At 45.9% G+C, this 71439-nt stretch overlaps 3 protein-coding genes across 5 annotated transcripts in view; all 3 read right to left on the reverse strand.

Annotated features, from left to right (window-relative positions):
* Positions 1-11881: 11881 nt before the first annotated feature.
* On the reverse strand, positions 11882-28401 carry LOC146353443 (hepatic lectin-like). The gene is made up of 6 exons (XM_084832258.1): positions 28211-28401; positions 23399-23506; positions 21636-21695; positions 19278-19429; positions 16282-16394; positions 11882-12166 (listed from the first exon to the last, which is right to left on the reverse strand). The coding sequence occupies exons 1-6, from the start codon at positions 28257-28259 to the stop codon at positions 12031-12033; spliced, it is 618 nt and encodes a 205-aa protein (XP_084688384.1). The 5' UTR covers positions 28260-28401; the 3' UTR covers positions 11882-12030.
* A 4207-nt stretch (positions 28402-32608) lies between these two features.
* On the reverse strand, positions 32609-47664 carry LOC146353444 (hepatic lectin-like). The gene is made up of 6 exons (XM_084832259.1): positions 47566-47664; positions 44945-45052; positions 40864-40923; positions 35862-36013; positions 33830-33942; positions 32609-32922 (listed from the first exon to the last, which is right to left on the reverse strand). Exons 1-6 carry the CDS (start codon positions 47657-47659, stop codon positions 32790-32792), a joined length of 660 nt encoding a protein of 219 aa, XP_084688385.1. The 5' UTR covers positions 47660-47664; the 3' UTR covers positions 32609-32789.
* A 13837-nt stretch (positions 47665-61501) lies between these two features.
* The window catches only part of LOC146353445 (hepatic lectin-like), a 22000-nt gene continuing 12062 nt past the window's right edge, over positions 61502-71439 (reverse strand). For 2 of the 3 annotated variants that reach the window (XM_084836454.1, XM_084836451.1), the window contains exons 4-6: positions 68298-68449; positions 66328-66440; positions 64121-64952 (exon numbers count right to left, since the gene is read on the reverse strand). In XM_084836454.1, the coding sequence (XP_084692580.1) occupies positions 64790-64952; positions 66328-66440; positions 68298-68449 (428 nt within the window). In that variant the 3' untranslated portion in view covers positions 64121-64789. Of the gene's footprint in view, positions 62679-64120; positions 64953-66327; positions 66441-68297; positions 68450-71439 lie in introns of those variants that run through there. The other variant, XM_084836452.1, reaches the window with a different exon arrangement.

The following is a 71439-nucleotide window of genomic DNA, read 5'->3' on the forward strand; positions in this document are numbered from 1 at the left end:
CCCAACTCCCATTTGAAAGCAAGAATCTAATGCAAAAGTGGGGGGAGAGCAGACAACTCTTGAATCTCTATGGTACTCTGTCCTGTTTCTATGTATTGGTTGCCTCACATATTCAATTGGGAACTGGAAGTGTTGGCATGGTTTCATTGAGTCTGTGACCTCTCAGAGTCAGTAGGGGGTCAGCTAGCCTAGAGGAGCCTCATGTAGGGTGGCCACTTATGAATTGCCAAAAAAGAGGACGAAAGAGGGCAAACATTTGCATAAAATTTGCATATGAATGTTTATATGCATACATGCAAATTTACAAAATTATTATTATTATTATAATTTAAATGGCAGTACAGTACATCTCATCACAGCGTGGAAGAGTGTGACCAGGGCCAGATGGTCACCTTGTGTCATACCATTACAATCCCATCATGGTAATGCTATATCCCTCTTGTGCATTTATACCTCGTAGGACACACAGTGACATTTGTTGCGGTATATTGGATAATGTGGAATAAAAAGCAGGAATAAGCAAAAGTGGTATATCGAATGTGTGATGTGCCCCAACAGTTATCAGGGCATTTCAATACTGCTATAAAGCAGTAGTGTAGATCTAGCTCAGGTGATGTCTGCACCTGCCTTTTCAGTCTGCTGTCCAGGTGCTAAGTGGTTGGTGACAGGAACTTTAGCTTTAAATTGGAATTGGACAGGACAGTCTGTCAACTAGATGATGGTCCTCTGAAAAAGATGTCATATGGCCACCTCCATGACTCATCCAGCCATGTGCTATCATTTGGTTAGACTTTGGGTATGGGTGGGAGGCAAGGCTGGAAAAGTGTTATAAAAAAGGAGAAATTCTTGTGTGGGGACTGCCTTGGACCTGGGAGAAGCTCCAGTGCTCTCCATGGTCTCAAGCAGAGAACTTTCATATCATCTAAACCATTTAGCAGGGGAAGGCTTTGGGGGAGTGGAGTGGGAAAAACTGTGCATTCTTTTTCCCACCCATCTTCCTGAAATTCTCTCTCCCCCCACCCCCCGCCCCACCTTATGAAGCCTGAACAAGTTTGCAAGGTTGCTCCTGTTCCAGGTTGGTTGGAACTCTGGACAGGAACCCCTCTTAAGGCCTGGAGATACATTGCAACATTTTGTTGCAGGCCAACTTGTTTCCTATAATACCGAACTAGGGGTAATTATCATTTTGGAAGTGAAATCGGTTTACCCAAAAATATCATTGCAGTCTCTGCATACTTGGGAGGCTCTCCCAGTATGCAGGACTGTACCCATAAAAGAGACACTTAAAAAAATAAATAAATCAAAATGTGGCCTAAGAAGGACCTGTGAGCTTCCAGGACCTATGGAATGTTGAAGGCACTTGAGTCACCTAATGTTGAGGGTATCAGGTGGGGGGAATGGAAATGGGGGGGTGAAATTTGCTTCCTTGAAACACAAATAGCTTATGGTATCCCGGAGGTGAGAATTAATGGATGCATATTGAGAAAAAAACCCTTTCTGCATGGTGTGTGTATCTTATCTCTATCTCTGGAGATTTCGGGAGGGATGGAAGGGGGAAAGGACGGCTTTTCCCTTTCCTGCTCTCCAGAAATGTTCATCCTGTTGCTATATAGCAGGGGTGTACAGCCCACTGCCTAAGGGCTGAATGCAGCCCTTGATTGCTTCCAGTGTGGTCTGTGGCACTGTGGGGACCCCACCTAGAACTTCCCTTGTTAGTGCAAGCAAGGGAAAGCCTGAGCTTTATTCCCTTGTCAGTGCAAGCAATGAAAAACCTGTAATTTACCTTGCCAGAACTAGTGCTAGGAGTAGCAAGCAAAACCCTTTCCTTATCTCCTGAGAGATTGGAGACTGGAGATAAAGGAACAGTAGCCCTTGCTATATAGTATATATTAGCAATAAAGGCTCAGGTTCAGAGTTGGAAGCCAGCCCTGAAACCGAGCCCTTTAGTGCTTATATTATAGGGAGGGGACGGTTTCAAGAGGTGTCCTTTCCCCTCCCCTCTCCTGAAAGCTCTCCCCCATGAAAGCCTGAAATAACATTCTAAGGATGGCTGGAGCCCTGAACGGAAGTATTCCTATGATATGTACAACGTGTACCCCCGGCAAAACTGCTCTAGGAATTGAGGGAAAGGGAAGTTAGTACTCAACCCTGGAGAGAAAAAAATACCAGGGTGCTTCCAAAGCAGCCCCTCTGCACTCTAAGTGTTACATCCATCTTCCCCCCAGTTCTGCATGGAATCTGCAGCTATTTACCTGCTGTTCCTGTTGGCAACATGGCTGTTCCGGTCTCCATCAGCTCATGTGTGTCTGGAGGCTGCTCATGAGTGCGGAGTTCACCCATAATTCCCTGTGTTCAAGTTTCTCCTCTTGGTGGGGTTTATAATATGCCCAGAAAATTGAGGAACTTTATCAGGAAACAGAACACCTGAATCTGCATTCCTTTGCCACTTCTCAGAAATGCAGAGGCCAGGAACTGCAAATAAAGTGTCTGCCCATCCCAACTTAATTTTTTAAGTTCTAAGAAGGAATTTCTAAGAAGGAATTAATTCTTCTTAGAAAATTACAGCAGCTTGCTACTCCTGTAATTTCTAGAAAGGATGTCCAAACACTGGGTCCATGAGGGATGATGTGCTGCTTTTGGCAATATATTTTTTATTTGTTTTAGTCAGGAGATGCCAGGGATGGAACCTGGGACTTTGACATGTGCTCTGACATCAAGGAATGGGCTTTCTCCCCATGGTGCACTGATGGGAGCTCTTTAGGGATGCAGGGACCTGTCAGGGCATTGGAGAAGTAGAAGATGCAGCCTTCCTCCACATGTCTTGGTCTACAATTCCCATCAACCCCAGTCAGCATGGCCAATGGTCAGGGATAGTGGGAGTTGGAGGCTGAAACTTCTAGAGGGCACCAGGTTGTTGGAAGGCTGGGAACTTCCACCAGTTGAGCTTGAATGTCTACTTTTATCCTAGTTTCTCTCCCCTCTACCCTCCAGTTCCATTTCCGTTCACAGATTTTGATGCTTTTATTCAAACATTTATTTTATTTCTTTATTTGTTACATGTCTATCCCACCTTTCTTCCAGAGATCCTAAGGTGACATACACGATACTCATCCCCTCCATTTTATCATCACAAGAACCCTGTGAGGTAGGTTGGGCTGAGAGTGAATGACCCAAAGTTACCCAGAGAGCTTCATGGCAGAGTGGAGACTACAACACAGGTCTCCCCAGTACTGGCCTGACCCTCTGATCTAGGGGTGCTGAACCTCAGCTCCAGGGGCCAAAGCCAGCTCTCTGGAGGTCCAGATATAGCCCTTTGGGTTTCCCCAGAAGGTCCTGCCCCCTTCCCTTGCTCCCACCCTTCCCCTTGAACTACACGTTTTTTCGTGGTTTCTTGGCTTCTAGACAGTCCCCCCCAACGCCAATTCTCAAAGGCTGAAATGCCTCTCCTAAGGCCTAGTTACTGGCAGTACAAGCTTTAACCTACAATATGCTGGTATTTTTGTCCCTACCCCTTTTGTCTTTGGTTCCACCCCATTTTGCCTCTAGTCCAGCCCACTGCTGAAATGTGGGCCCTGAGAGCTTCTCTAAAATTGAATTAGGGCCTCCAGCTGAAAGATGTCCGGCACCCCTGGTCTACTGATACCTTCAAGCTGACTTTAAGGGTCTTCCAAAGTACAGTCCTTATTTCCAACCTTACATTAAAGGTGTTCCAGGTGGTGCGATATCTTCTTGTACCAGGTAATAGCCCATTTGGGGTAAGCAGTGCCTTGGTTGGTTAAATCATCCCTAGGGGATGAAAATGGAAATGTTTTTGACAGGGGTGTCATCATAGAGGTCCTGCCTGGGAATTGGCCACTGGATCTTTGAGCTGTGCTCTGGATCTTTTGAGCTGTCCAAATTGCCATTTGTTTACATTTTCTCATTGACATTCATTGGAAAACAAAAACAGCCATAACATTTTCAGTTTTCATGATAAATATATGAAACATGGGGAACTGGCAGAACCCATAAAGGTGATTTCACCTGCCAAATGTCAGACAGGTGCAGTGGTGTTTGTGCTAGCCACAGGTAAAATTTGCTTTTTTCAAGAAAATCTGTCAAAGTAAAGATTATATATATATATTTGTTTCCACATAAGTGCATGGAATTTGGGGACCTGGCAACCCTTATGGAGCTGACTGAGCCTGCCAAATTTCAGACAGTCAGGTCCAGTGGCTTTTGTCCTAGCTGTGCATAAAGTTTCCTTTTCTCAAAGAGTAAAACAAGAAGTAAAAACTGTCAAGCCTCACGGAGGATTAGGGTGCAATCCTACGCAAGTTTAGACAGAAAAAAGTCCTACAACTCCCAGAGTGCCCCAGCCAGTGGCTAGCTGGAGATAGGGATGGCGGGGAATTCCGCCACGCACTCCAGTGAGGCTGGATTCTAAAGAATCTGGCCACCTGGAGTCTGTGGCGGAACGGACCAACCCCCATCCGCCACCCCGCGAAGTTCACCTGGACAGACCCTACCTGCCACCGGCCATGTCCGTGTCCATCCACTGAGTCCACAGCCATCTGCTGCTGCTCTGTGGACGCAAATGGCATCCAGCGTAGCTCTTTTCATGATAGGCTACGTAAATCTTTACGTAGCCTATCTTTACGTAGCCTATCACAGCAAAGAGCAGGGATGCAAATAGTGTCTGCTACGCCATTTGCGTCCCTGCTCTTTTCAATTTACGTAGATTTACGTAGCCTATCACGATTCAAGATTTACGTAGCCTATCATGAAAAGAGCAGGGACGCAAATGGCTTCCACTACGCCGGATGCCATTTGCGTCTGCAGACCGGCAGTGGGCAGAAGTCTGGCTGCGGATGGACCCGGCCGGTGGCTCCTTGAACTTGCCGCAGAGCAGAGCTGGCTGGGGAGGATTCTGGGGGGAGGAATGGATCGCCTCACCACCCCTTGCAGACCCCCAGGCAGACTGGTGAGTGGAGTTCGTACACCCCTCGCTGCAGAGTTGCTTGGAGTTGTAGGACTTCTTTCTGTCTATACCTGGATAGGATTGCGCCCTTAGAGATCCTAGTAAGGAAGGTGTTAAAGGTGACCATTAGGTGGTCACTATCCCTAATCTCTGGTGTAGGTTTTTTTAAAAAATGCAAACAGTACTTTCCTTTGTCTGTCCTGAATCTGCCACTAGCTTCACTGGATGACTTGAGGCTCCTCATTAAGGGAAGAAAAAAGTTAAACATCTCTTTGGCTGCAATACACATTACCTGGGGAAAAAGTCACACTGAACTCAGTTTATTTATTGCACCGCTTCACTTTCACTATTCCATATAATCTTATAAATCTCTCCTCTTATTTGCTTTTCTTCTAAATTAAATAGCCCATACATTGAAGCCTTTTCTTATAGAGTAGTGATTGCACCCTACTCTCAATCACACCACTGTGATTGGAGACTGCTGGGTTAAAAGTTCAGCCCTATTGGCAGCTAGATGTCACTTGCCAAGGCTCAGTTCCCCCCTCCCAACTCCTTCTCTCTCCCTCCCTAATCTTAAGGAAATTGTTACATTTTCCAGAGTGGCTGTCTGGGCTTCAGAATTGTCTGAAGTGAACTGAATCAATTCAGACCGATCCAAACCACTTTGGACCAATCTGGACCTGCTTCAGAACTGGACCGGTTTGGTCTGAATCACCCTGCTTTGGTTTGGGATCCAGATTCAATGTGTGAAGCAGTGCACAGCCCTACTTAATACAAGGCTGCTTCTTCCCTCTGAGCTCAGTACCCTTGTTGTTACTAGGAGGTCTTCGGACTCGCTCCCTTGGCAGACCAATAGGGATTCTAGTGTGCATGTACCAGCCTTTTAAACTAGAGGGGAGACTGCCACCTTTCCTTCCACAGTCTGCTCATTGTTTTTTTCTCTCTCCCCCTACTTTTCTGCTCTGATATGCCTACTGTTGTGAGCTTGCTTGCAGTGAAATTTTGAAGAGGGAAAAGGAAAGGAAGAAAGAGTTGCTGAAGGGTGGTAGGATGAGGAGGGATGGTTGCATGGAGGGGAATAGAATTGATAGGGGGAGAATGTAAATGTTCAATGGTGAAAGAAAAGCATTCTGCATATGCTCAGAGGCACTCTATATTTAAGAACTTAAGAAGAGCCATGCTGCATCAGACCAAGGTCCATCTAGTCTAGCATTCTGTTCACACAGTGGCCAACCAGATGCCCACAGGAAACCCACACACACAACATGAGTGCAATAGCACCTTCCTGCCCATGTTCCCCTGCTGCTAACTTTGTGAAATGTAAATAAATTCTACTAATTCTAAATTTGCATGCATGTATATCCTTCAGAAACTTTACAGGTTTCTTGCCTGGGGGATGCCTCTAATGACTTGTGCATTTTCATACAAATTTACCCAAAAACTATTGGTTGTGTGTATGAAGGGAAAGCAAATCACTCCCTCCCCCAAATTGGAGAACTCCCCTTCCACATGAACTGCTGCACCTATCCTTCTGAAACTTTGCTGGTTTCTTATGTAGGGATACTTCTAGGCTGTCTGTAATTTTCATAACAATGGTCCACAAGGAACATAGGGAGATAAGTATGTCCTCTTTTGGAGACCTCAAAATGTCAAGGCCACCCTTGTACAAAACCCCTTGTGGCTATCATTCTGAAATTTGGAGACATGATCTCTGATTGGGCAACGAATCCTGAATTTTTTAATCCAATTCTTCCAAGGAATAAAAATGTTATTGGCAGTTCCCTTTAAAAGAAAATCAAAATAAAAACCTTGCACCTATTTTTCCAACATTGGGCAAGTGTAATCCCCTTCTAGGGGGCATGAAATTATCATCCAGTTCTGACCAAGAGAAAAAAGTTACAGTTTCCCCCCCTAATTTCTCATGGTAGTCAACAGGAAGCATAAAGACTCATTTTTCCAAACCTTGACTCAGGTTTGGTGCTGAGCTGAAGTGGTCCCACATTGGCCTGAGCAAGAAGCAGGATGTTTTCCAAAACACTAAATCGGGGTCTGAGTTGAAGTGGGTTGGGGGTCAGTGCACACTCCTTATGTATGTATGTAATCTATACACACACACACACACACACACATGCAAGCACACCACACACACACACACCACACACACGTGCGCGCGCACACACACACATATATATGAGGTGCACTTAGACTCGGATGCATGTGCAAATTGGTGTTACAGGCCTGTGCCCCAGATCTTTTAAGAAACTAGCAACGTCCCTGGTTTTTGATTGCTCAAATGTAGAAGGGGAGGAAATAGGCCATGAGTATATGGTGGAACATGATAGCCAATCAAAGAGGCTTAAGTGCCATAGCAAAAGATGCACATGACAGAGCCATCTGGGGAGGAACACCCTGTATAGATGTTTCTATGCCAATGCTAGAAGTCTCTGAGCCAAAATAGGAGAGTTGGAGTGCCTGGTTTTAAAGAGAACCCAAATATAGTGGGCATTACAGAAACCTGGTGGAATGGAGAGAACCAGTGGGATATGGTCATCTCTAGAACCCAGGTCATCCCATGAAGCTGATTGGTGGGAGATTTAGGAGTTTAACTATGGAATTTCCTAGCATAAAATGTAGTGAATTCCACCAGTCTGAATGGCTTTAAAAGGGGGTTGGGCAAATTCCTGGAGGAGAAGGCTATCAACAGCTACTAGTCCTGATAGCTCTGTGCTATCTCCAGTACCAGAGGCAGTGAGCCTATGTATACCAGCTGCTGGGGAACATGGGTGGGAGGGTGCTGTTGCACTCATGTCCTGCTTGTGGGTTTCCCATGGGCAGCTGGTTGGCCACTGTGTGAACAGAATGCTGGACTAGATGGATCCTGGATCTGATCCAGCATGGCTGTTTTTTTGTTCTTATGATGCTTGAGAGGCGTGAACTTAGTTATCTGACAAGGATGACTTCAAGATTTGGTGCAGAGATCAAGCAACCCTTCCATAACATGCTGCCTCTCTATCCATCCCATCACTCCAATTTGTCCAGAGCACTCCTAGAACCCAGTCTGTGTTCTGGTGGTCCTACCACATGACTCTTCAAGCCACCTAGAGCTTCTGAAATAGGACATAGTCTGTGTGGCTGCAAAAAAGTGATGTTGAGAATAGGCATCACTAATTTATTCTGTGTCCACAGAGTGTCAATTGTGGTTATTTGGGACTAAATCCAGTTAAAAGTCATTGACGGAACACGGTGAGAGATGCAGCAACCTTACAGTGGAGATTAGGAAGGAAATGGAAGCTACAGAATTAGGGTTGTGCTGCTGAATGTACTTTCCATATCAGTTTTGGGGCTGAAAATAGTGCTTTCAAGGGCACGGGTGTAGAAATAAAATGATTAGTTAGCTTTCCCCACTCATTGTCATTGTTTCCTCTATCTGCTGCTGCTACATCAGCATCATTTTTCTTCTATGAGTTACTGCTTCTTCCTTCTTTCTGGATTACTTACATGGGCAGTCCCAAACAATCAGGGACTAAGTTGTATATTATACTTTAATGTTTTAACTTCTATAAACTGCCCAGAGAGCTTCAGACAGGGAGTGATATAGAAATGTTAATAATGATAATGATAATGATAATAATAATTGGTGAACAGTAATGCTATGTAGCCAATCAAATTTGGTGATGTGATGATGTCACTGAGGGCAAACAAAGACATTTCATAGTGAGGGCAATGCTGCCTGTATGAGACACGTAAGTGATCCTGGCTCTCAGGAATTCTATTTTCTTTCTGTGTCTCAGTAGTCTGTGTGAGTTTCCATTTTACCATGCTAAAGTGGCACATAATGATGCACCATCTGTGTGTGAGTTATCTAGAAAGGCCTTAAGCCTCAAGGTCAGAGGAAGGCCCAGTTAATTGGACTGAGTGATCTCAGCTGTGTTTCTGTGGGAACACTCACAGAATGTACTTTCCCTTGGGTCCTAGGAAAACTGTCTTAGCCAGCCTGTGATTGGCTGACAGGGATCTCCTTGGAGTTGCCAGGGGTGTGAGCATAAAATCGGGAGGGGGGGAGGTTTGACAGTGGCCCTTTGTCTTCATTTCGCCTTCTTTCTTTGCTTTGGACTCCATGCCTGTCGGTTTGGTCATGATCTATAGGAAGACCTGTTTCTAGGTGCATATAGACAGGCTTAGGTGGCATTTGTTATTTTCTGTCTGCAGTATTATTTCCAAACATACTCTTGTTCTTGTATGACTTTTATTCCTCTTCCCATCCCCATTTTAAGTAAGCTTAACGCCTACTCCAAGTGCTGTGTGTGCTTCCTTCCAAGTAAGCCTTGGGACTAAATCCAGAGCCATCTGTTTGGTTATTGATACTGTTTAAAGTTTCAGGCCTAGGATTTCCAAATAGGGGGCGCCACCTTGGACCGTCATTTGTTAATCTCCAGGAGTGTCCCGTAAGGTTTGAGAGTCCTCTGGCTCAGGCTGAGGTAGACACAAGGGGTGGTGGCAGCCTACTTTGGTAATTGATTAAAGTTTGGTTGAATCATGTTTGCCCTCTGCCTTCCTTTACAAGAAGGGAAAGCGAAGATAAGTGATCATTTTTGCGAGCATTGCTGAACAGTCATCAAAAGAGGGGCATGGCTTTTTTTGACACTGCTGAAAATGTTTGCAAAATACAGCGAGTTTTTTGGCCTCAACTGAATACAGAATACATTGATGCTACTTTATTTTTATGTTCTGTGTAGTAGTCTCTAGTGCTTAATTCAGCTGAAATAAGCAAGCTTTCTGTCACATGATGCTTCAGGCAAAAGTATTTAGAGAAGAATGAAAAATAAATGAGTCACATGGGGTTACATATTCAGGTCTGTAATCTTGTCACAGTCTTGATACAAAGGTAGCTCTCAAAGCGGATAAAGACTACTGATGCCACAGGATTTCATAGATAGTTGGCTCATTGGTCAAAACTTGTCCATTCATAATGCTCAACTTTGTAGTGAGCTTATGTTGATGTATTATGGATTTGCTATTAAGTTTGGAACTGTTTGAGAGCTTTGAAGTATAAGCAGTAAAGTGGTACATTGCCCTCCCCTCTAAATTTTCAGTTATCCTAGTACCTAGACCCCACCCTCCAAACTTATTTGAAGCATCTCCTCAGCTAGTTCCCTCGGTGTCACTGTTCTGAGGACGATGACTCCTCTGTGGGTCCATCTTGATACTGCCAATCAGCAACAGCAAGTACACATCACATGACATCATCATGGAGGCTTGCCACAAGAAAACAGCCAATCAGAAAGGGGACACATAATGTGGTGATGCGTGATGTCATGCCGCACTATGCAATTCCAAACTACAACTCCCAAGATGCACTTTGAAACTGTGATTGTGCAAAAACTTATATACATGGAATGAGATTTCATATTAAAGAAGAACTCTCATCAGAACATGCATGGATGAATTTGTAACTTTCCAAGTAAATAATGAATTCATGGGGCAAGTCTGCCTATCACTAATAAAGACCAGATCATGGGAAAGGTTACATTGCATTTTTAACCATGCAGGAATCTTCAATTCATGTGAATAGCAAAATATGTGAGCTCCTGGAGTGTAGTAAAAGTGATGTTAAATGTGTGAATGCATTTTACATGACTAGTTTTTCTTCTAAAGAACAACTGCAGGCAAAAGGGGTGTCAGAATCAGAACCAAGGACACAATGTGGGAAGGGATTAAAACACACAATAAAATCACAGTGACATTGGTGTGCTGTGGCACTCTTGCCTATTCCCAGTGAGAATTCCCCTTCTCTAAGACCTTTCTCACCCCCAGCAGGAACCACCTTCTCTCACTCACATCGGGTTTCGCTGCCACCAGGACCTTTAAGGTTTAGGTCCAACCCTTTAATCAGTCCTCTATCTGCGAGGACACACAGACTGTATTTATAACCTTGTACTACAGCAAATAACTTGTTGATTAATAAGCAGGTAACTCTTAATGGCTTTATCAATATATGTTATCTCATAAACTGTTCTCTAAATCACACTCTCAAACAATCATTTCACAAATCCCCAGACTTTTGTCTCTCAGTTCTCAATCCTAAAATCCTAACCCAATCTCTATCTAATCATATCCCTATCTGACTCTCTCAAGCAAAGCACACAGTTTATATAACACACGTCACCACCCCTCACTCACTCAGCCAATCATCTCACACATGCAGATCCACCATTCTTCCTGTCACTCATCCCATTCTCACGAGACACTCAGCATAAACATAGACTTATAACAGGAATACATTATTATAACCATAGAGTTATTATATCAGACGTGTATATAATAAACACATTTAATATAATGTCACATTTGCTGTGAACTGATCTGGTCACTTCTTGGACACTTTAATTGAACCAGGTGAAGATGGATGGAAATTTGGATACTTCCTGAATGCTTTTACAATATTGGTTCACAGGGCTAGATTTGCACTAGGGCTTAGCCCTGCTGGCATCTGTTTTCCCAGCTCAATCTTGGCTGTGAAAATAGAGATAAAAATAGATATACTCTGAGCTGGTGCAGAGTATCTATTTAAATAGACATAGATTAAAAGGTCTCTGAGCTGGTGGAGAGTATATTTCCCACACCACTGAGTACTTACAGAGAGTTCCTCACATATCAGAGACTAGACAGAGAAAGAGCTTCTAGTTCAGTGGGAAATGTTTCTAAAAAGACTTGAGCATGTGTGTGTGTGTACGTGTGTATAGCACTGTCAGTTCACCCATAGAGAACCCCTAAAAAGTCAATATATGTTGATTTCACCAATGTAAAAAGGTGGCTCTCGGGCTGACCCAGCTCAGTGATGGTTTAGATTACATAAGTTTACCTAGGGACAGTATTCTATAACATTGCTTAGAAACAGAATCAAAGTTTGTTTTTTTGTTTGAACTTTATTCGTTGTTGTTTTACAACAGGTGGTCTGAAGCAGTACGTGGTCTCTAGAGAAAGGGTCTGTCCTTGCGATTCTGTTCTCACTCATTGGGAAAATGTACTGAGGTGGTTTCCTCTCCCTTCCTTTTATGTCTCTTCAGGGTTCAGGCAGGCAAAGGTTTCTCACACACATAGAAGGCTTGGGAGTTACAGGCCACATCATTCCACTTCCCAGCAACATGGAGCTGGGCACAGTCTTCTCCATTGCCAGAGTCGCTGGGTTCGCCACTGTTCCATTTCCTAAATGAGAAGGGAAAGTGGGATCATTCCTCTTCCACCATAGTGCCCTCTGTCCCCAAGCACAGCCATACAAGTCCCTCTAGATGCCTCTAGGTCTCCCATTGGTGGCTTTGGCGCACTCGCTCACTTATTTAGTACATTTAAATCCCACCTTCCTTCCATCATAGAAGCCAAGGTTGTATATAGCAGGGGTAGGCCTGCTATAGGAGTAGGCAATATGCTGCCCTTCAGATGCTTTGGACTACAACTCCCACCAGCCCCAGCCAGTATGGCCAATAGGCAGGGCTTATGAGAGTTATAGCCTGAAGCGTCTGGAGGGCCATGTTGCCTGCCCCTGGTTTAAAGAGCTCCTACGCAGTCTCCCATCCAGGTACTGACCAGACAGAGACCTGCTTAGCTCCAGCAAAGCTGCTGCTTCATGTGCCTTCAGACCATGCCCTGGCACCTCACCCCACTGCTGCCCCCTCTCTATACAGCCATGCTGTGACTCCATCCCACTCCTGGCAGCTGCTTCCATTTTCTGCATCTTCCCTTCCCTAGAACATCAGCACTGTCCTAAATCACTCTCTGGCTCCCCCCTCTTGCCCCCAACTCCATCTTGATAAACTGCTCCTTAGACTGAGTGCCAGCTAACCCTGGCATAACTCATCTTGAACGGTTGACACCTGCTCTGTCCTTCTCCCACTCCTGCCTCTTCATCCCCTTTGCCATGACGCTCCTTACAGATGAACAGGGCTGGCATCAGAGGTTGGCATTGTTGGGCACTTGCCAAGGCCCGATGCTTGGAAGAGGGTCCACTGGACCAGGGGATGCTGGAGGCTCCAATTTTGGTGGGGCTGTGAATCCATTCTGTTCTGTGAATCCATTCTGGGTTCCAGTCAGAACCAGCCAGAACTCTAAAGAAGCCATCCAAAATTCTGAACTCTAGCCCCAAAATGGGTTCAGCACCTCAGATAGCTCCTTTAGAGTTCTGGCTGGTTCTGACTGAAACCCAGAATGGATTCATTGAAATTGGAGCCTCCAGCCTCCACTGCCATGAACTAGAGATGCCTTTGGTTTGATTCAGCAGGGCTCTTCTTCTGTTCTTAGGCCTCTGGGGGTTGGCAGTGGGCACCTTGTCCAACAGTGTCTACTGCTGGCACTGGCCCTGAGCAGGCCCACTGAGGGAGGGGGCCCCATTGCTCCTTCCTTGAGCAAGGACCCTCTGAAACCTGGAGCTGGCCCTGCTGCCAATGAACAAATGTATGGAATTCAATAGATATGTTCTTTGATCTGAAGACCTCTGGGCAGGGACCATGCCAATTCTGATTTTAACAGCTGCTAGCGCAATATTGATTAAGTTGCACTCTGTGTTAAATGATCCTAGTCCTCATTGTCCCCTAATTCTTTCCAGCTATCTGTCAACATTAGCACAATGCAGTCATTGTCACCAGTAGTAGCTCCCCGGCCTGCCACACATGGCAATTCTTAGAACCCCCAGGCAATTAAATTTGCTTCCCGAGCAGGGTGGCTACTGATGCATTTCCAAAAAAGAGGAATTGTGTCACCAAAAAGAGGACACCAATTTGCATAAAGGTTGCACCTGTGAATATATAGGTATCGATGCACATTTAGAAAGGATTATTATAATTTGAATAGCATACCATTTATCTCACCATACTGTGCAAGGCTGTGACCAAGTGACCTGTCCAGAGTCTGCTGTCCAGAGGTTAACTGTGGATGGGCAACAGTGCTTATGGTTCTTTATCTTTATACTAGAATTGGACCAGACAGCCCTTTAAATAGAGGGCACCTTCAAATAGAGGGTGAGTCTCTGGCAGACCTTCATATAGAGGATTGCCTTCCATAAGTGAGGGCTCCTCCTGGCCACCTGACTATTGTGACAAATTACAGGTTGGTTGTCCATGATCGATCATTTGTATGCTTTGGTTCCTGTTGTGTTCAATAAAACCAATGTCCTTGTTTTGGAAGAGACCTGTGTGTGTGTGTGTGTGTGTGCGTGCGCGCGCACATGCGCTTCTTGGAACAAGTCTGCCTAGACGTGGTACAACCAGCATCAAAAGGTTCCTTAGATGCATGTTTCCCTGAATGTGTGTACCCTTGCTTATGTGTTCAGAGATGACACTTGTTAACACTGTCCAGAAGATAACCATCTGTGTGCAGATGTATCTCACTCCACTCACTTTTCAGACACTGCCCACCCTGAACGCTGCTGCGTGCCACAGAATTGCATGATGAATACAGGGTGGTACGGCATGATATGTATTCAATGCATTTCTTAGCCACCTTCCAAGTCTGCGGTCTTGATCGCCAGGCAGAACGAGAGTGGCAATTTTGCTGTCAGCAAAGAGCTGTGCAGCAATCCCTCAGAAGGGCACAGGATCCCATAGTGTGGGCTGCTCCACTGCTGTAGCACTGAGCACTCGACTTATCATGCCTCATTCTGCCTGCAGTTCCTTCCCTCCCTGCAATTGGCGTTTTCAAGAATACTCTCCTGGTGCCATTACAAAAGACATTGCATTAGAGACTGGATGCCTTGTATTTTGCTCTTGTATTTCTCTTGTCTGAAGGACTATGCAGCACACGTCCTGACTCTGCTGTCTACTGCAGGGGTGCAGAGCTTCAGGCCTGGGGGCCAAATCTAGCCCTCCAGTGTTCCCCGGGTGGGGAACCGGCCCCATCTCCTTTCCCCTGACTGCCAATCATTTGGTGGTTTCCTGGCTTTTCTGAGGGCCCCCCCCCCCATTCTGAAAGGTTGAAAGGCCCCTCCTAAAGCTTAGTTACTGGCAGTACAAGCTTTAACCTACAATATGCTGGTATTTTTGTCCCTACCCCTTTTGCCTTTGGTCCTGCCCCATTTTGCCTCCAGCCCAGCCCACCGCTGAAATGTGGGCCCTGAGAGCTTCTCCAAAATTAAATTGAATTTCAGGCTGAAAGATGTCCTGCACCCCTGGCCTACTGTTACCTTCAAGCCAACTTTAAAGGTCTTCCAAATTCCAGCCCTTATTTCCAACCTTACATTAAAGGTGCTTCAGGCTGTGTGATTGTCTTCCTGTACCATTCCAGGTAGTCAGTGCATTCCACTGCCTTCATGTCTGCTGTCACAGGGTCAAAACAGGCATTACTTTGCTAGGGTCCGAATCTGGGCTGGCTTCCTGCACCTACTCTAGAGTAAAAATTAAAAAAAAGAAAGACGTAGCTGCAAGATACAGATTAAAAGTAATGTCTGTTTTGGTCCATAATAATCTACCCGGGGAGAGTTTTATGACCCCAACCACGATTAAGTGGATGAAGTCAGCTGTTTTAAACTAGTGTGAAATATTTAACATCAAAAGGTGGATTTGACCCAGTTTGAATGGCTTTGGCTGGTGAAAGGCTCTAAACCTGGAAATACATGCCTTTGTGCCAAAGACACAAAGGCGCTTTGTGCTATTCATGTTTATGGCAGAAATAACCTAGTTGAACTGGGGGATGAATTTCTAAGTTTTTTCTTAATTTTCTCAAACTTTACAGTTTGGTTTGAATCATCTTGAATAAATATCTTGATTGATATAATTATAGTCTTCTGCCTTGGGTCATCCTAAACGGGTCTTTTCCAATCTGGTGCCTTGCAGGTGTGTTGGACTATAACACCCACGATCCCCAGCCGTAATGGGCATGCTAGTGATGAATGATGGTAGTTGCCATGCAGCACATCCGGAGGGGAGCCAGTTTGGGGGAGGTTGTTCTTGTGCACAACCCATGATGTTCTATCATTTGCTTTGAAGCAACGGAATGTTTCAAATGTTTTGAACGTGTCGAAGAGTGAGCATAGTGCAAATGGAAAGGCTCCACTATTAACAAAAAGAAGGAGAAAAATGCTTATGGCTTCACACCAGCCCTGAATAATTCCTGTTTGCGGTTCCCCAGCCCTCTTCACATAGGTAACAACATATGTTGCTGTGGTTGCATCTGGAAGAGATGGATTAAATTGGGATGCCTAATAGGCCCTTCAGGGAATTTCCCTTCACTTCCCTGAATGGCAAAACCAGGAGGTTTGTCGACCACCTGGCAGATAAACGGCAGATGTCCTGTGTTTGGCTTGACGGGTCATCACTTTCATAGGCCTCTCTTACTTGAAGCTGGTTCTGTAATCTGTGCCATCGACCCAACTCCACTCCCCTTCGACGTTCACATCACTGAGTCCAATCCAGTAGGACTGACCCCTGGTTTGAGACTGGATGAAGTTCTGCATGCCAAAAAAAGAGGAGTAAACAGTGCGGGGGCTGACTTTGAGTTTTAATGCTACACACACGCACACACACACACTCCAAAACCATATGCATGTTCTTGGCCTGAATTAATCTGGAAGAACTCCTCCTCCCTAGTGATGCCACCAAATTTCGTAATTAGTTGGCTCCTTGGTCAAAACTCCTGCATTCATAATGCTCACCTTTGTAGTGAGACTGAACTGCTTTCTTACCAATTTGTTATTAATTTTGGAATTGTGAGCTTCGGAGCATGTGCAGTCTGCATCTAAACAATGCCATTTCCACACATGCACCGAGTTGGTTGGTTTAACCCTTTTCTTTCTTAAGGAAGTGAGAATGTTACTTTAACCCTTTAGGGACAGGGCTTTTTTTTCCTCTATGGTAAGTAAAAGTGTACTTTAGTGGGTGCTGGTGAGTGGCGCAGGGGTCTGTCTGTGAAAGGAATACTGGGAAAGGAATCCCAGCACGGGGAGGTCTCTATAGCATGATGCAGGCTGGTGCATTTGGCTGGCATGGTGGAGTGCAGGGCTGTGATAGATGTAGCTTGTTGCTTACTTGGACATTGACTAAATTTTCCAGAATAAAATATGTTCTTGGGATGGTGGCAGTCAGTGGCAATGATAACAAACTCATATCGGATGCAGAAACAGTTAAGGTGAGCTGGCAACCCTCTTCCTGAACAATTCCTTTCCGATATGAAAGAGTTAGACTTGATTATCAGGTAGGCCACATGGAAACAACCACTCAGAAAGGGGTATATAATGTGGTGATGTCGTGACAAATTACATGATTCTAAACTACAGTTCCCAAGATGGAGTTCGATATTGTGCATGTGCAAAAGCTCGTATGTTCAGAACTAGATCTCAGATTAAAGCAGAATTCTCAGGATTCTAAACCCAGAGAGCTTTGAGTAATGGGCAACATAGAAATAAAATACATACATACATTCATACATGGATGAATTTGTTACTTTCCAAAGAAATAACGAATTCACCTGGGGTAAGTTTGCTGATTACTACTCCTTCTTCGTTTCATATTCAGAATAACCCACAGATATTAAAAGGGTAATTGACAGTGAAATCCTGTAATTTCTGGTCAGAGAAATAAGCCTAATTGAGTTCCATGAACCTTACTCCCAGATAAGCTCACATAGAATGTACAGACTGTGGGCCAGGATACATTAGTGTGCTGTGAGATATCAATCAACACATAAGGATGCCTGTGAGCCTAGTGCAGAATATGCATCTTCCTGTTTGGTGTAACTCTGCATGATGACTCACTACTCAGGTGGTCCTCCATCCATTCAGCTTCTGCTGTAGGCAGGTAATTCTGCAACAGCTATTCAATCACTCACAGTGTGTAGACACAGCAGAGTGACCTGCCTCCAACGAAGCTCCTCTTTGCATGAGTTGATGCCCTGGGCTTGCCTCCCTCTAATCAGGAGGCCCGTGGAAGAGCAAGTCTGAGTTGCCAGTGCCATCAGTACCACTAACTGACCAGTTGTGAGGCTGAAACATCATCTGCAGGATGTGCTGGGTGCTGTTCCTGGTGTTTCTTAAAAGAAAATCTGACGCATCGGCAGGAAAAACAGAGTCCTCTCTGTAGGGATAGGCGAACCCTCTGGGGTCCAGGGGGGTGTCCACCGTGGGGAAATCCAGGCTGCTTGGGGCCTTGCAGATTTCCCTGGAGTCCTGGTGCATCCACCGGAGTTTGTGGGGCAGCTCTCCATCTTTCCAAAAGGCACGATAGGCTAATGGTGGCTGCCATTAGCCTATCGTGGGGAAATTACGGACATAATTGGTGTATTTTATGCCATTTGCGGCCATGAAGCATTTACTTCTATCTAAATTGAGGCCATTTATGTTGCAATTTAGGTAGAAGTAAGTGCCTTATGGCCGCAAATGGCGTAAAATACACCAATTATGGCCATAATTTCCCCACGATAGGCTAATGGCAGCCACCATTAGCCTATCGCACCTTTTAGAAAGACGGAGAGCTGCCCCACAAACTCCGGTGGAGACGAAATCAGAGGATGCACAGGTAAGGGGTGGGTCGGGTCCGCTACAGATTCCAGAAGTCAGACTCTTGGGGATTCGGCCTCATTTGGGTCTGCAGCAGATTTCTCCTGGATCCGTACCTCCCTGCCATGCTGCTGCTGACAGCTTTGCTTTCTACTGTTACCTACAGCAGGCATGGGGAACCTCTGGCACATACAGCCCACAGAACTTCACTATCCAGTCAGTGGGTCTCTCCCCAGGCCCTATCCTCTCTCCCCCTTTTCCTCCTGCTTTTCCATGCTGCACAGTGAGAGAGGCTCTCCCCATTCTCACTGCTTAGCATGGAGAGTCAGCGAACTGCAGAGGCTGATCACTGCTTTCCAGGGTGGTGTGTGTGTAGGTGGGCATATGGGTTGCATCCAATGTTAGTCTAACTGAAGTCACACCCATTTTCATGGGTCTGCTCTGCGTATGATTCATATTGGACACAACTAGGGATCGCGTGGGTGCCCAGTTGGGTCTGGGAGTCCGATGAACTTCCCCCCACCTGTGCCGGTGAGGCGTGCTTGCCGAGCCTCTGTCCCTGCTCGCCCTCCCGTGCTCATCAAGCCACCCATGCTCATCCAGGGGCTGGAAGGGCCCCCAGCAAAACCAGGTTGGGGGGTGCCTGTACATCCCTAGACAAAATCCCTTGTGTGTGTATAAATAGGTTGATAGTATGCATGTCCTGCCAAAGATGCTTTTTTTGAGCGGGGAGGGACAGGCTGTTAGGGGGATATTACAACATTTCCATGTAATGTTTCATTTTGCTCTGGCATTACACACATGCACACACACATGCACACATCATTCCTGCCTCCTTACTTGTTTGGGCTCATCATGTATGACCACCAGTTGTGAATTCTGTTCCTCACAATGAGCCTTAGCCGTGTGCCAATTCACCATCTGGACACCGAAGTAGTAACATTTGCCGTCAAAGTATTCCCATTCCCTGCTTCTGGATCCACATGGGAACACTAGCAAAGAAGAAAAGGCTTGTTACAAATACTGGGAAGCTGTTTTGTACATTACAACAGAAGGACGTCCTTGAGGGTCTATTGTAGGTTGGTGGCATCTTTGATGTAAAATTCTCTTGAGAGCCCTAGTTGACTGAGGCTCCTGGTCATACGTTGACCACATTCTTATATCTGAAAAGCTGTGGTTGGCTTGCAGTAGAAAGGTAGAATGGCAATTTTGTTGTATTGCAGCCTTCCCCAACCCTTCAGAGGTATTGGACTTCAATTCCCATCAACCCCAGCTAGAGATGTTGGAGACATCTGCAATGGATTCAAATGAGTTTGGATTTCTATAAATCCAATTTGCAGCAGACTGACTTTCCACGAATTGCCTGGAATCGGCTGACTTGTGGACTGGTTTTTAACTTAGGGGGGGGGATTTTCACAAATATGCACTTGCGCCAAGGCACATTAGCACTAATGTGTACTTGTTCTAATGCACATTAATGCACATGGAACAAAATTCCTGTGCATCCCTAAAAAAACCCAGATGCCATCAATGAGGGGATGATGGAATGAAAGACACCTGACATTCTGCGAAACACAGGTGGAATAGATTTAACAAAATCCATACATCCCCAGCCTCAGGCAGCATGGCCAATGGTTAGGAATGCTGAGCTTTATACTCCAAAACATCTGGAGGGCACCAGGTTGGGGAAGGCTGATGTAATGTATGATGAAGGGGTCTCCAGTGAGGATATACCTGAATCTCATAAATGGTGTGGAGAGAATGAATAGGGGAAGAAAGAGTCACTGGATGAGAGAACGTTACACATACGGACATGAGGGAAGCCATACGGAGAGGAGAGGATGCAGCCTTCCTGAATAAGTGGATTTGTTGCTGGAATTTGATTCTCAAGATAGGGACTTGGATCATCTCTCTAGCGAGAGTCTCCCCTGCCCCTTCTTTGTCAGTCCATCAGCTGCTCAGAGCTTCTTGCTATGCTGTCATCCTATATCTGAGATGACAGGAGGCATAACCAGAAGACATGCGGTAATGTTATGGTGCAAGAACACTGCAGTGATGTAGACTCTGGTTTAGCTTGCATACATGGATCTCAAATAGGGATGCTTGAGGATTTTGTTTGGGCTGCATTATTGAATGATCCCAGTGCCGTTGTCCAGAATTAATAAGTGACCTGAGTGCCGTTATCCTTTGGAAGTTGCATTCCCTGAATTTTGTGATGCCATTCTTGGCTCAAAAAAAATGCACCAAAACAAGTATAAGAATGGGTGCTTTAGGATAAGATACATTTAGAAATGTGCGTTCTGTGAGGAAATCCGTTCAAACACAAACATTTAACATATACCTGTTTGTGCAGACTAAAAAAATGATAATCACAGATTAAAGCAGAAACAGGACAAAACAGACTTATGAATGGACACATGCAGAACTGATGCAGACTGCGGATAGACTGATCCATCCAACCCAGGTATGGGACCTGACTCAGAACCTGACCCAGAACCACTATTTCTGTGCTTCTGCAGTCTCACAGGATATGCACATCTGTGAACATGAGGCAAGATGATTTTAAGCTCTACCAGGTCAACTACCTAACCACAGAGATTAGTTCCATTAAACCAGGGGTGGGCAACATGCAGCCCACCAGCCACATCTGTTCCCCCTCCTCTTGTGTGGACCTTACTGCCCCTGCCACCCTGCTGAATTCAGTGACTTGACAACAACAACAACAAAAACAGTGCCTTGCTGCTGAAATTTGGTAGCAAACTGCTATGAAACCTTAGCTAATTTGCCTTTCTAAGGCTCTGTAGTGGTTTACTATTAAATTTTGGCAGCAAATATCAGATTTTTTTTATTTTTTGCTACCGTGCCACTGAATCCAGCAGCAGCAGGAGTAAAATGGGCGGGTGTCCATAGGTTGGAAAGGGTAATCCAGGCCCCCCAAGGTTGACTCCCCCTGCTTTAAATTGAGGTGCTGGGAATCAAGCCTGCCTGGAAGATGGAGCCTCTGATGGGGGACAGTTGCTTTCTAAACACAGGCATGGGCAGACTGCTTGTGGATACTTACTCGCCTTGAAACAGGCCAATCTGGCCCATCCCTGCCCTGGAGAGTGAGCTCTAGGGAGATCCATCTCAAAGTTAGTACTGTTCTCCTCCCCAGACAAATGGGCCAAAAGCCCCAGGACATTTTGGAGAGACACTTACACTCCTTGCTTATCTGAAGCTTTTTATGCAACTTGCTCACTTCTGAAGGAAGCTTCAATTCTGAAATTGTAAAAACAGATACAAACACACACAGACACAATATCAGAGGGTCAGAAGTGACAAAAAGGCCATAGAGAAGTTCAGAGGAGGCCTCCTCTCTCAGTCCATGTTAACTGTCCCCAGAACAACCCACAGTCTGGCAGGCCTGGAACCAGGTTTGTAAGCACCAGTGCTGTTTAGGGTTCCATATCCTTGATAAGTTCTCAAACCTTCCTCGAGTCAGGGTATGTTGAATCTGTTTCAGCCCAAGGGTTGAATTTCATTTCGGAGAAGCTCTTAGGGACTGCATTCCAGGGGTGGGTAGGGATGAAGGCACAAGGGGCAGTGCCAGAATGGCGGCATATTTTAGCTTAAAGCTGTTACTGCCATAAACTTAGTATGGGGAACATAATTGCCCCAAAGCCAGGAAATCACCAAATAATAATTGATGGTTGTTGGAAAGGGGTTGAGGACAGGGAAAGGGTGTGTGGCCATTTGGGGAACCATGGAAGGATGGATTGGGACTCTGAGGGGGACAGATTTGGCCCATAGGCCTGACGTTCTTCACCCCTGCTCTAGTCAGTGGAGCTGGACATAAAAATGCACGAACATTCATGTGGCACTTTAAAACATCCTTAATTTCATTTTCAATATATATTTAGATTCTAGATCAGGCATGCATGGGGACCTTTGGTCCTTCACATGTTGCTGAACTACAATTGCCATCATCCCTTACTACTGGCTGGAGTTGGAGTCCAACAACATCTGAAGGGCCACACGTCCCTCCCCACCTGTTTTAGATGGATACAGTAACTCTGAGATCCTGCATTGAATGATTTTGGCAGGCAGGTTAGAGTACACCTTTGCTCACATCATGCAACTGCTTCCAGGGGCATGGGTCACCTTCCCCCAGTGTCTGGTTCTGTTGGGTTTGTTGCCGGAACTACTCAATGTGTGGTTTGCTTTGCTCAGAGATGCACGTTTCTTGTCCAACCTGAATTCTCTCTCATTGCCGGAATAAACCCTGACAATCTTCATAAGAGCTGTGTGCTCAGCCTGGTTTTGGAGGCCCCTCGTGTAGCCAAGGTGAATGAAATGTCTTTGAGTGAAATGTTCCATAGGTGTTGTTGCTTTAGTCCATTAAAATGCCTTTTAGAAATGCCTTTTCAGCACATGTCTACGCCAGGCAGGAACACAGGAAGCTGCCTTATATCAAGCTAGACCATTAGTCCATCCAGCTCAGTATTGTCCATGTAGACTGTGGCAGTTGCTCTTCAGGAGTTTTCCTCGCCCTACCTGGACTTGTCAGGGATTAAACATGGGACCTCCTGCATATACAACATGTCCTGTATCACTGGGCTACAGGCATCCCTCAGATACTGTCATGTTCTTTAATGTAATGCCACCCTTCATCCTGTGTGAGATGATGTTGAGGGAACCTTTACTCAGTGGTAGAGCACATGCATGCGACCCATTTTTTTTTAACTGGATGGCCCTGTGTGGCCTGGCTCAGTATAAGGCAGATGTTCTTTCCTGAGCACTTGACACCATGTGTGGCTAGCTCTGGTGGAAATGAATTTGGGTCCCGGCTGGTGATGATTGACAATTCCAAGATTTTTGGCAGTCCCTAGGTAGCTTTCAAATGTGAGAATGTGAGTGAAAAGCACCCCCTCCCTTATTTTGTCTTGAGTGAAGCATTTCAGATGGCAGAGTAATGTAATTACCCATGGACAGCACAATTCCAAACAATACGAAGATCAGCAGGTAAGAGACTGCCAGCAGCAGATACACCAGGAAAGAGGACTTCCATTTCCACTGGGGTATGTGTCTGTCTTTCAAAAGAGAGAAAAAGAGAAGGTAGAATCTTGCACTGAAAACCAATGTACAAAGCAAAGCCAATGCATGGATAGTGCTTAATATCACCTTATGGTAGCTGCTACTATGTAAGGAGCAGGTAGAGCAGCATTTGCAGCTGGGAATTTTTTCCTTGCCAATATGGAAATATGATGCAGTCATGTAGGTAGCAGACCTGTATGAGCAGCACTATTTACACACAACCCGTACTTCTAGCTTCCATTCAAACACCACCATATGTGGGGCACTGAAGTCACCAAAATTCATACCTCGTGGCTCAGAAATACAGCACATGGGAGATTGCAACGCTCATCTTCAGTACAAGGTGATCATTATGACCTCGTCATTTTTCTCTAGTTCAGAATTTTAATTTAAGTCAGAGAAGGAGTTATACTCCTTCCCACAGATTAATAAAAATGTAGAGGATACTGTTAAATTTTGTGAAATGTCAAAAATAGCAGGACTTATAGGAGGTAGCCAATGACCTTGGAGAAAGAAATCTTGGCATCAGGGTTACCAGAGTTTGCCATACTCAACGCTACGGCAGCAAATGTCATAATAAAAAATGAAATCCATTTTTTGCAAGACAAGTTGTATCTTCTAATGTGATCAGTTGTAATGAATCACAAGTTAGATGTACCAAGTATAAGAACTTTTCATTGGAATACGGATTTCAACATTTCCAGTTAAGAATATCCTCAATACAAAAGGATTAGCGGAAAATGGATGGGGAGAGCAGTCCTATGGCCCCTAGACAGCATCCGGGAGAGGGGGCATAGGATAATTCGGATTCCTACATCCAAGGTCAGACCCCGCCCCCTCCTCTGTCCCAGCTGACATGGAGAGAACTCCACCAGCTGCCTCTCTGAGTCACAAAGGCGACCTTGGAGAGAGGGAAAGGGGGTGTGCCGGTGGGCAGGGAGGGGAGGAGAAGCTTATTCTGTATCCCCAGGCCTCCCCAACCTCCTCCCCTCCCCTCCCCTCCCCAATGCCTCAGTTAGATGGCCGAAAAAGCCCATCTAGTGAAAATACACAGCAGGAGGAGCATGGAGGTGAAGATCATCTGCACTGTGCCTCCCGCTCTGCTTTGGACGTCCATAAGCCTATGAGTTCAGAGGCTTTATGGCCATCCCCATAGGACTGCACCCTTATAACCATTTTAAAAACTGCTTTATAAAAGCATAGGATTCACAACTTGATCTGTATTTGGCACTGTTCCATTGCAGAGCTACACCATTAGAAGGGAGATGGTTATCTGAAGAGTTGTTATTGAGGAGGAAGACCAACGAGTTTGAAAATAAAATCAGTCAGTGAGATAAAATGTAACAGAAATAAGATAGAAAATGAAGTAAATAGGAGGAGTTCTACGATAGGGGGTCTTACAACCTACCACCATTAAAGGAAAATGATAAGGCGAGGCTGTACAATGGAAAATATTAGGGGTCCTGGTATTGTAATGATACCAAGATCGTATGAGAAAATGGAGAATGGTCAGATATACAGAATAAACAGGAAATATGTTCAGTAGCTACCTACAGAAAAGTGGTGTATGTGTGTGTGTATGGGGCGGGGGAATCATCAAAAAGAGTTTTGGGATTGTTTAGCTTGGAAAAAAGGAGGGTAATGGGAGACATGATAGAGGTCTGATTCACTACCACAGGATGTAGTGTTGGCCACCAATTTGGATGGCTTTGAAAGGGGGTTAGACAAATTCCTGGAGGAAAAGGCTATCAGTGGCTACTAGTCTTGATGGCTATGTGCTACCTCCAGTATCAAAGGCAGTATGCCTATGTAGACCAGTTGTTGGGGAACATGGGCAGGAGGGTGCTGTTGCATTCATGTCTTGCTTGTGGGTCTCCTGTTGAGAACTGGTTCGCCACTGTGTGAACAGAAAGCTGGACTAGATGTACCCTTGGTCTGATGCAGCATGGCTCTTCTTATGTTCTTATGTTTTTAATGCTCCTGTTCATGGCCAGTTGGCAGGAGGCCTCTCCACTTCTAGGATACTCCATTCCATTTTCCATTCCCTCCCAACAATCATACAGCATTCCATGGGCACTAGGCATGCACAGATGGTATTTGGATGTGGTTTTTTTTTCTAAATTTGTTTGGACTTCTGCAGACTTTGAGGGCCCACCCCAAGCCTGTTGACATTTTGCCCTTGTAGGGGGGGTATGGTGCCATTTTAGTTACATACAACATACATACATACGACAACACTCACAGCTTGAACAATGGAAACAGAGGGAATGGTGTTCAGCCTGTAAATAAAACCTTTCTTTGAGCTTTTCTACACAAGGCTGTTAATTGCTGTATTTACTTTCATTTTTGTCACATGATTGAGATCCAGGCTCTACACAAAGAGCTTTGCCTTTTTTGCTTTTCCTCAACATAGCCTCTAGATGGCACTGTGCTATAGCAGAATATCACAATGACACAAGGAGGAAAATACCTTTTCCTTTGCTTTCAGAAATAATCCCCCTACTTCCCCACTCTAAAGAAACCCTGGAAAGTGCTCTTAAAAAACAGAAGTGAAACTCGAGGATCATGACGACGTCTAAAGAACCTGTAAACAACCATGAGTAAGGAATTACAAGTGCACAATAAATGCATCATGTAGAAAAGCTCTTTATGAAGTGCCAGTTTTCACAAAATTACTGGTTGGACCAGGGACCATCATACCAGGGACAGTGGAGTCAGGGCTGGTGATAGGATTCACAAACCCCCAAAGATAAGTGAATTAATGAGTCTGGACCCTGGAGACAAGAGGCCTGGAGTACATAGATGAAATGACCCTTTATTCCAGCAGTCTATCAGCCCAATCCTGTGCATGGCTACTCAGAAGTAAGTCCTATTCAGCTCAATGGGGCTTACTCCCAGTTAAGTGGGTATCAGATTGCACTGTTAAAGGCATTTGCCATTTGTGTATCACTTGGTTCATCCCACTGGTCCATCAATCATTCCCTCCTTATGTGGGCCAGACCAAGGCTTGTCACAAGCCATGAGCAGATGCTGCCACACAGTTTTGCTTCCGCCCAAAAGAGGAAATAATAAATCACCAAAAAAGAGGACACAACATGGCACAGAATTGAATATGCTAATATATATGTATAAATGCAAATATGGAAATAGTTACTATAATTTAAATAAAAAATACAATACAACTGACCAAAGCGAAGAAGACTGGCTATGTAACCTGCATGCCTGCTCACTCGGCTGTCCAGGAGCTCACCGTTGATGTGGAACTTCAAGTCCCCTTCCCTGCTCTCCCTTCTGATGGTTTTCTCTCTGCAAACTCAACTTGGACCGGTCAGCCCTTCAAACAGAGGATACTTTCCAATAGACAACTGTCCTCTGTAAGTTAGGACATATGGCCACCCTATCCCCAACAACTGTTCTACTATTTCCCATTGCACTATTTCCCAGCTATTTAGAACAACTGAGAGCTGAATGGCACATTGTGTTAAGTGCATTATTGCATTTAACATGCCTGACTTCTTAACCAATAGTATCCACCCCAGGTGCGGTAGAGTGGGTGGATCTGGATCAGGACCACAGGAAGGGTTGCTTAACCCTTTCCTCCCCCACTCTAGTCCTGGGGTGCTTCCATATGAGGCATTTATGGCACCATCCAGTGGAGGCTGGTGGCTCTGATTTCAGTGGGGCTGTGATTACATTCTGGGTTTCAGGAGGGGGTCAAGGGAGAAAGCAGAGAATGGTCAGATATACAGAATAAGCAGGGAATATGCTAAATAACTATATATAGAAAAGAGGTGTGTGTGTGTGTGTGTGTGTGTGTGTGTAGGGGGGGCATGGGGGAATCATCAGCAAGAATTTCAGTAGTATGGAATGGTCCTGTTCATGGTCAGTTGGCTGGACCCTCTCCACTTCCAGGATACGCCATGTTATTTTCCATCAAGATGTTGACATCACTCATTCATACCCCTCCCATGTTTTCCTACCACTTCTTTCACCTTTTTTCTTAAGAAAAAAAAGATAGAATGGCTGCACAATGCCTTCTGATGAGTGGTGCTCAGACCCCTCCATCTAGAGGCAACTCCAATGAAAATCAACCCTCCTCCCCCAGCTGCAGTTTGCCTCAGGAGCAAAACTCCCACCCATTCAGTTTCAAGAATACTACAGGATCTACTGTTCCTTGAATATTCATCAGTGTTTTTTTTCCTATGGCTGAAGACAGATACAATATAAAAAGTGATCAGACAGGAATCCTGTAAGTCACAGGGTGAACCTGGCTTCCTCCCAGCTCTCCAATGTAAATACAAGTGAATCATTTAGTGTTTCAGAAGCTCTTTCTCTCTCTCTTTTTAAAAGGGCCACATGAAACAGCCATCTGTTTTATCTGTTCATTTGTCACCATATTAATTTAAAACACCTTTCTTTTTTTTTCTTTTTTTAAAAAACGGAACATTATTAAATATCTAAAACTGCCCGACAGTGGGGAGAGTTCTTGGTAATATCATACTGGAACAGCCAATCAGCAACATGCACAGCCAGCTTTTGCTTCCAGCTTGCAGAACTAAAGAGCTCAGTCCTGGAGGGAAAAGGTATCTTTGGACTGAATGCGGAGCAGCCCCTCTGTTTTAAAACATTACGTTTGTCTTCTCTCTAAGACCCAGTTGCAGTCAGTTTACCTTACCTATTAATTAATCAATTTACCTTACCTATTGCTCTTGGTGCCGTGGCTGTTCTGGTCTCTGCCGGATGGTTCATGTCTTGCTGCTCCTTGCAAGCGCCAACTAGAAACGTGATGCGCTTGTGTTTGCTTTGCTCCGCTTGATGGGTTTATAATACGACGGACAAATTGAGGAACTTAAGGAAAATAACATGTGAGCTCGTATTCTCCAGCTGTTTCTTAGAAAGGCATGAGGAAATCCAACTAAGTCACCCCCCTCACACGCGCGCGCGCACACACGCACACACACGCACATGGGGGGGTGGGGGAGAGAGAGAAAGGCTTCAGTGATTAACTTCCCCTTTGAAGGAACTCTTTACACTTTTAGAATGGCACCTTAAGAAAATGGTCCCCTTCAGGAAATCCAGGATGCCTGCAAAGCATGTACTGTACCACTGAGCTACAGGTGCTCCCCATGGAGAGTTGGTGGGAGCTCTTTGGGGATGTGGGAAGCTGGTAGGGAGCAGGAGAAGGTAGGTAGAGATGCTAACAGAGGAGAACTTCTGTAGCACGCTCCCCAACTTGGTGCCCTCTTGCTGAGCTGGACTACAACTGCCCTAATCCCTGGAAAGCTGCTGGTTGGAGATGATAGGAGTTGCCGTCTGGCTGAACTGGAGGGCACTGGGTTGGGGGAGGCTGTTGTACAGGACAGGTTTTATCCTAGGTGTTTTTTTCTCTCTCTCCATTGCGCTTATTGCCATACTAGAATATCACCGCCCATTCTGCATTGCTTCCCTGCCTTAAAATTAATCCCTCAAATGTAAACTAGTAGCTGTGCCATCTGTGTAGATTCATTTCCCAAATGTCTGATAGTCAAGACATAATTTTGTTATTCTGAAATTAAACTGGAGGTCCACTTCATTCTTACACGTCAAAAGATTTATGCTGAGGGTCAAACTAGATCAGGGGTAGCAACCTGCTGCCCTCCAGATGTCTTGGACTACAACTCCCAGAATCCCTTACTACTGGCCATGGTGGCTAGGGGTTATGGGAGTTGTAGTCCAAAACAGCCGGAGGGCACCAAGTTTCCTACTCCTGAATTAGAGAAGATGCTATCCATGTTGTGAAGGTTTGAGGCCTACAGAGGCAAGGAAAGGAAAAAGGTCAGGCCTAGAGGCCTGGGGTTGTTGGGGGGGGGGTATCCCTCAGAGGAGTAGTTTCATTTCCCTGGTTAAGTTTCATTTTCATTTCCCCAGTTTTCATTTCTTCAGGCTTGAAACAGTACTTATGGTTTTGAGGGAGAAGGGTATATAAAGAGCAAGCCAGTAAGAGCAGAGTCGGGGAGACCAGAATCTGAAGAGGGAGCAGGAAGAAGCAGCCTGGAGAAGTCTAAATACAGCTAGGGTAAAGGAACTTGCATTTTGCAACTTTGATTTTCTCTTAAGGCCTTTGGTATCACTCAGCTCTATTGAATAATACCTTTAGTTGTGATTTGCTTGCTATAATTTACCAGTAAACTGTTGTGGTTAAACCCTGTGTCTACAGTGTCAATCACCCCATGCCTACAGCCTAAACCCCATGTTATTGGAAGGGGAAGGTAAAAGAAGGAAGGCGGGACTCTTAAGGAGGCAAGAGATCCTTAAGGAGTTGCTCAGGGGGTCCAGGGAAAACCCTGACACATGCAAATTAGCAATTGTGTGAATGGCTTTTTGAAAGTAAATTGCAGGTGTGTGTGTTCTGGCTTAGGGACCTGGCATGAGGAATAGAAGGGCTTTGGCCCCTGCTGCAGTGCTGATCTGGCCTGGGCCCTCTGCACCAGCTATTTGCACTGAAAAGAAGAAGATCCATTCACTCCAATAAGGAGCTCCCCCGCCCCATGCAAATGATAGACATAATCTGGTTCAGGACCTCAGCAGATGGCAAAGGATTAAAGCCCTCTAACCCTTCACACACCAGAGTCCCAATTCAGATTGGGCCCTCCATGCCTGCAATGTACTTTTTAAAAAGCCATTCCCACAATTGCAAATAGCGGGAATGGTAGGGTGGCAAGGTGACCTACAGAAGACGGTCCTCTATTTTGGAGAGCTGGCAGAGGATAGTCTTCTATCTGAAGGCCTCCTGTTTGAAGGGCTGACCAGTCCAAGCCCAGTTTAAAGACAAGAACCATAAGATCTGTTGCCCATCCATCCTCAGCATCTGAAGAGCAGATGGAGCAGGGAGGCACACAGGTAACCTGGTCACCCTTTCCCACTATGGCAAGATGTATTGTATTTCTATTTAAATTATAGTTATTATTTCTAAGTTTGCACCCATACATATAAATGTACATATGCTGATGTTTTGCAAATTGGGGTCTTCTTTTGTCCCTTTATTTGGTGATGTGTAAGTGGCCAACCTAGTGAATGGCGTTGCATCTTGTTTGGCCCTTAGAATGTGTAAGAGCAAGAATTACTCCCCCAGCCCGAGAAGACCCCACCCCACTGTGTTTTGCCTGAATTACTCTTCTGAGCCTGCCTCAAGAGTGGAAGTAAGTAAGCCCAGAAGTATCTTAAGGCAATAAAATTAAATATCAACATGTCAGCCTCTATACTTTTACCCTGCTATTATTTAAAGGTGCTTTTAGACAGGCAACTCCTAGTGCTACAATATGGTATAATTATTCTGTCTTTTCCTCTTTAATGGTGTGTGTGTGTGTGTGTGTGTGTGTATAAAGAAAAAAGATGAAGAAATCACAGGAGGGTTACAAACGGAAGATGTACTCATCTGGACCTCTAGTAAAATTCTATTTATGAGACAGGGTGATCGCATCTAGAAAAGCCCTTGAACTCGGAGGTCTGTTTAAGAGCATCAATAAGTGGGAGTAAGAATAAACCCAACAGCCTTACATACATCTTTTTTTTTTTTTGGCCTGCAGAATTTGCTTGAGAATTCTCTCCCTCCCACTGCCCTGAAGTTCATTCAACTGTACCACTGTTGGGAGGCTCCATCTGAAGCAGCCTCAGTTGCAATCCATTTCGTGCCAATGGACATAACCATTTTCAAGCTCTTGATTTTCACATTGAGACTGCCATGCCGTGAACTGCTGTTGGTGCTTCTTGGACATAAGTCCAGATGGACATTCACTCTCTTCCAAAAAAAACCTCAGTTGGACCCAGGAGCATTGCAAGGCCTGAGCCCAAGGCTCCAAATATATTTCCCTGGACACTGGATATATTTTCCGGAGCCTTGAATGTCCACTGATGCCAATGAGAAATAGTTATCTATGCTTGATTGCATGGGATGGGGGCAATTTTCCTACAGGAGGGATAGAGAGAGAAGCAGGATGGGAGAAAGAACTGGGATGGGATAACAAGCGGTGGCAAATTAACTGTAATTGAAGAGGAACTACTGGTTTGGGATGCTCTGGGGCGGGTGCAAATTAATTACATAATTTATTTTATTTGAGATGATTTGGATGAGAAATTAATTGGCTGGATTTACCACCTGTGAAATTTCAATAAATCCTAGTATTTTTTTCTAAATTTGCATACATAAATTAGAATATGCATATTTTATACAGGTTTGTGCCTTATGGGCCTGGGTGGCCTCTAATATTTTCAGTGCCTACCAGCACCCCTGGTTGGACCAAGTCATGAGGAATGGGAATCTGGATGCATGCTGAACACATTTGTAAGCTCGATTCACAGAGCTTGATTTACACCAGGGCTCACCTCTGCTGACATCTGTTTTTCCAGCCAAGGCTCAACCTTGGAATATATTAAGTAGGAATAGATTAAAATGCCTCTGAGCTGGTACAGAATGTATTTCCCACACCATTCTGTAATTAGAGAGGGTTTTTCCACACATCACAAATTAAACAGAGAAAGAGCTTCTAGTTTAGTGGGTAATATTTCCAGACAGATTTCAGCCTTAGTGGAGATAGACAAGACGATAGACAGAGATATAGATGTATATTTATATTCGAGAAATTAAGCACTGTCACTTCAGCCAATAGAGAGCCCCTGAAAAGTGAATGTATATTGATTTCACCAATGTACAAAGGTGGCTGGGTGAACCCAGGCCAGAGATGGTTTATTACAAATGTTTAGACCTGCCACTTTACCAAGGCTTCTGCTTCCAAATTCTTTGTGGGATTAAGATCGGCTCCTTTGCATAGGCATTTTCCTGGTGTTTTTCTTTCTCTGCCTTTCTATATATTCCATTACACAACCACTAGGAGGCACTGTGGTATACTGGAATTGTGCAATTATACAAGGCTTCTGTAACATGACTGAGAAAAATACCAGACTTTCTTATTAGGGGGGGAAAAAAACCACCATGATAATGGTTGCAAAGCACAGGAGAGGGCCTGGAGGATGACGACGTCATGTAAAGAACCCACAAACTACCATGAGTAAGCAATCACAAACGCATAATAAAAGCCTCATGTAAAAAACCAACTCTATTTAAGCTGTGGTTTTGGTTGTTTTTTTAACTATAGCTTTATTCCAGCTGTGCAGATAGGCCCTGCATTCTAAAGCAGGTGGTTTGAAGTAGTACGTGGTCTCTGGAGAAATGTCCTGTCCTTGCGATTTTGTTCTCACTCATTGGAAAAGTTCATGGAGGTGGTTTCCTCTCCTTTCCTTTTATCAGGAAGGCAAAGGTTTCTCACACACATAGAAACTTTGATAGTTACAGGGCACATCATTCCATTCTCCAGCACTATGGATCTGGCCACAGTCTTCTCCGTTGCTGTCATTGGGTTCGCCACTCCTCCATTTCCTAGATGAGAAGGGCAGTCAAGTTATTCCAATGAATGCTGAACGAGGGACCATTCCTCTCCAACCACACCACCTTCTGCCCCCAAGCACAGCCAAGTTGGTCCCTCTAGATGAGGGATGTTGAATCTCTTTCAGCCTGAGGATCAAATTCTCAAGAAGCTCTCGGGGGATGCAGTTAAGTCATGAGTGGGGCACAAGGCAAAGGGGGCAGAGCCACCCCCCCAATGCCAGTATATTTTAGCTTAAAGCTCTTACTGCCAGTAACTGAGTTTTAGGGGAGGTATTTCAACCTTTTGGAATGGAGGTGGGGGAAGCCACTGGGATAAAGTGTGGACAAGGTGCAGTTGGAAAAGTTCCAACATTAAGGAAAAGAAGAAGAATGTTTATGGCTTCACAGCAGTCCCACATTATTCTCACTTGTCTCCCACCTCCATGCCCACCCCACCAAACACAGTGGCAGTGGCAGCTGGTGATTCCAGTTCGGGAGGGCTGGTGATTCCATTTTGGGTTTTTGTTACAACCAGCCAAAGCTCTAAAGGTGCTATCCAAGATGCTGCACGCATTTTGGGGATAAGGATCAGCACCTTGGACAGCACATTTAGAGTTTTGGCTGATGGTAACTAAAACCCAGAATGGAATCACCGCCTCTCCGGAACTGGAATCACCAGCTGCCACTGCACAGAGGCAGCGATATATGTTGGTGTGGTGGCAGTGTTTGTGCTTGCATCTGGGAGACCTGGATTAAACTGGGATGCCTAATATGTTTCAGATCAGGGGCATGCAGAGGTCCTGGTTTTGCTGCCTTCCCTGAATGGCAAAACCAGGAGGTTTGTCGACCACCTGGCAGATAAACGGCAGATGTCCTGTGTTTGGCTTGACGGGTCACCACTTTCATAGGCCTCTCTTACTTGAAGCTGGTTCTGTAATCTGTGCCATCGACCCATCTCCACTCCCCTTCGACGTTCACATCACTGAGTCCAATCCAGTAGCGCTCACCCCTGGTTCGAGACTGGATGAAATTCTGCAAGCCAAAAAAGAGAGGGGGAAACAAGGTGGGGTGTGACTTGAGTATTACACTCACACACTCCAAAATCATACGCCTGTTCTTGGCCTGAATTAATCTGGAAGTACTCCTCCCTCATTCTAGATTCACAGTGTAAAAAGCCATTTCCAGTGAAATCCCATAGATTACAACTCAAAGAAGCAGGCCTCATTGAGTTCCATGGGACACGCTCCCAGGTAAGTTGGCATAGGCTTCCAGCCTTAATTTACAGACTGTGCTGTGTGGGATAAATAAATATATAAGTGTGCCTGTGAGCCTAAAGCAGAGCCATCTTCTTGACTGGTGTATCTCTGCATGACTCAAGGTCAGCCCAAGACATCTTGCAGCCTGAGGCAAAAGGCAAGATGGTGCCTTCCTCCCTCTCCATGTACAAAAGTTGACAAGACTGGTAGCTGAGTCTTCCTTCAACACTGGCAATGGGACAGCACCCACCACCACACCTGGAGGCAGCAGGTTAGCTTAGGGGGCACAGGGCAGGACACCTGGCACACAGCTCTCCCTTCCTCTTCCTTCCTGCATCGTCCGCCTGAGGTGACTGCCTCACTCTGCCTAATAGTAGGGCCAGCTCTGGCATGACACATTGCTCAGGTGTTCCACGGTTCCATCAGCTTCTACCAGAGGAGGGCAATTCTGCTACATTTCATTCCATCACTCATAGGGCATAGACACAGGAGAATTACCCGCCACTGAGGAAGTTCCCGAGTTGCTGCTCTGGGCTTGCTTCCCTTTAGTCAGAAGGCACATGCAGTAGCGAGCCAGGGTTGCCAGAGCCAGCAGTGTCACTAACCAACTGGTTGAGGGGCTGAAACATCATGTGCACGATGTCTCATGTGCTGGTCCTGGTGCTGCATACAAGAAAAATGTGGCCTGAGACCTGGCTGCCATCCACACGCAAACCAGAGGTATCCAAACCATGCTGCCGCTGAGAGCATGGCCTACCACTGTTGCCTACAGCAGCCAGGGGCAACCTCCGGTGCATACAGCCAGTATTTATTATGTATTACATTTCTATATCACCCAATAGCCAAAGCTCTCTGGGCAGTTCACAACCGTAGAGCTTCCATGTTTGGTCAGTGAGCCTTTCCACAGGGCCCCCTTTCCCCCCCTTTCCCACTGCTTTTCCATGCTACATGGTAAGAAAGGGGCTCTCTCCCTCACAGCCCAGTGCAAAAAGTGAACTATCGACCAAGGGAGAAATGGCAATCTCTTCCTCCACAGGCCATTTGTTGCTCTTCCATGGTGTGTGTGTGTGTGGTTTGTATCCAACATTATCTTAAGTCCTATTCATTTCAGTGGCTCTACTCTAAGTACAGCTAATACTGGATACAATCCCGTGTGTGAAGCAGTTGACTGTATGTATCTCTTCCCAATTTTGTATGGTGGTGGTGGGGGAAATAGGCTGCTACAGGGATATTACAATGTTTCCATGTAATGCCTTTCTGCGTGTCATACCACCACAGGAGAGGTTAGGTTGATGGTAACATAGGTAGAGCCTTCTCTGTGGCAGCACCCCTCCTGTGGAACTCTCTCCCAAAGGAAGCTCAGTGCTTCTTTGTTCAGTGCTAAATAGGCTGTTAAAACTGTTTTGTTCATAGGGCTTCTTAGTTGCTTAGCTCTACCCTCTGTTTCTAAGATTCTCTCTTGCTCTTAATTCTCTCTGCTGTTAGTGATGTTTTAAAAGTTTTTAAAGTTTTATATTGATTTTAAAGTTTTTGATTTTTTTAATGGTAAGTCACCTGGGGGAGGGGGCTATTTGGGCTGAAAGGCAACTCATAAGTTTATAAACAAACAAACAATGTTTAATTTAGCCCTCAATTAAGAATTAACAGATCCACCACCTCCACACACATGCACATTATTCCCGCCTCAGTCTTTACCTGTTTGGGCTCTTCATGAATGACCACCAGTTTTGAATTCTGCTCCTCACAATGGTCCTTAGCTGTGTGCCAAGTCACCTTCTGGATGCCGAAGTAGTAACATCTGCCATCAAAGTATTCCCATTCCCTGCTTCTGGAGCCGCATGGGAAGACTGACAAAGAAAAAAAAGGCTCATTACAAAATCCCTGCTTCATACATTAAAACAAAAGGAGGTTCTTGAGGGTCTACTGCAGGTTGGCTGTATCTTTGGGGCAAAATTCTCTTGGGAGCCCTCCTTGACGGAGGCTCCTGGTCACACATTTGCGATATTCGTATGTCTCAAGAGATGTGGTTGGCCTGCACTGGAAAGACACAAAGTGAACATTTCTTGTAATGTATGCTGAAGTGATCTTGAGTGGGGATGTGCCTGAGAGGTTCATAAATGGTGTGGAAAGAATGAATAGGGGAAGGAGGAGTTACCCTCGAAGTATTTGCAGATCAGCACTTACTCTCAACAGATTGCTCAATACTGAATACAGTCTTGAGATAAATATTGTAAAATGGCTGAGAGAATGTTCCAGATGTGGACGTGAGGGGAGTCATGCATGCCCCAAACTTGGCCAAACCACAATGTGAGAGGAAGCAACCAACAGCCCTTCCTGGGTAAGTGGATTCAATGCTGGTATTTGATTCCACAAACAGGGACTTAGATCATCTCTCTAGCTGGAGTCCATCAGCTGCCTAGAACTTCTTGCTGTCCTGTCATCCCATATGTGAGATGACAGGAGGCATAACTAGAAGACACACAGTAATGTTAGGGCGCAAGAGCACTGCAGTGTTGTAGGCCCAGGTTTAGCTTGCATACGTGGGTCTAGAACAAAGATGCTTGAGGATTTTGTTCGGTTTGTGTTTAGAAGCAAACTGAACTGGATTGCACCTTCTAAATTAACGTGTGGATCAGAATGCAATTATCTTTTAGATTTTGCACTTCTCCAAATTTTGGGATGCAGTTCTTGGCTCAAAAGCAAAATGTACCAAAATGACTATAATAGTTGTTGTTGTTGACATTCAAAGCCCTAAACAACTTGGGGCCAGGACACTTAGCTGACTGCCTTCCCCTATATACACTAAATTGACATTCATTCATTCATTCATTCATTCATTCAATTTCTTAATCGCCCATCTGGCTAGTCACCCAGCCACTCTGGGCGATGTACAACAATAAAAAACAGTAAAATTAAGCATTAAAACAGCATGTTCTAAAAATACCCTACCCCACCCCAAATGCCTGCCTGAACGACCAAGTTTTCAAGTTTTCTTGAGGGAGGGAGTTCCACAGAGTGGGGGATACCACAAAGAAGGCCATCTCCCTCGTCCTCACCTGCCTAGCTGTCCTGGCTGATGGGAAAGAGAAAAGACCATCTGAGGTTAATCTTGTTGAGCTGCCTCTCTGGTGTTGCTGGAGGCGCTCCTTGAGATAGGCTGGGCTGGAACCATATAGGGTTTTAAAGGTCAAAGCCAACACTTTGAATTTGGCCCAGAAAACAACTGGTAACCAGTGCAACTCCTTCAGCACTGGAGTGATGTGATCACGCTGGCAGCTGCCTTTAATCAGGCGAGCAACTGTGTTCTGCACCAGCTGCAGCTTCTGAACCATCTTCAAGGGTAACCCCACGTAGAGCGCATTACAGTAGTCTAGATGAGAGGAGACCAAGGCATGTACTACTGATGTGAGCAGATGGTCTGCAAGGTAGGGGCACAGCCGCCATATCAGATGGAGTTGGTACAGCGTTGACTGGCTCATGGCTGACACAGCTGTCTCTTGAGATCTTCTGTGGAGGCCATATTGGTCATTCCACAACCAGCACTGTGTTGTCAGGTAATAGCATGTAAGCACTCCTCAGTAGTGGCACCCACCCTCCAGAACACTCCTACATGTGGTTTGGGAGGCAAAAACTGTGTCAAGCTTCAAATGCCTCTTGAAGATGTGTTTTGTTCACTCAGGTTTTCCCTGACTTTCCTTGATCATGACACTGCTCTGTTTTACCGCTTCTGTTGTACTGCTTTTAAAGTATTTTTTGTTTTATACTGTGCTTATATTGGTTTTTATATTGTATTGCTCATGTTTTTATGTAAACCCCTTGGAAATCCTGAGATGTCAAGCAGTATAGAAGCAGCTTAAGGGTGCAATCCTAGGGGTTGTATCCTCGTGAGATGGAAGCCTCTGAACTCAGACACATCTGTGTATCCAACGTCATGGCAAGCTGCTGTATTGCCCCGGCCGTGGGCATTGAACTCTTAGGTTGGAGGTGCCAAGAAAGTGATACATCAGATCCAAAGGTTTACTTACAAGGACACCTGATTGGGTGACTTACAGCAGACAGGTGTACCCAGTGGTTGAATCAGACAGCTTCTCTGAACCATGAGCCATTGGGTCCAATGGGTTTTATGCCATACATGTTGCAATGAGGCAGCACAACACTAGCAAGCATCCCAAGCATCCATTCCCAGCATAAACTAACAGCGCTTGGTTCTCAGCACAGACACCTGTAAACAAACTTCGCTTTCCAGGCAGAGTGCTTGATAACAGTCTCACACATTAGCGTGGAAAGTGCTAGGCCGTGCATCAGCCCTTTGAATCATCTTCACATGCCCAGAGGCTTACTAGCAAGGGAATTGCAACAATAATGAACTTAAGCAAGCATTATGGATCTCTAGGCCCCTCTAACACTACAAATGACTTGGCTACACTCCTGGGGCCAATACAGCTGCTGCCAGTAGCATGGGAGGAGTGACGGAGGCAATTTTTACCTCTCTGTCCTCCACGTTTTGCTTTTTTCTCTAGATGGACCTTTGAGCCCATCTAGAGAGGGTGCAATGGCAGGGGCAGATCTGGGGCTGGAGAGGCCATAGGATTCCTCATTTCCTAACCCCTCCTCTCCCCACCCCTCCCCTCCCTCCAGCACAGCTCCTTTCTGACCTCTCTGAATCCGCTTTTATGACCTTGGCAAGCAGCTGGAGTGGTTCTTTCCATGATGGCTGCAAGGGGCAGGGGTGGGGGTGGGGGAGAGGGATTGGATACCAGAGTCCCTATTCTGAGGTCGTAAGATCATAAGAAGAGCCCTGCCAGATCAGACCCAGGGTCCATCTAGTCCAACATTCTGTTCACACAGTGGCCCATCAGCTTCTGACCAGGAACCCACAAGCAGGACATGAGCTCAACAGCGCCCTCCCACCCATGTTCCCCAGCAACTGGTATACATAGGCACACTGCCTCTTGTACTAGAGGTAGCACATGGCCAGCAAGACTAGTAGTGGTGTCTACAGCCTTGGAGGAGGGACTCCAAAGAATCCTATGATCCCTGGTATACTCTCCTGGGATCGCTCTCTAAATAAGTAAAGGGCAGTTTACACAGTAAGAACATGAAGATTACCTTAGAAAGCATGAATAATCCAGTTTACAGTCCATAAAATGCACATGAAAGTAATGCTGGTGGCTTACTTTTACCACACACTGATGCCATATTTCATTTCAAGTTGCAATCATAAGGGTTAGCAACTTGCTTTTTTAAAACAACAGCAACAGCCTAGGAGCTGATTTCTTTCTTTTTTTCCTTCCTTCTTTTTACCCGGAACCACTATTTCTGTGCTTCTGCAGAATCACAGCATATGCACGTCTCTGAGCATGAGGCAGCAAGATTCTAAGTCCTGTCAGCTCAACTGACCCACAAAGATTAGTTCCTTTGAACTGAGGTGCCTTTCAGAAATTTGGCCTTTCTAAGGGCGCAATCCTATCCAGATAGGTGGCTGCCTATGAACTCAGAGGCGACCGTCTATCCAAAGCAGGGCAGGAGAAGCACAGAGGGGATCATTCCCTCCACGCTTCTCTTGCCCTGCATTTTCTGCTGGACAGCCGATTTCAGCGGTCTAGCTGTGGGGGGGGGGAGAAGCAGGGGAGGAGGCTGCTGTATGACACATAGGATGTGTTGTACAGGCAGTTCTGCCGTCCCCGCCCTGGAAGATCCCCAGCCACGGCCCTTTCCAGCTGCTCCGTACTCCTCTTGGGAGCGCAGAAGACAGGGCTGTTCCACGCTGCCTTGGAGACAGCATGGAAGGGGGGGGGGTCGGTTCTCTGGGAACTGATCTCGGAGTACGGGATCCGAGGTAGGTTCCCAGAAAACATCATATCCTATGGCCGTCTAGCTGCTGTCTAGCGGCCTTAGGATTGCTCCCTCCAGCTCTGTAGTGGTTTGCTACTAAATTTCGGCAGAAAACCAGTCCAAGTTTTGTTTTTGTTTTGCTGCCGTGCCACTGAATCCAGCAGCAGCGGCAATACAATGGGCGGGTGTCCATAGGTTGGAAAGGGTAACCCAGGCCCCCCAAGGTTGACTACCCCTGCTTTAAATTGAGGTGCTGGGAATCAAGCCTGCCTGGAAGATGGAGCCTCTGATGGGGGACAGTTGCTTTCTAAACACAGGCATGGGCGGACTGCTTGTGGATACTTAAAGGTAAAAAAAGGTAAAGGTGTCCCCAGCCAGTCGTGCCCGACTCTAGGGTGCGGTGCTCATCCCCGTTTCTAAGCCGAAGAGCCAGCGCTGTCCGAAGACGCTTCCGTGGTCATGTGGCCGGCATGACTGAACACCGAGGTGCACAGAACGCTGCTACCTTTCCCGCTGAGGCAGTACCTATTTATCTACTTGCAATGTCTTGCTTTCAAACTGCTAGGTTGGCAGGAGCTGGGACTGAAGACGGGAGCTCACTCCGTCACACAGCACTCGGGTCTTGAACTGCTGTCCTGCCGACCTTCCGGTCTGCAGTTCAGCGTCTTAACCACTAAGCCACCGCGGCCCCTCTAAGCCACCGCGGCCCCTTGTGGATACTTACTCGCCTTGAAACAGGCCAATCTGGCCCATCCCTGCCCTGCAGAGTGAGCTCTAGGGAGATCCATCTCAAAGTTAGTACTCTTCTCCTCCCCAGACAAATGGGGCCAAAAGCCCCAGGACATTTTGGAGAGACACTTACACTCCTTGGCTTCTTGAAGCTGTTTATGCAGCTTGCTCACTTCTGAAGGAAGCTTCGATTCTGAAATTGTAAAAACAGATACAATCACGCACAGACACAATATCAGAGGTTCAGAAGTGACAAAAAGGCTATAGAGAAGTTCAAAGGAGGCTCCTGTCCCAGTCCATGTTAACTGTCCCCAGAACAACCCAGTCTCTGGCAGGCCTGGAACCAGGTTTGTAAGCACTTCAGTGCTGTTCAGGGTTCAACTCAATCTTCCCCCATGTCCAGCAGTGTTGAATCTGTTTCAGCCCAAGGGCTGAATTTCATTTCGGAGAAGCTCTTAGGGACCGCATTCCAGGGGTGAGCAGGGCTGAAGGCACAAGGGGCAATGCCAGAATGTCAGCATATTGTAGCTTAACGCTCTCATTGCTATAAACTAAGCTTTAGGAGAGACATTTTGACCTTTTAGAATGGGGGAAAAATGCACAAAAGCCAGGAAATCACCAAAATATCGGTGGTTGTGGGAAAGGGTTTGGGTCCAGGGGAAAGGGGTGTGGCCATCTGGGGAACCGTGGAGGGCCAGATTTGGCCCATGGGCCTGATGTTTTGCACCCCTGCTTTAGTCAGTGGAGCTGACATAAAAATGCATGAACATTCATGCAGCACTTTAAAACCTCCTTAATTCTATTATCAATATATCTTTAGATTCTAGATCAGGCATGGGGAACCTGTGGTCCTCCATATGTTGCTGAACTGCAATTACCATCATCCCTCTCCACTGGCTGGGGTTGATGGGAGTTGGAGTCCAACAACATCTGAAGGGCCAAAGGTTCACCCCTGCCCCCGTTGAATGATTTTGGCAGGCAGGTTGGCGCACACCTTTGCTCACATCATGCAACTGTTCCCAGGGGCATGGATCACCTTTCCCAGTGTCTGGTCTGTTGCCAGAACTCTCAATGTGTAACTTGCTTTGCTCAGATATGCACATTTCTTGCCCAGCCCAAACTCTCCCTCATTGCAGGAATAAACCCTGACAATCTTCAGGAGAGCTGTGTGCTCAGTCTGGTTTTGGAGGTCCCACTTGTAGCCAACAAAAGTGGCCTTTCACCATTTCCACTTCCCACAGGTTGGGGAATGCTGGGTAGCCTTTCACTGCTGCCAGACAGGGACGTATGGATTGTGTAAATTCTGTTCTGTCTGTGTTTCCTGGATTGTCAGACGCCTTTCATTCTCTCGTCTGCCCACTGACAGAATCATATTTTTTTTGTTCCAGAATTTATGCAAATTCGCAATTGCATAATTGCACACATACAAAAATGCACAAATTTCCCCAAAGCGTGCATTTTCACACTTTAGCCTAAAGTGGAAATGCGCATTTTGGGCTGGGGTTCTTTATTTTGTGCATTTTTCCAGGTCAGAATTTTCCTAAAATTTGGGAATGTTAGAAAACTGGTCCGCAAGTCCACAGAATCCATCCAATAGGGGAAAAGCCGGCCCTTTGGGGAATTCTGGGTCAGATTCATGAAAATCCAAACTCATTTGGTTCCATTGTGGATTTCTCCGACATCCCTTCTGCCAGATGTAGGGGTATACGAAACCCCACTTACCTGGCTCCGCCGGGTTCCGCAGGTGGGGGGAGGTGATCTGTTCCTCCCCCCTGGAATCCTGCCCGGCTGGCTCCACTCCGCTCCGCAGCCAGGCCAACCCGCAGCGGGGCCTCCAGCCGCTGCCAGGCTGGTGCGGACGCAAATGGAGTCCTGTGTAGGGGACGACATTTGTGTCCCTACGCCGGCCCGTGATAGGCTACGTAAATATTTACATAGCCTATCACGGCTAAAGCAGGGACGCAAATGGCGTCCCCTACGCCATTTGCGTTCCTGCTTTAGCCGTGATAGGCTATGTAAATATTTAAGTAGCCTATCACGGCAAAAAAAAAGGAACGCAAATGGCGGCGGCTACGGTGGCTGCCATTTGCCTTCTGTTTTTTAGCTGTGATAGGCTACGTAAATATTTACGTAGCCTATCACAGCCTCTGCAGGGACACAAATGGTGTCCCTGCGTTAGCCGTGATAGGCTATGTATTTACGTAGCCTATCACGGCCATTCGAAAGACGGGAATGGTGGCTGCAGACGCGGCCGCCATTCGAGGAGCACCGGAATGGCCGACCAAGGTAGGCTCTGTTCGGGGCCCATTTCATGGGGTGGGGGGGTGGGGTCCTTCATTCCACCATGGATTTCGGGGGGCCGAATGCACTGGCATTCGGCCTCACCGAGATCCGTGGTGGAATTCTCCGCCATGCCTAGCCAGATGTAGGGATGTCAGAGAATTCCACCATGGATCTCGGTGAGGCCGAATGCCAGTACATTCGCCCCCCCCGAAATCTGTGACGGAACGGCCTGCCACCCCCCTGCCCCCCCCGCGGATCCCCCCTGGGACGAGACTTACCTGGGGCGGATGTTCCAGGCAGCGGCGGCGGCTCTGGCGGCGGCTCTGGCTTTGGCGGCTGGTCTCCCGACCAGCTGCCACCGCCACCTCCTTTTGCAGTCTGGCGTTTATTTTTTTTTGTATTTTTACAGAGATGTGATTGGCTATGTAAAGACTTACGTAGCCTATCACGTCTCTGTAAAAAAAAAAAAAAGTGTATGCAAATGGTGGCGGCTACGGCCGCCGCCATTTGCGTTCCTTATTTTGCGCCGTCTTAGTCTACATAAATATTTACGTAGACTATTATGGTGAAAATAAAGGGGAACGCAAATAGCGTAGTGGGTGCTATTTGCGTCCCTATTTGATTCGCCGTTTTAGCGAATATTTACGTAGGCTAAAACGACGAATCAAAAAGGGAAGCAAATAGCGCCCACTACGCTATTTGTGTTCCCCTTTATTTTTGCCGCAATAGTCTATGTAAATATTTATGTAGACTAAGACGGCGAAAAATAAGGAACGCAAAAATGGCCGCCGCCGCCATTTGCATATGCCGTTGTTGTTGTTTTTACCCAGCAGCCACCGTGGCCAGAAATCCGACCGGAAATCCGACCATCGAGGATTCCGGGGGGAGGGACGGAATGCCTCCCCCCACACCATGAACAGAATCTGTGGAAAGGTAAGTGACTTTCGTACACCCCTAGCCAGATGCTGGATCATTGGCTGAGGTTCTGCTGCCCTCTGCTGGAGCGAAATTTCTTGTAGGCTCTGATGCTTTTCGCCATTAGAATGGTTAGAAAACCCTTTTCAGCACATGTCTACACACCAGGTAGGAACACAGGAAGCTGCCGTATAGTGGGCCAGACCATTGGTCCATCTAGGTTCCAGGGCATGGTCTGAAGACACATGAGGCAGCCACTGTTCTGAAGCTAAGCAGGTCTGGGTCTCATCAGTGCTTGGAGGGGAGACCATGGGGGAGCCACATGCAGCCACCCTGAGTTCCACAATGGAAGAAAGGTGGGATATTAATGTAATAAATAAATAGACAGATAGATAGATGATAGATAGATGATAGATAGATAGATAGATAGATAGATAGATAGATAGATAGATAGATAGTTAGCTTGGTATTATCTACGCAGAGTGTGGCACTAGCTCTTCAGCGATGCAGACAGGAAGTCTCTACCTGGACGTGTCACAGATGAAATATGGGACCTCCTAAATGTGAAACATGTCCGATTTCACTGTTGTTTAACATGCACATCCTATGTGAGATGCAGGTGAGGGAATCATTGCTGAGGGAATCATACGGTGAGCACATACTGTGCATGCATTCTAGGTTTTTTTTTAAAAAATTGTGTGTTGGGGGGAGGGGAATCTGAAGTAGCAGGGCTGGGAAAGAACTCTAAGACCCTGGGGATTGCCACAGTACTGGGCTGGATGTCTCATTGGTCTGGCAAAATATAAGGAATATGTTATCTCCTGAGCACTTGACACCATGTCTGGCTAGCTCTAGTGGAAATGAATTTTTGGATCCTGGCTGGTGATTGATGATTCCAATTTTTTTTGGCAGTCCTCAGGCTGTTTCCAAATGTGAGAATGTGCGTGAAAAACATCCCTTTTATATTTTGTCTTGAGGCTAATGAAGCATTTCAGATGGCAAAGTAATGTAATTACCCATGGACAGCACAATTCCAAACAATATGAGGATCAGCAGGTAAGAGAGTGCCAGCAGCAGATACACCAGGAAAGAGGACTTCCATTTCCACTGGGGTGTGCATCTGTCTTTCAAAAGAGAGAGAAAGAGAAGGTAGAATCTTGCATTAAAGGCCAATGCACACAGCAAGGCCATTGCATGGATAGTGTCTAATATTACCTTATGGTAGCTGCTATGACATAACAGCTCACTATGCAAGATGGCCAATTTTTTTTCCAGCCTGATATGTAAATATGATGCAGTCCTTCAAGTAGCAGACCTCTATGAGTATCAGATAACTCAGCCACAGAGATAGAAACAGGCACAGTTTACCCACAGCCATTACTTCTAGCTTCCATTCAAACATCACTGACGTCATCAAAATTCATATATCCTGGCTCAGAAATGCAACACATGGGAGACCCAATGCTCATCTCAAATACAAGCATTTGAGCGTTATGACCCCATCATTTCTTTCTGGCTTGGGGTTTTAATCCAAGCCAGATAAGACATTACACTCCTTCCAATAACACAATAGAAATATAAAGGAAACTGTTACATTTTGTAAAATGTCAAACGTATCAAGGGTTGTAGACAGCCAATGACTGTGGATAAAGAAATATTGAGATCATAATCAAAAGTAGGAACTGGGGTTTTTGTTTGTTTTGGAATCAGAGGTAGCTCTCGGGTCTGGACAGGTTTAACATCACTAACTTAAACAAAGGGAACTAAAGAAATTAAAGGACACAGAGGAATTAAAGGACTCATTCATTCATTCATTTCATCCATTTATTGTATTTCTATATCTCCCCATAGCTGAAGCTGTCTGGGCAGTTCACAGACATTAAAAACCATTAAAATACGTTATATAAAATATAAAACCATTCACGTAATAACATAGAACCAATAATACACATAGCGACAACATACTATCTAAAACAATCCTACTGTCTTTACAAACAGAGAAAATGCCCCCCCCCCCATTTTGTCAATTTCTCTGAATGGAAAAAAGGATAATGAGGCAGAGGGGGGAAGAAGTGGCCCATGTTATAAGTCTGCATGAGACTCAGAGCAATGATGTCTTTGGACTTCTTATTGCCCTCCAGTATTTTGGAGAATTCTACCCCTGGAGGAGACAAGGGGACCTTCCGCTCAATCCACTGGCCCATCTGCTGTTCCCTCCTCATGTGAGCCTGACCAGAACGTATCACAAGCTATGAGCAGATACCACCCAAATCTCATCATTCCCTCCTTGACAGGTAGGGAGGCCATAGAATCATAGAATAGTAGGGTTGGAAGGGGCCTACAAGGCCATCGAGTCCAACCCCCTGCTCAAGGCAGGAATCCAAGTCAGAGCATCCCTGACAGACAGCTGTCCAGCCACTTCCACATCACCAAAAAGTGGAAATGAATCATCCCCAAAGAGGGCACACATTTGCACAGGGGGGCATAAGAGAACACAGATTTGTATATGCCAACTTTGCTTCTATGTATAGAAGCAAATTTGGGGAAAATACTATAATTTAAAAGGAAATACTTTAAGTAGAAATACAATTTCTCTCACTATAGTGGGGAAGACTCTGGCCAAGTGACCTGCAAACTTCCACAGTCTACTGCCCAGCTGCTGTTGATGGGAAACTCCAAAGCCTCATCTGATCTCCATGGTTTTCTCTCTGTATACTGGACTTGAACTGGGCAGCCCTTCAAATATAGGACTGTCCTCTGTAAATTAGGACTCAGGGCCAACCGATATCCCAGCAAATCTTCCACCATTTTCCATCACACAATTTCACAGCAAATTAGAAGAAAGGAGGGCCAAATGGTACCTTGTGTTAAATGCATTACTGCATTTCACATGCCTGATTTCTTAACCCCAAATACCTGCCCTGCCGGGAGAGGGAGGGAACAGATCTGGGTCTGGACCATGGGAAGGGCAGTTTTACTCTTCCTTACTACAGTCCTGGGTGCTTCCAGATGAGACTTGTTTTCCCACCCATGTTTTCCCATCACTTCTTCCATCATTTTTCTTAAGGAAAAAAAGACAGAATAGCTGCACAATGCCTTCTGATTAGTAGTGCTAAGAAGCACCCCCAGATGAAATCAACTTCCTCCCCAGCCGGGAGGAAAACTCCCACTTATTTCATTTCAACACTGCTACAGCATCTACTGCTCCTAGAATACTGACTGGTGCTTTTCCTATGACTTAAGACAGGCGGAATATTAAAAAGAGATCTTGCAGAAATCCCCTAAGCCACAGGGCCACATGAAACACACAAGCATTTTATCTGTTCATTTGTCAGCTTATTAATTTAAGACACCTTAGTATTTTTTTAAAGGGGAGCATTATCAAAATGCAAAATTGCTCTGCGGTTTGGAGAGAAAGGAAAGGTTCTTGGTGATGTCATACCACAATAGCCAATCAGCAACATGCACAGCCAGCTTTTGCTTCCAACTTACAGAAACATTTGTTTTTAGAGCTGAACTCTAGTTGCCCTGGAAAAGGTACCTTTGGATTGAATGCAGAGCAGCCTCTCTGTTCTAAAGATGTTATCTTTGTTTTCTCTCTAAGACCAAGCAAAATCTGTAGCTAGTATCTATTTACCTATTCCTCTTGGTACCACAGCTGTTCCGGTCTCTACCAGATGTACTTCATCTATGTCATAGTGCCGCTTGTAAGCACTGACTAGACCCATCATGCTCTTGTGTTCAAGTCTCTCCTCTTGATGGGGTTATAATATGCCCAGCAAATTGAGGAACTGAAGAAAAGATAATGTGTGAGCTCCTATTCTCCTGCTGCTTCTTAAAAAGGCATGAGGAAATCCAACCAAGTCCCCACTTCCTACCACTGCCAGGCTGCAGTGATTAACTTCCCTTTAGAAGGAACTCTTACCCATGGCACCTTAAAGAACTGGTTCCCTTCAGAAAATTATAGGTTACAGCATTATGGCTCTGTTGACCTACTTCATCTGTTTTTGTTATGAGTCTGTCTGTCCGTACATCCATCCATCCATCATTTAGGAAGATAGGTACATAGGAAGCGGCCTTATACTGAGTCAGACCGTTGGCCCATCTAGCCCAGTATTGTCAACACTGACTGGCAGCAGCTCTCCAGGGTTTCAGGCAGGAGTTTTTCCAGCCCTACCTGGAGATGCCAGGGATTGAATCTGAGACCTTCTGCATGCAAAGCAGGTGCTCTGCCACTCAGCAATGGTACCTCCCATCTCTCCCTTCTGTCATCTTTCCCTCCTACTCCATCATCTGGGAGCGAGATAATGGGTCTAGCTCAATGAGACCAATCCCTATCACCCTGCCAACCAGGTGAATATGAAGCTGTCATAGAATCATAGAATCATAGAATAGTAGGGTTGGAAGGGGCCTACAAGGCCATCGAGTCCAACCCCCTGCTCAATGCAGGAATCCAAGTCAGAGCATCCCTGACAAATGGCTGTCCAGCCTCGTCTTAAAGGCCTCCAGTGTGGGAGAGCCCACCACCTCCCCAGGTAATTGGTTCCATTGCCGTATTGCTCTGACACTCAGGAAGTTTTTCCTGATGTTCAGCCGGAATCTGGCTTCCTGTAACTTGAGCCCATTATTCCGTGTCCTGCACTCTGGGATGATCAAGAAGAGATCCTGGCCTTCTTCTCTGTGACAACCTTTCAAGTACTTGAAGAGTGCTATCATATCTCCCCTCAGTCTTCTCTTCTCAAGGCTAAACATGCCCAGTTCTTTCAGTCTCTCTTCATAGGGCTTTGTTTCCAGTCCCCTGATCATCTTTGTTGCCCTCCTTTGAACCCTCTCCAGCTTGTCTGCATCCTTCTTAAAGTGTGGTGCCCAGAACTGGACACAGTACTCCAGATGAGGCCTAACCAGTGCTGAGTAGAGGGGAACTAGTACTTCCCGGGATTTGGAAGCGATGCTTCTATTAATGCAGCCCAAAATAGCATTTGCCTTTTTTGCAGCCACATCACATTGTTGGCTCATATTCAGCTTGTGATATGCTATGGTCATACAGGACCATATAGCACAATATTGTCTAAACTAGGGGGCAGAGGCTCTTTCAGATCTCAGGAAGACATTTCTCCCACTCCTGTTGTCTGGGATCCTTTAATGTGAGACGGGGCTTGAATCTGAACCCAAGTCCTGACACCCCCATAGCATGTGCTCTACCACTGAGCTACAGGCTATTGGCAAGGTGATTTGATGGGAACTCTTTGGGGATGCAGGAAGCTGGAAGGGCCCTGGAGAAAAGGAAGGGCGTGTGTGTGTGTTAGGGATGCTGGAGAAATTTGTTTGGTTCAAAAATGCAAAATGAGGTTGATTAACCAAAAATTAACCAATCAATGAACCAAAACTCAGCTATCCTTCAAAATTTGTACTTCTCCAAATTTCGCAGTAGAGTTCTCCACTCAAAAATTGCATGCAAAAATACATATATATGTAAATGTAACATTCAAAAAATGCATTATATTAGGAAATTGCTTGGGAAAATTGTATATTAGGGAAAATGCATGTACTCAGAAAAATATGCACCAGGTTTCATGAAAACTTTTAAAAAATCTCAAATTTCAGGATGAGGTGAACTTAAGACTGCAAAAAGTAGAAACTGACAGATTCTAACAGATTCATTCATTTGGGGTATATGTCCATGTTTAGGGATGCTAACAGAGGAGAACTTCTGCAGCTGCCTTCTGCAATCTTGTGCCCCTTAGTTGTCTTTCTACAACTACCCTCATCCCCAGCCAGCTGCTTTCTGTGGGGGAAGATTGGAGTTGTTATATGCAACATCTGGAGGTCACTGGATTGTGAAAGGCTGTTGAACAGGATGAGTTTGGACACTTATTTTTATCATTGTTTTTTTTTCTCTACATCACCCTTATTGCCCTACTAGAATATCACTTCCCCTTTCTGCATTGATTCCCTCTTCAAATTAATTCCTCAAATGTGAGGAAGCTTTGGCTATGGGGCAGTATAGAAATGTAATTAATAATCTTATATCAGAATACATTAGTGTAAGGCTTATTACCAGAGATCTACCAGACTGATTTTGCTCATTTTTTTTTTAAACTGAAGCTTGAGCAGTGTAGCCACGCAGAAAATTTCAAAACTTTGAAGAACTCCAAAACTCAAGCATTAAAAGCAAAACAGTATGTTTATTGTCCCACACCAAACAGTCTCCTATTGCTCTATGGTTCAGTGCTGGTTTATTTGCTCCATGCCAAACAGCACCTGGTCTGACATCACGTGTTTTCAACCTGAAACTTAAAGAAATGCTAAATGATCTTTTAAAAAAGAATGCGCCAAACAGTGCATGATCTGACATCATATGTTTTTGACCTCCATTACATGCATCCTCCCACTTTCCTTTTTTCTGTTTCTGTTTGGATTTGTTTGTATTCGTTTTGCTTCACAGGAGGATTCAGAGGGGACTGCTAGGCCTCGGGGCAGTTTCCAGTGGCAATGGCCAGTCTCCCCCTGAATTGTATTGTTTCAAATGGGACGAATCAGAGAGCAAGGGGGGAGGGGCTGCTGGTGCTCCTCCTGTGATGCCCTGTGCATGGGTGGGGTTTGTGTATTTGTGTGTGTGTATCTCTGTGTGTGTATGTCTGTGTGTGTGAGAAAGGGGGGTAATGAGTGGGACGAGGCGGCAGGAGTGGGCAGGGTGCAAGACCAGCACCATATTTGATGGCTCTGGCTCAGTGCAGGTGAGAGAAAGGCAGCATTTTTCTTCTCCCTCCCCCCGGCTCACCTTTTGTTTTTCAGGCCTAGGTGAAGGTGGAGCTTGGAACACCCCCTTTCCCTGCAACAGAGGAGGGGTGGGTCTGTCTATGCTTTCATATAATGGGAAAGGGTTCTTATTGGAAGGAGGGAGGCTAATTGTGTGGGTGAATGAAATGGAGGGAGGTGGGTTGGAAGACCCCCTTTGCTATGGTGGGGGGAGGCTTGCTTTAATGTAGTGGGAAGAGGCCTTATTATTGGGGTGCTCATTGAAAGGAAGATGACACAGGACACAATTGGAAAGTTGAGAGAGGAAGTGAGGGAGGGAAAGGAGGAAGTGCCCCCTGAAAGTTGTTCCAGTCGCAAGGGAAATGGCCAAATTTTCATCCAATCATTGTCAGACTATTAGTGCCAGTGGCGACATGGGCTTTACACTAGTAGTAGTAGTAGTAGTAGTAATAATAATAATAGAGTCAAACTGTCAAATGTGCTCTAGGCATAGATCAGTTCCCTAAGCTTCTGATAGCAATTGCAAATTTGCAGCTGTGTGAATGGCTTTTAAAAAGCAAATTGCAGTGTGCGTATGAAAGAGATCTTGATTAGGTACCTGGCATGTGTTAACCTTTTGCCCTCTGCTGCAGTCCTGATCTGGACTGGAACCCCTGCACTGGCTATATGCCTTGGGGAGAAAAGCTCCCATTCTCGCCTATAGAAGTCCCCCCCCCCATGCAACTAACAGGCATGGGGTCCCAATCTAGATGGATAATGGCAGGCAAAGGGTTAATGCCCCCTAAACCCCTACACACACACACACACACACACACCAGGATCCCAATTTAAATCAGAACCTATATGCCTGCAATTTACTGTTGAAAAGCCACACGACTCCCTTGCTACAACAGCTTCACTGGCTACTAGTCTGTTTCCAGGCAGAATTCAAAGTGCTGATTATGACCTATAAAGCCCTATATGGCTTGGGACCAGGCTATCTGAAAGACTGACTTTTCCCATATGAGCTGGCCCAGGTCCTAAGATCTTCTGGAAGGCCCTTCTTTCAAGACCTCCACCTTCAAAGGTGTGTTTGGTGGCAACTTGAGAAAGGGCCTTTTCAGTGGTCGCTCCCAGCCTATGGAGCTCCCTCCCAAGGGGTGCTAGGTTTGCTCCCTCTCTGCTATCCTTCCACTGGCAGACAAAAACGGCTTTATTTGAGAAGGCCTTTATCTTGTAAGTGGGTCTGGTGGGTTGGATGCTGTTTTTAATAATACTTTTTTCTGTGAGTGTTACAAATTTATTATATTTTAATGTATTGTTTTAATGAATTTTGATTAGTTCTGTAAGCTGCCTTGTGTGCTGTTTTTGGGGAGAAAGGCAGGGGAGAAATAAAATAAGATAAACAAATAAATAAATTCCCACAATTGCTAATTGTGTGAATGGCATTTCATCTAGTTTGGCCCTTCAAATGTGTAAGAGTAAGAATTCCTTGCCTGGCCTGAGAGGAGCTCACCCCACTGTGTTTTTGCATGAGTGACTCTTCTGAGCCTGCCTCATGAGTGGAAGGGGGTAAGTCCAGAGCAGTGAATCAGACAGAGGCAGAACAGAGACATTTGGCAATTAGTTACCTGGATTGGATTCTCACTTGTGTGGGTGTGCGCGCCACCTTTCCTTCAAAAACTCCAAGGTGGCGTACATCATTCTCCCGCCACCCATTTTATCCTCACAACAACATTGTGAGGTAGATTAGGCTGCGAGATAGCAGTCCATGATTTGGGAGGAAGGTCTGGTGGATTACTTAGTACTACCCGGGAGCTGAAGGCTCATTATGATTTTTTTTTTTTTTTTTGCAAGCTCTGGATCTCTCTAAAGAAGGAAAGTAAGCAATAGAGTTGCATGATTCTTAGCCTTCTCCGTGTTGTCTCTGTATTTTCACACACACACACCACAGTTCCCAATAGCTAGTATTCTACAATTGTTCTGGTGGTGGCAGCGTGGTGGTGGGATCTATCCTAATCTCCTGTAACATCATTATTGGCTAAGACAGAGCATTCAAATTAAGTTATTGCTTAAGGCAGGCCATTCAGACTGAGAGCTAAAATAGTCAGGCACCTGTACTTGCCACTGTAAAGAGCATTTGGATACCTTCACTGGTTTGGCCTTGAGAGCTTCCCAAGTCCATTCCAACTTAATATGCAATTTAAAAGGACTAGCTTTTATGGAAACATCCATTGGGAGTGTGTTTTTTTATGCCCCGTTTGCATCAGCATCTCATATTTTGATTCTGATTTTGTGTAAAGATCAGCAAAAAGGGTTTCTCTTGATTCCTCAGGCCAGAGCAGGTAGCCTATAAAAAGAAAGAAAACTGTGGGCTCTAACTGCGGGCCAACCATCTACCTGCTGGTGAAGTGTGCTGCTTTGTAATTCGTTTTATTATCCTTTGAACATATTTCCTGTTTAAAAGGAAATCTTTTATTTTGTGAATGGTTGTGAACCACACAGAGAGCTTCAGCTATTGGGCAGTATAGAAATGAAATCAATAAGAAGAAAAATAAGGGGCGGCGGGGGGAAATATGACAAAATTACTGGCAGAAAGTAGTTTCGTCCGTTACTCTTGGTATACATGTAGGTTTGGTCAAATAACCTACAAATTAAGGAGCATGCATGTTTTCAAAAAGCACATATAAACCACTTCCCACACTTTGGGGAGCAAATGGGAATTTTCCTCCCATTGCCAATAAGACATATGAGGGGAGGATGGGAGGTGATTCCGATCTGGATTGTAGATGGTTACCCTCCCTCTGCACATGCCATGGACTAGTATCTGGCTCCCCCTCCCCCACATCAGGTATTTGTTAAAGAAGAATCAACTATGCAAGAGCAAAATCCATGGCAAACATCACATCCAGTTTGGCCTTTAAAATCCAAGGACTGAGAGCTGTGATCCCCTGGTTGCTTATGAATCTTGAGTTTACTTCCTCCTCAGAATTGTTCCATCAAGAATTCTTTGGAACTGAGCAATTTGTGCAAACAGCTGACTCGATCTAAAATTACCAAGTTTTCAGTGGAAACATCCCAGAAAGCACTACTTTGCACTTTTGCTTCCAGAGAGCATGACACTGTCCCTGTCAGCACTCATACTTGGAGTGCTGCTACTTATGTAGCCAAAGCAGAACCATCCACACAAGAGAAAGCTGTCCATAGGTTTGAGGGAACCCCAAGCTTAGCAGAAGTACAAAACAAATATTTAGGAAAGAAATTCTAAGGGAGGGAATCCCCTTGGCCCCAAACAGCCTGGAAGCTTGAATAAGACAGCCATAGGATAGGTCGGTTCCTGGGAACCGATCTTGGACCCCATGCTCTGAGGTCGGTTCCCTGAGAACCAACCTCTACCCCCTCCTGCGCTGCCTCATAGGCAGCGCAGATCGGCTCCAGACTCTGCACTCGTAAGAGGAGCGTGGAGCGGCGAAAACAGGGCATTCCTGGGGGCGGGCCAGGGTGGGGCAGGTGGAAGTGCCATTTCAACACTTCCTATGCGTTGTTTGGTGTCTGCCCCCACCCCCCCCGGTCCGATTTCCTGTGGCTAGACAGCTGAAATCGGCCGTCTAGCTGTGAATGCAGGGTGGCTGAAGCATGGAGAGGATGATCCCCTCTGCACTGCTCTTGCCCTGCACTGGATAGGCGATTGCCTCTGAGTTCAGAGGCAGCTGCCTATCCTGATAGGATTGCGCCCTTAAAAGATATGTGTAACTTTGTGGACTGAAGACTCCCTGTTGGGATGCCTAGAGCACAGCCCTTTTTGGCCCCTAGCAGCTGCCATAGGGGACAGGGAGATTTAGGGCTGAGAGAGAACAGAAGGCAAGAGAGTAAGAGGGAACTACTCAGAGAAGACCTTGGAGCAGAGAACAGCACAATGATCATTGCCATCATACACAAATACAGTCAGGGCCAGAAATATTGGAACAAGGATAACTGTTTTGGCAGTTGGCCTCTGTACACCACCACATTGAAGGTGAAAGGAAACACACCCAGATGGGAGCGAAGTCAGGACTTGCAGCTGTAATTCAAGGGGTTTGACAAAAGTGGGGCACTAACCATTCAGGAAGGACAGCCAGTGGCATACACCCCCCCCCCCCCATGGTTGGTGGCTCATAAGTAATGGAACAAACATCATTTCAAACTTAAGGGTCGCCTTGAATACCTGGATGAAAATCCTTTGCAGTCAATGACTGCCTGAAGTCTGGAACCCATGGACATGACCAAGTGCTGAGTGTCCTCCCTCACGATGCTTTGCCAGGCCTTCACTGCAGCTGCCTTCAGCTGCTGCTTGTTTGTGGGTCTTTCTGCCTTCAGTCTTGCCTTCAGTAAGTGAAAAGCATGCTCTATTGGGTGGAGATCAGGTGACTGACTTGGCCATTGAAGAACATCCCACTTCTTTGCCTTGAGAAACTCTTGGGTACCTTTTGCTGTATGTTTTGGGTCATTATCCATCTGCAATATGAAGCAGCATCCTATCAGTTTGGCAGCATTCAGCTGAATATGAGCAGAAAGTATAGCCCTATACACTTCAGAATTCATCCTGCTGCTTTTATCAGCAGTCAGGCCATCAATAAACACCAGTGACCTGGTTCCATTGGCAGCCATACATGCCCATGCCATAACACTGCCTCTACCATGTTTGACAGATGATGTGGTATGCTTTGGATCATGAGCTGTTCCTTTCCTTCTCCATACTTTTCTCTTCTGGTACAAGTTGATATTGGTTTCATCAGTCCAAAGAATCTTATTCCAGAACCGGGCAGGCTTTTTTAGGTGTTTGCTGGCAAAGTCTAATCTGTCCTGTCTGTTCTTGAGCGTTACCAGTGTTTTGCACCTTGTTGTGAAGCCTCTGTATTTACATTCATAAAGCCATCTCTTGACTGTAGATGTTGACAATGACATGCCTACCTCCTCAAGAGCATTCTTGACCTAGCTAGATGTTGTGAAAGGGTTCCTCTTCACCATGAGCAGAATTCTGCGGGTCATCCACTTTAGTTGTCTTCCGTGGTCTGCCAGGCCTTTTGCTGTTGCTGAGCTTGCCAGTTAATTCCTTCTTTTTCAGGATGTTCCAAACTGTTGTGTTGGCCACTCCCACTGTTTTTGCTATCTCTCTGATGGGTTTATGTTGTTTCCTCAGCCTAATGATGGCCTCCTTCACTCGCATGGACACCTCTTTGGACCTCATGTTGGAAGTTTCAGTGAACAGATACCAAATGCAGATGTAACACTCAGAACCACCTCCAGGCCTTTCATCTGCTTGATTGGTCATGGGGTACCCAGGAGGAAACAGGCCACACCTGGCCATGCAGCTACTTGTCAGCCATTCGTTCCATTACTTATGGGCCACCAATGATGGGTGTGTGTGCATGCCACTGGCTGTCCTTCCTGAATGGTTAGTGCCCCACTTTTGTCAAACCCCTTGAATTACAGCTGCAAGTCCTGACTTCGCTCCCATCTGGGTGTGTTTCCTTTCACCTTCAATGTGGTGGTGTACAGAGGCCAACTGCCAAAACAGTTAACCTTGTTCCAATATTTCTGTCCCTGACTGTAATTGTAAAACACCTAGAGAAATGTATGTTATGCAACGTTTAATACAATAAATAAATAAATGCAGCAGTTAACTAATTCGGCGGTGGGTAAACCACCATCAAAACAAACTAGACATAGTGAAAAAAAAACCCCAAACACTACAATAAATTAAATTTAACCTTGAGTCCTTTGTTTCAAGGTGGATTTCCCCCCTGGATTGTGTCTCTTTCAAGGGCATCCACAATTAATTTTTAGGGGCACACCTAAGATATTTTCAATATTTTACATCAAAATGTAACTCATGAATGCAACAAACACAGATCTGCAGGCTAGGAACACAAGTTCTTTATCTGAACCACCCCTTAGCTATTTCTTTAATGGTTCTGCAGTGCAGCCATTAGCAGGTGGAGTTTCCTCTTCTGATTTCTGCAGACTAAATTTCTGTTGATGGGACAAGAGCAAACCAGCCTTTTGTTAATGTCCAGTTGCCAAACCGATTGCAGGCACACTTACCATACCCATGTACATCCATTAGGAAGGCACCATTGGCAATAGTTCCTTATGTATCCAGTGTCAAAACTGTGTTCGTCACTGCACAGTGTGTGAAATGGCCCTCGTTCTCACATTGGACTGTGTTGAGATGTGTGCTTCCCACTACAGTTGCCAGGTCTCATGTGTTTGGGCCCAGACTCAGGTTTGGGCTCCATTTTCCAGGCGGCAAGTTAAATCTCAGGGCCATCAGCTAGTCTCAAATGACTCCTTTTGAATCTTGGGTCAAGGAGCTTTTCAGTAGTACTACTTCTTCAAAAATCCACTCATCATTCTGACAGGGACCCCCCCCCCACATAAAACAGTTTCATCAAATATCCAATGATTCCAGTGGAAAACGGGGGGATGCACCCCCAAATGAAAACAACTTTTTCCCTGATCCCCCCTCTCTGCATTTCCCCCCAGGCCTTTATATTTCTAGTTCTAGCCTTTGCAGGTGGAACAAATTCTTGGGCTCTACCTGGATACCAGATTTTTGTCTGCTAAGACAGGGATGGAGAACATGTGGCCCTCCAGATGTTGTTGAACGGCAGCTCCCAGCAACCTTCACTCTTGGCTATGCTGGCTAGGGCTGATGGGAGTTGCAGTCCAACCACATCTAGAGGGCCACATGTTCCCCCACCTCTGTGCTGAGAGTTGACGGTCCCGTGAGATCACAAAGCCCCACCGTGCGCTATCACTATGGCTCTGAGGCTCTGGGATGTGTCTACCTGGGGGCTGTGGGACACGATCGATATATCCTGTTTCAACAGATTGGGTCCTGTAGGTTTCAGGGACACCCTTCAAAGTTTAGCTAGGCTTGTGTGTGTGTGTGTGTGTGTGTGCGCACACGCGCGCGCGCACACACACACACACACACAGAGCTTAGGAGCACCTGAGACCAGCGCATGTTTTTATGTTAAAAAGAAGGTGCTCCAGTTGTTCCTTAAGGCATTGGCTCCCAATTAGGGATGTATGAAAGTCACTTACCTTTTCGCAGTGGTGATTCGCAGTGCGGGGGGAGGTGCTCCGCACCTCCCCCTGAAATCCTAACCCGTCCAGCTCCACTCCGCAGAAACTCTGTGGAGCCGCCGGCTGGGAGCATTCGCAGGCGTGCAGAGCCTGTGGACGCAAATGGCAGCGGCTACGGCGGCCGCCATTTGCGTTCATGTTTTTGCCCGTGATAGGCTACGTAAATATTTACGTAGCCTATCACGGCAAAAGACAGGGGCGCAAATGGCAGCCCCTGTTTTTTTACCGTGATAGGCTACGTAAATATTTACGTAGCCTATTACGGCAAAAAAACAGGAATGCAAATGGCGGCAGCTACGGCGGCCGCCATTTACGTTCCCTTGTTTTGCCGTGATAGGCTATGTAAATATTTATGTAGCCTATCACAGCCTCTGCAAGGATGCAAACGGCACCTCTGCGTTAGCCGTGATAGGCTACGTAAGTATTTATGTAGCCTATCACGGCCTAAATGGGGAAGCGAATGGTGGCCGCAGACACGGCCACTATTCGCAAAGCAGCACGAACGGCACCAGGTAAGTGCTCTGTTTCGCACACCTTTTGCGGGGTGGGGGGGGTGGGGGGCTTCGTTCTGCCACGGATTTCAGGGGGCCAAATGCACTGGCATTTGGCCTCACTGAGATCCATGGCGGAATTCTCTGACATCCCTACTCCCAATGGAGCAAGCCTCCCTCACTCCTCAGCTATCCCAAGTGTCGTAAAAGGTGAGAGAAGCCTTTGGCTTTGGCCTTGGGAACTGGAACTCCAGTGGGCCCCTCCCACCAACCCTTCACCTTCCAATAGGGTGGCTTTGGGACCCCCCCCCCCGACTCCCAGCCCCTCAAGGCTGCTGTTCTTTGTCGGTCCTGTGCAGAGAACAACACTTGGGAGGCTCCCAGAAAACTGACATAAAGCCCTCTATCCCTGCCCTTCTCCATGGTTGCTGCTCCAGTCTGGCTTTGAGGGGAGTGACTAGGTGGGTTGAGCCAGAGGATTCACTAAACACAAAGGCGCATGCAGAATTGTAAAAGAAGCAAGAAAACATCACCAGGATTGGCTCTCTCTCTCTCTCTCTCTCTCTCTCTGACCTATTAATATACAAATAGCTGTCTCCTGAGTGGTTCAGGGGAACCAATCAAGACAAAAAAGGGGGAATCTGGCAGAGCAGTCCTTCTGAATGTTCTGCCTCCTTGGAGTCTTTGAAGGCTTTAGAGGTATGTATGCACAACAGTCAGCAGGAGGTGAGAAATCTGGGTACAGCTGCCAGCAGGAAGAAAGAATGGACTCAGAGGGGCTGGCGACAGAGAATGGCGCTTTGGCAGGTGGGAGGGCATTGCACACACACACCCTCCCACCCTTAATAAGAAACCTCCCCTGGGCAGCAGAACTACTCCAACAAGCAAGTAATTCCATTGGCACATATGGAGCCAAATTCACTTTCCCCCACACCAACCACCTCACAAGGGCTAAACAAAAAACCCTTGATTGACACCAATTGAGTTTTTTTTCTCTTAGCCCTCATGGATGGGGGATGTAGGGGGAAAAAGTGGCCAGGCAGGAAGGTTTAAATCCCCCCTACCCATATACAATAGTTCCAGTCCAGATTGGGACACAGGTGCTTACAAGTTTAAAAAAAACGGTGAGGATAAGCTGCATACTATGTATTCAAAGTAGTGTCCAGTTTAGCCCTAAGTCTGTGTCTTTTGTACCTGCCCCGGTTGGTGGGTACTGGGGTTCTAGTGAAAAGACGAAGTAGATCTGACAAGCCTGGAGTCTGTTGATCCCTAAAGTGACACATCTTAGGTGTGCATCTAAAAACTGAATGCATCACACACACACACCCCCACACACACCCACACACACACACCAGCCCAAAGAATCACATTCTGAATGGGGTGGGGACAACACACCTCAGTGACTTTCTGCAGGCACTGATGAGAAATAATGTTTGAAGAGGAAACACCATGGAGTAACAGCTTCCAGACTTTCTTAGAACTCTATAATATTGTTAGCTTTCGACTGATTCAGCACATTGCACAGATTGCTGAATTCTTAACAAGTCTCGGTTTAAGGATTGTGAAGAGGAAGTTAAATATGATCGATTCAGCGGTGACGTGCGATGGCCACACCTCTCAATCCTTGGCTTTTGAAATGAAGAGAGGGGGCTAATCCTACACTTTGGCACAAGGGAAAGCATGTTGCAGGACAGCTGCCTAGCTCAAATGGGGCCCTGTCTTCATCACACCTCCACACTGGGACAACAGGTTGGGAAGAAATGCAGGTAGCATTTGCAGCTGACAACTGGAAGGCAAAGGGGAGCTTAAGCTCCCTTCCCTGCTGCCCACCAATCCTCCCCTGCAAGTATCCCTGCCCCTGCATTCCTGTTATCAGAGCAAAAGCAGATTTAGAACTACCTATTGGCCAGGTCAGCATCTAGTCTCACCCACTCTAAGCTCCCTTCCCAGGAAGAATGCTGCAAGTTCTCCTCCCACGTTATTCCGGGTGCTGAATGTCCTTCCTAATCCAAAACGTGATGTGTGGTGAAGACCACAATTTGAGATTGCTGTAAAAAAAAGGTTAGAGCAGTCATGCCCACGCTGTATGATGTAGAATACTATGTGGTGAGAATGTCAAGGCACGGCTGGGGGCAAAAGTCGGGGGCAAGCCAGGAGCCACAGGACAAGCTAGGAGGCAGGACTGAAGAGCAAATCAAAGCTGGAGAACAAACCAGGAGGCCAGATCTAGGAACAAGCCAGACGTCACTCTGGGAGGGGCTGTGGCTCAGTGGTAGAACCCATGCATGGCATGCAGAAGGCCCCAGGTTCGACCCCCAGCATCTCCAGGTAAGGCAGGAAAAGCTCCTGCCCGAAACTCTGAAGAGCCGCTGCCAGTCAGTGTCAACAATACCAGGCTAGATGGACCCGTGGTCTGTTACAGTACAAGGCAGCTTCCTATGTCAGGACCATGCAAGAGCTCAGGAAGACCTTATTACTCAAGCAAGGCTCCATTATCACAGGAAGCTCTCTTTATACCCCCTCCAGGAGAATCCAATGGTTGGCTTGGGTAGGCAGAGTCAGGCCAGAACCCGAGGATACTTCATTGAGAAGCTGGCACCTGCAGTTCAGTGATTCACCACAAGGGCCAGCTGTCCACACATCCCAGCAGTTCCTGACTGCGAGAACCATAGAATCATAGGGTTGGAAGGTGCCCACAAGACCATCAAGTCCAACCCCCTGCTCAATGCAGGACGCCTGATTCCCATGCAGTCTCCCATCCAAGTACTAACCAGGGTGGACCCTGCTTAGCTTCCGAGATCATAGTTGCTCCTCACCACAGAGAACGGCTAGTGTTCCATGAGAAATAAATTCATTTAAAGACACACACACATTCTCTTGGGTGCCCACTGCCTCTCTACATGATGTTCTCTGCTGGCCTTGCCTCCCTCCAATTAGCATCTGTGGAGAGGGGATTATTCTGCTCTGTCTCTGCATTGGATTGGAGCACTCAATCACTCCCAGTACAGAGACACAGCAGGCTTACCTGCTTGCATAACAGGTTGCCCACTGTGGCCCTGTCTGAGTCACTGCAGTCTGCCTGTCATTGTAATTTTTTCTTTTAAAGTGCCACCCGTCGAGCCTCACATGAGTCACTGCTTTGGGTTTGCCTCCTTCCAATCAGATCGATGACTGATGCAAAACCAGAAAGGATGGGCTCCTTTGAGGTTGGATGACTTCTTACACACTTTAAAAGTAAAGCTTGTTTGGGTGTCAGAACAAAGTAGGCCTCTCATTTTAATTCAGAAAATAAGTGGGCAGCAGTGATCTTGAACTATGGGAAAGATTGCTTTTAAAAGATGTAAAAAGAAACAAGAAATTCAGAACAAAATAAACAAACCTGGAAATAAAAATCCAACATTACGAAATATTAGCATGGGGCACAATAACCGTAGCTGAAAAATGTGCAGGGCTTGGTTCGTACTCTGCCTAGGCATGTAAGATTATAGATACCCAGTGAAATATGGAAACAAGACTTGGGCTCATGTGCCCTGTTCCACAATAACACATACAACTTCTAATGAAAACCAGGATCTGCATGAAAGCGAGGTACAATTCATATGCGGGTCCACCCCTTTTTGGCCATGGACAGATTGCACAAGAGGGCAATCCTCTCTGTGCGCTTAAGCCCATAGTTGCTCTATCTGTTCAGAAGAGGTGTGGGGAACCTGTGGCCCTCCAGATGTTGTTGGACTGCAACTCCCATCATCCCTGACCATTGGCCATGCTGACTGGGGCTGATGAGACCTGGAGTCTATCAGCATCTGGAGAGCCACAAGTTCTTCCTTGTGTGTATTCCACAGTCTTGGGAGAGCATGAGAACTAATTCTTTACAAGAAGTATCATTGTCTTTAATTGTAATCTTAATTTTCTGTAAGCCATCCTGGGAATTTCATTGATATATATATATTGGTATGTGTATCTATATCTATATCTATATCTATATCTATCTACCTATATATTGGTATGTATATATATTGGTATGTATATATATATATATTGGTATCCCCTTTCATCGATCACTGCCTTGTTGTGGCGAAGGGGCTTGCGTAACTCAGTGAAGCCATAAGCTATGCCGCACAGGGCTATCCAAGATGGACAGGTCATGGCAGAGAGTTCTGACAAAATGTGGTCCACTGGAGAAGGAAATGGCAACCCACTCCAGTATTCTTGCCAAGAAAACCCCATGGAACGTATCACAAGGCTAAAAGATATGACGCTGGAAGATGAGCCCCTCAGGTCGGAAGGTGTCCAATATACTCCTAGGAAGAGCAGAGGGTATTTCCAAGTAGCGCCAAAAAGAGTGAAGCGGCTGGGCCAACGCCGAAAGGACACTCAGCTGTGGATATGTCTGGTGGAGAAAGGAAAATCCGATGCTGTAAAGAACCATATTGTTTAGGAACCTGGAATGTAAGATCAATGAATCAAGGCAAACTGGAGGTGGTCAAACATGAGATGGCAAGACTGAACATCGACATCTTGGGAATCAGCCAACTAAAATGGACAGGCATGGGCGAATTTAATTCAGGTGACCATCATATCTACTACTGTGGGCAAGAATCCCTTAGAAGAAATGGAGTAGCACTCATAGTCAACAAAAGGGTGGGAAAAGCAGTACTGGGGTACAATCTCAAAAACGATAGAATGATCTCAGTATGAATCCAAGGCAAACCATTCAACATCACAGTAATTCAAGTCTATGCCCCATCCACTGAGGCTGAAGAAGCTGAGGTTGATCGGTTCTATGAAGACCTACAGCACCTTCTAGAACTAACACCAAAAAAAGATGTCCTTTTCATCATAGGGGATTGGAATGCTAAAGTAGGAAGTCAAGAAATCACCAGGATAACAGGCAAGCATGGCCTTGGTGTACAAAATGAAGCAGGACAAAGGCTAATAGAGTTTTGCCAAGAGAACACGCTGATCATAGCAAACACTCTTTTCCAACAGCACAAGAGGCGACTCTACAAGACCCTGATGCTGGGAAAGATTGAAGGCAAAAGGAGAAGGGGATGGCAGAGGATGAGGTGGCTAGATAGCATCACTGATGCAATGAATATGAACTTGAGCACACTCCGGGAGAGAGCAGAGGACAGGAAGGCTTGGCGTGCTATGGTCCATGGGGTCACGAAGAGTCGGACACGACTTAACAACTGAACAAAAATATATTGGTGTGTGTATATATATATATATATATGTATATATATATACCTGATATATACATACATACATACATATATATCAGGTTACAAGACATTTCAGTTCATCTGCACATAGTCTCTCTGATTTACAGCTGCTTCCCATAGAACAAACAAAAGACAATGACATGCTTGACAAAAGGGAAAATGACATGCTTGACAAAAGGGAAAATTTCTGGATCTATAGACTCAGAACTCTTAGTCCAAATGGCCTTAATTCGTAAGGACAGTTCGTAGGCATCACACCACTCATATCTCTGTTTTTTTTCTCCGAAGGAACTTTCATCTCCAAGCATTCCAAACTGCCACTCGTGATATCCATTTAACAGCACAGCTACTGACGAGGATCAGAAGCAGAATTTTATAGCTTAAATATAGTTCTTGAATACTCTGTTGTTAATCTTTCTATCATTCATATATATATATATATATATATATATATATATATACACATATATACACATATATACACATACATACACACACACACACACACACACACACATATATATAATTTCAAAATTACACTCCCTTTCTTCTAAATGCAAGAGAAATCAGTAGATGAATGGTCACTGAGATAGCAGTACAACAACAAAGTCGTGGGAGGGCAATTTATAAATCTGTTAAATAAGGAAATAAATCAGATTTCAAGCAACGCTTCAGTTCTGGCAGTTCAGAAATAATGTGTGTATGTGTATATATGTGTATATATATATGCGTGTATATATATATATGAGTCAAAAGCTCCTACCCAGGAATTTCCTCTGAGGATGGAGAGCTCAAATATGTATGTGGCAGTGCACATTACTTAGTTTGTGGTTGATGTGAAACTGAGAAATATTAAAAGGAAAACTGGGATTTTTAAAAAATCTACATGTCAAGCCAAAGTTCAAGGAGTACAAGAGAGCAGTGTTTTGCATTGGCAGGGGGGAGCAAAATCACATCCACTAGATTTAGCTGCAGGATCTGTGAAATAATTAAATGCCAGAAGTCTCCAAACGGTAGTCAGCAATGATGTTCCAAAGCAGTCATGATTTACAAAATTAATAATAATAACAGTGGTCCAATCGTTTTAAAATTAAAGTCTTTACATTCTGAAGAGGCTTTTCCACTATAACTGTTAAAGTTTAAAAGTGATATTTGGAATGCCTCCTTAGAATGTTCACGCTTGTTTTAGAGAAGTGAAACAGCTTTTCCTGTGTGCACATGTTACGGCAATAAGGCCAACAATCCCTCTCTGTCTGGGGATGTTCAAGGGAGATGCTTAGGTGCTCGTTCGGTGCTCCGGCCTTGGACCCAGCAAAGACTTTTCACAGATGTAGTAGCATTGGTAGGTGCAGTGGACATCATTCCATTCCCCATTTCCCCAGAGATGTGCACAGTCCTCACCATGCGCATCATCATTGGGCTCCCCTTGCTTCCAGTACCTGGGATTAAAAGTAAAATACCTTTAAAATTATGTATTGATTTGTTTATTTACAATACTTCTGTTCTGCTTAAATGTAACGAAATCTCTTACATTACTGAATTATATTGGATTATATATTGGATCATCAGCTTTTCTACACAAGGCTGTTAATCGCTGTATCTGTGTTTGGTTTTGTTGCAGAAGTCAGATCCGAACTCTACACAAGAAGCTTTTCCTTTCCTGCTTTTCTGCTACGTAACCTCTAGCTGGCACTGTGCTATAGCAGAATAGTGCAAATTATATAGCAGAATAGCGCAAACAAGTACAAGCAGCGCTTTCAGAAATAACACCCCATTTTCCCTGTTCTAAAAACCCCTGGAAAGTGCTCTGAAAAAACAGAAGTGAAACTGGAGGATCACAATGTTGTCCAAAGATCCCATAAACAACCATGAGTAAGGAATCATGAGCTCACAATAAATGCCATGTGTAGAAAAGCTCAAAGAATCAGTGACCCTGCTGAATGGGCTGAGCTGTGGTGTGAGCCGTGGGGTGTGTGTGTGTGTGAGTGTGGCAAGGGGATCTTATTTTTTTCACAAAACGTTTTATAGTTAGGGCAACTGGGTGGGCATGTACATATTTACATATGCTCATTATTCTTTTCTACAGCAAAATTACCTTGATTCATTCAAGTCTGGGTTCAGGACGGAATTGGCCTTGGTCACCCTGATGGATGACCTTCTTAGGGAGACAGACGGGGAACTGGGGCCCTGTCACTTCTTATCAATCTCACGCCAGCTTTTGTGGCCATTGACCACAGTATATTTCTGGATGATCTCCATGATTTTGGAGCTGGGGGTACATTTTATGGTGGTTCGGCTCTTACTTATGGAGTTGGTTCCAGAGAATAACATTGGCTGACTGTGCCTCAGCTCCCTGGCAGTTGAACTGCCAAAGGGCACTATTTTGTCTCCAGTGTTGTTCAACATCTATATGAAGCTGTTGGGAGCAGTCATTAGGAGATTTGGGGCAAGGTGTCATCAGTATGCTGATGACACTCTATTGTAAGTCAGGAGAGGCCATGCATGTTCTGAACCAGTGCCTGGATGCAGTTATGGGCTGGATAGAGCCAATAAATTAAAACTAATGTGAAGTTTGACTGTTTCAATTTATTATAAAGTTTTAGAATGAAGCTTTCAGTGAGATGATGTATGGGAGAACTTCAGTTCTGGGTGCCAGTTTGGATCTTGGGATAGATAGATGCACAGAATGAAATTGAAAATTTGAGAATTTCCACTGACAAAATTTGAGAATTCGAAGGAGAACATCTTATTCCATGCTTGTTTCGGCCTTACTCAACAGGGGTGGTAGATGGAAAAAGGCTGCTCAGTGCTTACGTGAAGCTGTTTGTGTAATCACTGCCATCTAACCACTTCCAATGTCCTTCGCTGTCCCTGTCATGGAGTCCAATCCAGTAACGAGCATTTCTGGTCCAGGTCTGAAGGAAGTTCTGCAAGAGAGGGGAGACGAAATCGGACAAATACGGCTGAGGGCACATCGACTTCTATTTTTGTCAGAAGATGAAAGGATGGAGGATTTTGGAATCATCTACCCCATGGCCACTGCTGGGCTTCTCAGGGTTCAGTTTTGTCACCTATGCTATGTACGGCCATTGCGGGTGCCCCAGGGGCCCAAGCTTCTGCACTGCCCCCACCCCCAAATGCATGATATTGCTCTCACAAGCCTGCTGTTTGGCTGTTTGTCAGGTTGGGGACAGCACATTTTCCTTGAGGAGGATGGCATGTAGGATGCCATTTCCTTCTGTGTGCTGTCCTCCCCATGTAAACTGTGCTCTCCCAAGTTTGCCATACAGCTATTTTGCAGGCTAGGGGAGCGCGACTGTGATGGCAAGGATGATGTGTGGGGGCCGTCATTCCTGCATGCCATCCTCCTCATGAAACTCACACTTCCCCCCAATCCACCATACAAGTGTTTGGCAGGCTGAGGGGAGTGTGAACATGATGGGGAGGATTTCACGGGGGGGGGGGGCCTTAACCATTTCCTTCCTGCATGCTGCTGGTCCCTATGAATGTGTGTGCGTGACTGTGTCTTGGGGGCAGGGTGTGAATGGAAGGAAGACAGTATGTGTCAGTGGCACGAGTGTGTGTGTGAACAAGGGGGAAATTGTGTATGTGTTTTTATGTGGCAGGGTGAGGGGGACACTAGCTCTGGCTGCCAGCACATGGTCCCTCGCCCTCCAACCACAGCAGCATGCAAAAACATTGTCCACTGATGGTGATGGCATCTCTCACAGAAATGGGCTCACCTGAAAGCTTTTGAGCTCTCTTTTCCCACAGGGCCGTGCACATTCAACCAATGCTCCCCTTGAGCCATGGGTGCTGATTGGACTCTGGCTGCCACCAGCCCTAGTGGGAGCCGCATGCAGAGAAGGTTTGAGGAAGCCAATGTCCCTGGGCAGGAGAGCTGGGCCTCCCAATCTCCCAGAGTGCAACGGTCTTCCTAACCTTCCCTGGAATCACTGACTCAGTTACAGCAGCCCTGCCTGCTCTGCTGGGATGTTCCTCCAAAGACGGGGTGGGGAATCTACGTTTTGCCAATTGTTTTGTTAATAGGCAATGGTTCTTTCTGGATATGCAGAGACAATGCAGTGAAGGAAAGAAGCTTATTTAGCTAAAACAGGCTAATGAAGCAAGTAATTACAAGACCAGATTAATATGCTTATGTCCCTCTAGCTACTGGGAGTCCCTTCCAGAAGCCAGCATACCCTGAGAAACAGCCTGACTTGTACACAGCAAATTCATGATCAGTCTGTGTTGAGACTCTGAATTGGGAGGGTCCCAGGGAATCATACAGTATCCCCTTGATTCCTCCCATTCTGGTCACGGTCCCATGACTTCATACGTTCTCCATTCTTGTAGATTGGAAAACAACCAGCCTCAACAATTAGCAGGCAACCAGCCCAACACAGATAACTCCTATCTCTGCTTGCCTTGAGATTGTGCCAAAAGGCCTTATCTACCGGCCTCGAGCGCAGCGTTAACAGCATTAACCCTGGGAAGCAGCATAGCTACCCCTGCCCCACCCATCAGTTCAACAAATAGGCCCAACAGCACTCTAGACATGGGCAAGAGAACTGTGATGCTCCACTAGCTCCTCGATATACAATAGTCTTCTGCATTTCCACTACAACCTGTGGCCCTCTAGATGCAGATGGGCTCCAACTCCAATCAGCCCCAGCCAGCATAGCCAATGGTCGAAGATAAACGGAAGTCGAAGTCCCACAATATCTGGAGGGCCACAGGTTCCCCGTATCTGTTCCAAAAGAAGAGAGTTTCTCCCTCTTTACCTGTTCTGCCATATTATTGATGATGACCAACTGCGATCGTCTGTCCTCGCACTGAATCTTGGCCCTTGTCCAGGTCATTTTCTCCAGAGAGAAGTAATAACATTTTCCATTGAAGTACTCCCATTGTCGAGTGTCAGGTCCACACGGGAACACTGGGCAGAGGACAAAACAAATGGTGATGCTAGCCGGAGCTTAGAATGTCAGCTCACGGATGTATGAGAGCACAGAAGGGCTGTCCATAGAAGTCTGTCATACATTAGGGGACAGGGCAGAGGAATAGCACATTTGTGATGAAGCAGAAGAACGGGGATGGGTGGGAGGTATGAAAAAGGTTTGTAAATGTGCGATATCCTTAATGTATCCAAAATCCACAATTAAATAATACCTTTATTAGGACCAACCAAAATGTCACAAAGGATTGTGCAAGTCATCTTTTCTACTGAAGGCTTTTATTGTGCACTCATCATTTCCCACTAGCAGATTTACAGGTTCTTTAGAACAATGTTGCAACCCTCCAGTTTCACTTCTGTTTTTAAAGAGATCTGTGGTGGGTGAGGTTGGAATGGGGAAAATCCAGAGCAAGTCCCTACTAGTGTAGTGTAGTTTAGCAAGTCCCTATTAGTGCATTATACCACAGCTCCATCTAAAGGTCATGTAGCAGAACGTATGGAAAGATAGGAAAGAAAAAGCTTATTGTGTAGAGATCCGATCTCAGTTCGGGGATGAAACCGGAAGCAGATACAGCGGGTTAACAGCCTTGTCTAGAAAAGCTCAAAGGTATTGTCTAACTGTGGATTCTGGATTTTCTCCCTCTGGATTTTGGATGTTTTACTCATGGACCAGAGCATCTCTGCTTTTTATATGCTTAATGTATGGTCCCAGTGATCTGGGTTTGTAAGGAGCTTCAGTTTCTATAAAGAATACTGTCAAGCTCTTCCCGAACTGGATTTCAGGTTAGATTCCCAGGTTCCTGTTGAGGCAGCCCAACAGAGCTGGGCTGAAAATGGTAGGCAGATTGAGCCTTGGTGAAGCTGTGGAGTATCCCCAGGGCATGCTAGCTGCATCTTACATGCTCTAGATGTGGCGAAGCAATGCAAGGCCTGGAGACATCCCCCTTGTTAAGCCATTTTTAGGTCAGCGCCCCAATCCTGCCTGAGTCATAGCAAAATGGATTCCTAGCAAGTCACAAGACATAGTCCTCAAACCACTACGGGGTGCTATTAAGAGGAACAAAAAGATTGGTATTATCCTCTAGGTGGCTGACTGGCTCAGTATAAAAATACAGCAGAGAATGATATGAGGAGGGCTCTGGATAGGGGTGAATGCTCCTTCCTTGTTCTCCTCGACCTCTCAGCGGCTTTCGATACCGTTGACCATGGTATCCTCCTGGACCACCTGGAGGGGTTGGGCATTGGGGACACCGTATTGCGGTGGTTCCGGTCCTTCCTCTCCGGCAGGTACCAGAGGGTAGCATTGGGAGAGGAGGTTTCGGACCCGTGGCCACTTACTTGTGGGTGCCACAGGGTTCCATCCTCTCCCCGATGCTATTTAATATCTATATGAAGGCGCTGGGGGCTATCATTAGGAGGTTTGGGGTGCAGTGTCATCAATATGCGGATGACACACAGCTCTACCTCTCGTTTAAATCTTCACCAAGGTTGGCCGTAGAATCCCTGTCCAAATGTCTGGAGATGGTGAGTGGCTGGATGGGGAGGAATAGGCTGAAGCTGAACCCTGACAAGACCGAGGTACTTTTGGTGGGAGACAAGAGGAGGCTGGGGGATGTTGACCTGGTGTTGAATGGGGTACGGCTACCCTTGAAAGACCAGGTCCGCAGCCTGGGGGTCATTTTGGACTCCCAGCTGTCCATGGAGGCTCAGGTGTCAGCTGTGAGCCGGACAGCGCTGTATCAACTCCATCTGATACGGCAGCTGCGCCCCTTCCTTCCTGACCATCTGCTCCCATCGGTAGTACATGCCCTGGTCTCCTCTCGTTTAGACTACTGTAATGCGCTCTACGTGGGGTTACCCTTGAAGATGGTTCCGAAACTGCAGCTGGTACAGAATGCGGCGGCTCGCCTGATTAAAGGCAGCCGCCGGCGAGATCACATCACTCCAGTGCTGAAGGAGTTGCACTGGTTACCAGTTGTTTTCCGGGCCAAATTCAAGGTGTTGGTTTTGACCTTTAAAACCCTATATGGTTCCAGCCCAGCCTATCTTAAGGAGCGCCTCCAGCAGCACCAGCCAGGCCTCTTAACAAGATCAGCCTCAGATGGCCTTCTCTCTGTCCCATCAGCCAGGACAGCTAGACTAGTGGGGACGAGGGAGAGGGCCTTTTCTGTGGTGGCCCCCACTCTGTGGAACTCCCTCCCTAGGGAACTCCGTCATGCCCCCTCTTTAATGAGCTTCCGTCGTGCATTAAAAACGCTGATGTTCAGGCAGGCATTTGGGGTGGGTTAGGGTATTTTAGAAAATGTTTTTATTGTAGAATTTTATTGTTTTAAACTGTTTTTATTGTATGTTGTACATCGCCCAGAGTGGCTGGGTGACCAGCCAGATGGGCGATTAATAAATTTAATAACAAAATAAAATAAAAATAAAATAAATAAAGAGAATAACTGTATGCCAAGCCTCTCCACTTTGTATGATTTGGGAAAATGGGCCCAATATAAATCTCTCCCTGTGGGAGGGCACCTTCATAAGAAAACCATAGGGGAACGATAGATTTTTTTTCCCCCTGCGAGAAGTGATCATTTAAGGTGGCCCATATTTTGTTATTATTGTGGTCTAGAGCAGCGGTCCCCAACCTTTTTGGGCCCAGGGACCAGTCCTGTGGAAAACAATTTTTCCACGGACCGGGGGGGATGGGACTGGGCTGCAGCAGGGGTGTGGGAACTTCCCTTACCTTGGGTCCGGGGGGGAGCGGTCTGTCCCCCCCGAACCCTGGCCGGTTCCGCTCCGAGTCCGTGGAGCTGCCGGCCGACTCCGGCCGCTGGCGGACTTCCAGCTGCTGGGCTGGAAATGGCATCCGCATGGACGCCATTTGTGTCCCTGTAGCCGATTACTTGAAGAACAGGGATGCAAATGGCGTCCGTGCAGATGCCATTTCCATCCCAGCGGCTGGAAGTCCACCAGCAGCCAGA

The sequence above is a fragment of the Heloderma suspectum genome, chromosome 2 (assembly GCF_057233095.1).
Source record: "Heloderma suspectum isolate Gila_16-S chromosome 2, 16-S_ref, whole genome shotgun sequence".
Taxonomy (NCBI): Eukaryota; Metazoa; Chordata; class Lepidosauria; order Squamata; family Helodermatidae; genus Heloderma; species Heloderma suspectum.

Coding starts and splice junctions, on each gene's coding strand:
- LOC146353443 (XM_084832258.1), bottom strand. CDS start 28,259: ATGAACCATCCGGCAGAGACCAGAACAGCCACGGCACCAAGAGCAATA. Junction 19,430..21,635: donor GCTTCAGATAAGCAAGGAGT/GTAAGTGTCTCT, acceptor CTTCTTTGCTAG/TGTTCCCATGTGGATCCAGA. Junction 12,167..16,281: donor GATTACAGAACCAGCTTCAA/GTAAGAGAGGCC, acceptor CTTCTCATTTAG/GAAATGGAACAGTGGCGAAC.
- LOC146353444 (XM_084832259.1), bottom strand. CDS start 47,659: ATGATGGGTCTAGTCAGTGCTTACAAGCGGCACTATGACATAGATGAA. Junction 45,053..47,565: donor TGTGGTACCAAGAGGAATAG/GTAAATAGATAC, acceptor CTCTTTTGAAAG/ACAGATGCACACCCCAGTGG. Junction 36,014..40,863: donor GCTTCAAGAAGCCAAGGAGT/GTAAGTGTCTCT, acceptor TTTCTTTGTCAG/TCTTCCCATGCGGCTCCAGA.